Genomic DNA, 58136 nt, shown 5'->3' with positions numbered 1-58136 from the left:
GTGTCTAGAAGATGTGTTCAAAAGGTAAACAAATGCATTCAAGTTTATATGGACTTGGAAGAGGAGAACCCCAGTGCAGACCTGAGCCTTTCTCCAACAACTGGCCTTTCCAGGAAGCTGCAGCAACGTCCAGGGAACACGTCACCTTCCCAGCAAGGTGTTTCCTCAACTTCCCAAGGACAGTCTGCTCTGCCAGCTCTGCTACCACCGCTGCCAAGCCCTCCACCCCTACCCCCTGGGCATAAGGTGTCTCTTCCACCCCTTCTTGTGCCTGGCATAAATTCCTCATCACTCCCACCTCTCCAGCCATGCAGCAATCCTGAGTGCAATCACCTTACTTGTGGCTGTGGGCACCAGCCTCACCCTAAGAAGACACCAACACTGAGGATGAAGATGTTCCACTGGCAGAAGCTCCCCTCTGATGTGGTGAGACGTACGTGCTTCCTTATATCACTGGGCTGATCAGTTCATTTACTTTGCATCCAAATAAAACAATACTGTTTAGGGGCTAGGCCTTGACTCAATAAGTCAGGTCACACAGGTGGTCACATTGCTTGTTCACAGTCCTACAAAAAATTAGTGATCACAAATATGGAAAGCCAGACCTTTGCCCACAAATGGAGAAAATAGTCTTTTGGGTAAAGCACTAAACTGAGGCCCTATGATTGATAAAATTACTTTCTCTTAACCTCTATTAGTCTCTATTTGTTATGTGTTAATGCGGTATTGTAAGTCTGCACTAAATCAGGGTTACAAAATACTCTGTGTTGAGTGGAAAGATCTGTTGAACAGTCATACCCTGTGCTGCTTCTTAATGAACTGCTGGCACATCACTGGTGGGTGTCTAGTAGCTGTTCTTCATTGTGCTTATCACCAAGAAACGGGGACATCAGGGAATAAGAACTTGCTGCTATGATAAAATATAGAAACATGCACATAAAAAAATCAAACCAAAACAAAACAAAGCCAGTTTGAGCCATAGTCTGCTTTCTTGGGCAGAGATCCAAATTCAGATTCATCGCCAATGTCTTCAGTGCCACTGTGGCAGTCTCTTCTAAAGAAAAAGGAGATGAGATCCTTTGTTAAAGATGTTGCAGACCAGTTCACGTTTTGAAGCGCCATGTGTTACTCAGATGGCTCCTGATGATTCTGGTAATAAGGCTGGGCTTGGGAGTCCCTGTTTTTTGCAAAGAGAGACATTTACCTAATTGGATGCAACATCCTCTGTCTGGGTACCACAGTTCTGCAATGTGTAGCCAGTCAGCAATAGCAGAGAGAATTTGAAGCAGCCCATTAAATTTATCTGCTGCCTTTGGCTCAGTGAATTGAATGTGGCAATAGTTTTCCAGGTTTAATTAGCCTTCAAACCTTTGGGATGCTATCTATGGGAGCTGCCACTCTTAAATAATTAACATTTGTCCAGGACTAATGAGCGTCATATTTCATTCATCTTCTAAAGTGTTTTCTCTTCCACAAATCACACCGCCTTGAAAGTGCCCCTTTACCTCTGTGGTCCATCTTGAAGACTGCAAAATACTCTGTGTTCAGTGGAAAAATCTGTTGAACAATCATGCCTCATGCTTCTTCCTAATGAACTCCTGGCACATCACTGGTGAGTGTCTTGTAGCTGTTCTTCATTGTGCTTCTCTCTTCCAGAAAGCCGCTCCATGTGGGCTGTGATGCCAAGCAGCAGCAAGGAGCTTGTAGAGCCTGACTACGCAAGCTTGGAGCTACTTTTCTCTGTCCCACCAACAGCACCTAAGGAGAAAACAGGGCCAAAAATAAAGAAAACAAAAGAGGTACTTGGACTGCTCGCTTTTTGTAGAGCCAGGCAAAATCCTTGGAAGTTAAAAGCTTATTCACTCTTTGTTGCTGTCAATAATTTATAATAAGAAAGCTTGAAATATTTTTAGATCCATTTCCTAAGATTACCTAAAAGAAGCACCAGAGAGGTTTAGAATTAAACATGAAGTAACTCTGCTGAGGGACAGGTCTTCATCTGAGAGAAGGAGGACATGGGAATGTCAGCATTAACTCTTATCAATTGGAATATTCTAGACAAATCAATTCCCTTCTCTATGCCTTTGCCTCTTTCTAAAACAGATCTAATGACCTATACTGTTCGAAATTGCTCTGAGTTTGATCAGCTTGGCAGTCCTGGGGTAATAATGGTTGGATTTGATCATCTTTAAGGTCTTTTCCAACCCATTCTATGAAAGAAGAGTGTTGATAATGTTGTTATGAAGAGTGAATCTTGCCCAACAAACAAACAAAAGCGCTAAAATTTCTGTTAAAATCAGGGTAAATGTATTTCTAGCTCACTGCCTTTTTGTGGTTTTTTTTTTTTTTTTTTTTTTTTTAACTCTCTCCACAGATGACATTCATAGGTCCAAAAAAAAGCCTCCTTCTGAGTATATTTCTGAAGCAATTTAAGTGGTAAGATCTGGAGAGTACCATCTGAATTACTTATTTGATGTGTCTGTGTTTAGTCAGACATTAAATGAAATAAATTTAGCAGAAATACTTTACATTTTATCTTTCTTTAGCAAGGAGTCAAATTTTTATTTTACTTTTTTAAAAAAGACAAAAAACCCAAACGAACTATTGAGATGTGGCAGTCTGTTTCCAGACAATTAATATCATGTCTCAACTTGTTATTAGACCTAAAATGGAACACTAATTCCTAAAGACAAGATATTCACAATTAACAGCAAAATCATGTGGAAACATATTTTTCTTTGCTATTATTGACATAAATATCAACTGCTGGCAGCAAGCATTAGTGAAGATTCCTGATTGGAAATTTCAAGTTGTTTAACTGATTTTAAAGAGACATCTCCAGGGGTTCAGATCCAATATGGTATATAGTTTATATTTGCAGTTTTTCTATAAATAGAAAACAGTTTCTGTAATTAAACGAATGGAAATTTACCAAGTCACAGTCCTCACAGGCAGGGGGGGAAAAAAAAAACCAAACCAAAAACAACAAACCACCAAACAAACAAACAAAATAGAGGAATCTACCAGCTTTTGGCAAAATATCTTTACTCTTAGATTTCCTGAAACTACTGCAGCATGTTCTGCTCTCTCCCTGCCCTTTGTGCAATGGCCCATATCGCAAGGGCTTCAAAAAGAAACTCATCCCAGAAGTTCCTTTGTGTTGAGAATAAATCTGAATCAGTCTGAGAGATTTTTTGGTTTTTATATTACTATCTTCCCATTGCAAACCGCGTCTCAGTGGGGAATAATTTGCATAACCTAACCCAGTTGCTATTTCCTCTCTCTGCATGATTCCCTGGGCAGCGGCTAAGCTGTCCTGAGAGCAGCTAGTGACTGTGGGATCAAAGAACTGAGCCCCGCTTGCACTCGTGAGGGATGAGGCTGCTCTGCAGCTACGTGCTGCCTCTGTTAGCACTGGTGGCTACCAGGAACCAAGCTCTCAAGAGACCAAACCAGGGCATTCTGGACTTATTTCAAACACATGTTGTCTGCCAAAGTTTCAGGCAAGGATTTGGGGTAAAACCTTCTGTGATCTTTATAAATACTTCAAGTAGGAGGAGAGCCATTGGTTTTAGCTTTGGATTTGCTGCAAGCAGTGGAGAAGTTCAAAAGTAAATCTCCTCTCAGTGACATTGGACACCCACAGGAAAAGGAGAGCCTTCACGGTTTGTTGTGTAAAAACGAACAAAGCCCAGAAAACACATGTAGTTTATAAGGAATATTGCTTTAGGTTTAAAAAAATCCTTTGTTTTTTCATATCTACACTGTACTTCTGAGGACTAAGATCCAAAATGTAATGTGAGGCAGGTATAGTAAAAATTACTTCATTTACTCTTAAAGCGCTGAGATTTGTGTCTCTCCTGTTTGTCATGTTACTCCTCCCTACACCATTGCTTCACAGCGCTTCTCTTTCATACAGCTCCAATGAGGAGATTGCTGCCATGATTCAGAAAGGGGATAGGTCCAAGTTGGATGCTGAGATACTGAAGCAGCTACTTAAACTGCTGCCTGAAGACCATGAGGTATCTATTAAGTGTGTTATTCTAGTGGAGTTCAGTGTGCTTTGTGCTCAGCTTGAAACACTTGCACTGCAAAAGCAAGAAGCTATGACTGGAATCCACACCCTCTTGCACCATCTCAGTTAATGATCTTCTAAGGTAGAGTGGTGGGAAGTCTGCCCCAGCAACAGACTGGCCTCTTCACACAGGGCTTAGGCAACGGTATGTTGGGGGGCTCAGCATAGGTGTAGATCAAGTGCTGCTTCCTATTGCCATTGTTTTAATTAGATGGATGAAGTACATTAGCACTTGTGGACTTGGGTGAATAAAGCGCCTTTCAGAGCAGGTTTCAATGAGGAGAAAGAGTCTATCTTTTTAAAGTGTTTCTGGACTTCCATGCGCTACAGCTTGCTGAATCCTTGCCTGCGGATAAGGGATTCATCCTGAGAGATGCTGTACAGATACAGATGACCTTCCAGTCAAAACAAAACCTATGTGCTTGCCCTTACAAACCAGATCGTATATGGAATTTATTGTACATCTGCCTCACTCCCACTTTCTGTGCACACAGCAGGTTCAGAAAAGCCAGCTTCATTGCCTGTACGAAGCAATGGGCACCAGAAATATTTGTGTGGTTATTTTACTTTTTTATTCCCTGTTAGATAAATAGCCTGAAGTCTTGCAAAGAAGAAAAAGCAGAATTGGCAAATGCAGATCAGTTTTATCTCCATCTCTTGGAAGTTCCTAGGTAAGCAAAATTTTCCTTGTCTTCAACCTATGAGTGTGGTTCTTGTAAGATTTGTCCGTAAAAATTAAGGCCTCTATTTCCTGTGCTAGAAAGATGTTCCTGATATTCAGTCTTCAAGATAAATCATCTGCTATTTCTAGAGCTGGTTTGAGAAACTTTTCCTTCCCAAAGGCTGAAGAGGCTTTCAAACACCTTTGGCAAACTACAGCTAATTTAACCTTGGTATGAGAAAACTCTTGACTGTTGTACAGTAACTACCTGTATGGCATGAAGTTGCAGACTGAATCCTACCATGAGGCTGCTGATTCACTGAACCACTGCTTTAGAGATTCCAGCCCGTGGGTGAATCACAGCGGTGCCTGTGCTTTCACCCAGTCAGATGAGGTGTACACAGAGAAATCTTTATGCTGTTCATAAAGACACGTTGATATGTTGTAATTCATAGCAATAGCCCTCCATAAATCTGATCAGCTGCCATGCCACAACCAGAGATGATTTTTAAAAAATTTTGTGCTGAAAATGTGGTTTTTAATTGTCTCAAACTTATATCTAGCTTTAAAAGTATTTTAGAAAATGTTTTCATGGCTTTTCCACAACTTTAATCCATGGTGAGGCATAAATATCATTAAAGGACATCACTGCAAAAATATTTTTAATTTCTGTTTGGGAAGTTAAAAGAAAGAACAAAAATCCTGGTTAGTGCTGCCCAGGAATTGGAAAAAAATTATGGCCTCATTATGCAAGGAAGTCACTGCCAGATGTCAGTGCAACATTGCTTTCTGAAAGAGGAGATAATTGTTTCTAGGACATCTTCGGAAATATGTGTTTGATTTATTTATAATCCAGTTCTCATGTCAGAGCATTAAAGAGAACATAACAATGCTGGCACCGTGCTTTGCCTAAAAATGGGCTGAACACAAGTCAATTAATCAGGCATGTGAGGTTTGTTTTTGTGGGGTTGTTTGGTTTGGATTTTTTTTTTCTGCTGATCTCTTTTAGCTACCAGTTGCGGATTGAATGTATGCTGATTTGTGAGGAAACAAAAATTCTGCTGGAGTGTCTGTGGCCAAAAGCACAAGCCATCAGGACAGCCTGTGAAAGTAAGTGCATCAGTGCTGTGCCTATGCCCAGGCACAGTTGTAGGAACCCTCTCTTTTACTTAAATAGCATCAGTGGTAGCATATGCTACAATCCAATAAAAATTAACCTTTCAATTGCTGAATACGTCATGAACATAAAAATTATTCTGCAGATTCCTTCTTCTAGAATTCATTCTGCAGAATTGCAGTTTGTGCTGTTCTTCTCTGGAGTGGGCCTTCTGTCAACATGAGCAACACAAACCTCTCTCCTACCAGTGGTTCTGCAGAGAGGAAGGAAATTTCCATTATGTCAATGCCAGATTCTGTTTGAATATAGGTCAAATTTTGATGTGCAGTGGAGATTTTTGTCCGTAACAATAAATTGGTTCCAGTTTTTCCTCACACTGGTTGCAGTCCAGCTTAGCTCTGTAGTGTAGCAGGCCTCAGTGACACACCAGAATCTGGTTTGGCTTCCAAAATGGATGTCCTAGGTGATGTTCACCAGTGTTTCAGAAACCCCTTCCACTCAAAATTAGCCTTGGTTCTAGTTTTAAGTCATCTTTCTTGAAGTTGCTTTTGGATTTTTGCTTCAGTTCAATAGTTTGAGAGTCACTGACCTCCTATTGAACATTTAAAATATAAAACTCGTTTATGTTTGAACATAAAACTTGGCTATACCTGGCTGTCTGGTGTCGGTGCTATAGTTTCTCTTTACTGCATCGCAATCAATAGTGCTCTGCAGTCCCAACCGTTCGTTCTTGTCCCCCATCTATCCCGTTGCATGAATCAGGGTTTCTGTTCTAGTTCTCCCAAAAGCTTTATTCTTGCCCCAGATTCTCCTGCTAAAATGCACAGCTTCTGGTTATCATTCTCACTAGGGATGAAAATGAGGCAAAAAGCCCTTTGTTTTTCTTAGCTTACACTAATATGTGCTGGAAATGGTGGCTATAGTAATTCATAAGTTTATACACTTTTTCATAGGCAGTTCTCCCTCATAAGCAGCTGCAGAGATGACACATCTATACTCCAAACTTGATGGGAAAACTAGTTTTCCATCCATTTGCAGAGAAGAGATGACAATAGAAGCTTACTCATTCCACTTCCATTCAGCTGATTTATTTCTGTACTGGTGTATTTCCAAATCCATAACAATGGCTTGACATAATCTTGGATAAGAATTTTGTTACCGCCACTGTCAAACCTAAGGAAAATCCTGTTTCAGATAATTTAATTTATTGAAAATGTCTCTCTCCTTATTTTTCAGCACTTCTTACCAGTCACCGACTGCTAGTTTTCTGCCAATTGATTCTTAAAGTTGGAAACTTTCTGAACTATGTAAGTAAACTGATTTCTTTAATTGCTGTATTTCTAAAGATTAACAGAAAATACAAATGCAAGACTTGGAAAGCGAAGGAAGAAATGTTTTTCTGTATCTTCTAGGGGCATCACACTGGAGATGCTGGAGGTTTTAAAATTAGTGCCTTGCTCAGACTAACAGAAACAAAAGCAAACCAAAGCCGCATTACTCTGCTTCACTATATTTTGGAGGTACCACAAAACTGTGAAATTATTCCTGTGTGCATTATTCTCAAATATTCATCCCTCAGAATCTAAGGGGCTTTGACCTAAGTAGCACCCCACTGTAGGTATCTGGAGGTGAGTCTCTGTGCCTGAAATACACCAAAAACTTTTCCACAGCTTTCTGCACAGGTGGGATTGAATCCATGTGCAGTAATGTTTAGAGAGTTAACACTAGGTTTCCTTTCTCAAGTTCACTTAACATGTCTGCTTGCTGTTTTCTTTCTTTTCTTCTCCAGCTTCTGTCTTGTGTTGACATTTCTCCCAAACTCATCTGTCAAATTAAATTAATTTTAGTGGTATGAAGACAAAATCTCAGGTCAGCCTGTGCACTGTGGCAGCACATGGGTAGTTTGAGTAGTTAAAAGACCCTTTTGCTTTTTTAACTCCCTATGGATGCCAACATGAGAAAAAGAATGAACGAGACTAAATTTATCCCTATGCTTATAAGAATGAAAACTGAAGTGTTAATTTTTCGATACTGATGTTGTCCAGCTGAAAAACTTTCACACTCTTTGACTGACTGTCCAAGGTAACCATTTTTCACTTCAATTTTAGGAGGTTGAAAAGAACCACAGCGATCTGCTGCAGCTTCCCAAAGATCTTGACTTTGTTTCCAAGGCAGCGGGGTAGGACATTATTGTTTGTTTTTGTCATGTATGATTTGCCAACCTCTTTAAAGCTAACAAGGAGCTGAGTCATTTTATGGAGCTGTAATAAGTCACAGGACTTCTCTGCTGTGGGAGAGGTTCCCTTCTAACACCAAACAATGTTGAGATTTGTAATCAATCTGGTTAAGACTTTTTATGTGGGTTATTATTTTGGATGATCCAGTACTACCATAGAACTAAAACTGCAAATAGTGAACTCCCTCATTTTCAAGGGCCAGATTCCTACACGTATTGAAATAGAAACATATCTTCCCTGAAATTTCTTAGTCATATTCATGTGCAAGCCCATCAGGAGGCACATGCACAGAGCTGGTGTAAGAAGAAAATGACTGCAGTGATTTAATGGCAATTGGGGGACCTCAGGAGTCCCTGAGTTTCTAGCAAAGTTTCTAACATAAGTTTCTAATGCATCTGGGTAAAAAGAACAAAGTCTGTTTCCGCAGACTTTTCCCCATGTGCCTGAAAGCCTCATGAGTCTAACACCAGCTGTTCCTGTTTAGCTCAGAAGAATCATAGAGAGATATGTTAAATTACACTAATCACAATCCACATTTTATAGCATCAGAATTAACATTTTTTTAATCCTGCTATGAATTCATATGAACCTTGCAGTGTTTTGGATTTCCTTGTATCTAGAAGCATGGGTAACTTTTAAATCTGGAGATGGATTGGCATTTGTTAAGTAGCTGCTAATCTTTCTTTTTTTTTTAAGTATCTTTATTTAGTAATGCAACAGGAAATATTCTGGCTTTTCTGAGTTATCTTTGCAGAATTTAAGTTGGATATTGTTTTGAAACATGAATTTCTTTAGAGGTTGTGTCATAACAGAAGTACTTTTGTTATCTGAAACTAAATCTTGATGGTAGATGATATAAATGTGCTGGGTTTTATTAAGTAATTGCCCTCTAGTTTAGTCAAACTCTCAAACTTACAGAATTGATTTGCTAATCAATCTGTGGAGAACTGTTTACAATGCAAACCCTGCAAAGGACTCTTATAATGCTGCTCACATTTGGACACACTGTGAAACACCACAACAAGTTTTGCTGATTCAGTATTTTTTACCTAGCACAAAAAGATAGCACAGATTCTTTCTTAGATAAGGGTTTGAGGACACCGAAAAGGATTTATATAGAGAACTACTGCAAATTCAGGGTCTGCGTTGGATGATTAACTCTACATTCATTTGCAGAGATGCTACTGTTTGTAATAATCTTTCAACTTAACGAAAACAAAAGACTCAACCCTTCAATGCACTGTCCTTTTTGTGGACCTTTCAGAATCCACATTGATGCTATGCGGGCTGAGGCAGGTGCCAATTTGAAGAAACTGTTGGAAATAGAGAAGCATTTATTTTTGTCGACAGACGATGTAAAAATACAGCATGCAAAATCTGTTCAAGTAGGTAATGTGGGTGTGACACACTTCCCATCCTTCTTCCCAAACACTTTAAATCTCTTCTCGAATCCACTGTAATTCAGGTTGCATATGGACAGAGAGCTGTATGGGAAAGGGATCATAGCTACACGTCCCCTGAGCCCTGGTGGAAGGAACATCCCAGATTTTTCTCCACTTCTGTGGAGGATTTTCCTCCACTTCTGTAATGTGGTATTGTGATGAGGAAACAGCTGAGAACTAGTCAGCTTTGTGTGTGGGCAGAAGGAAGGAAGGCCCTAAAAATGAAATGTAGGATGCAACTATAAATGCAGACAGTGCAGTACAGAAATATGTTTTGTCTCACTGCTCTTTGGGGAAAAAAGTGAAGAGATTTGCAATATGCGGTTTTTTTTGTTTGTTTTTTTTTTTCTTTCCTTTGCATGTATTTCCAAACATTACAGCTTTTCATGTTCTCAAAACAGGGTCACTTAAGTAAAGCTAAAAGGCAGAAACCCTAGTGCTGTATCTGCCTTGATCAGTCATCCCAGGTTGTACCAATTACCACATGGTTCTGTGATGAAAGTGGCAACATGCAATGAGCTGCTTTGGGCCAAATGGAACTGGGTAAAGCAGATGGTTCAATGAAGAAGAAAATATCACACATCCTGAATCGATCTTAATAGTCAGGGTTTTTTTAAACTGACTGCTCTGTGTTAACAGGTTTGAGTCTTCTGGGCAGCTCAGAATATGTTACTTGCTAATGTACATAAATTGTGTTGTAAACTGTGTCTCAGGACAGTCTTGATGCTTCAAAGGACCTGCAGAAGGAATTTGCCAGCATTGAAAGGAAAAAGGAAGAACTTGCTGATTACCTTTGTGAAGACCGAACAAAATTGTCTTTGGAAGATGTATTTAGCACAATGAAAACTTTCAGAGAGCTCTTCCTCAAGGCCTTACAGGTGGTTTGCATTTGTGACCATTTAGAAATAGGTTGAGAACTTTTGTGGTTTTTTAACCAAGTAAGAATTTCTTTTTTATTTCTACTCCACGCTGGGCTAAACCCCGGCTGCAGAAGTAAATGAGAGTAACTCTTTATTTGCTTGTAACATGCAGCAAGAAATAAGCATGTGCGCAAATATATAAAATGTGATTGATTTTTTTGCTCTGGAGAACTAGGAACCCTCCAAGTCACTGTTTCCATTGTAAAAATTAATAATCAGGCCTCCATTCAGTAGGAGCTTAGAGGTGTGTGGCAAAAATGAGCAACCTGATATACTTTACAGGCTTTGCCAATAATCAAAAGGTAAATTTTCCAATAGGAAAAATCTAATTGGAAGATGTGTTTACAGGTAGGCATTTTATTATTGTACTAGTCAGTTCAAAACAGTATGTTTTGTGCCCCGTACAAAACTAGTAATCTCCTAAGAGGTTATATTTGGCACTTCATCAATTTCTAAGGCTTTACTCCTTGGAATAAGGAGTAAGAAAAAAGGAACTTTACCATAAATGTTGTGTAGAGCACCTTCTAATTGGTCTCTAGAGGCCCTCACAATTCCACATCCCCTACCGTCTACTTCAGTCCTGAGCTAATGTATTTCCTTCAGGGTTTTCTTAATGCCAGGTGATAGTGGCTTCACACTTCTGTATTTCAACAGCAACAATCACCCACTCCTTTGCTGACTCCAGGAGAGCCCCAGGCTGGATTTGCCCTTTATAGAGGGAATCATCCATGTTAAAAGAAATATTGTAAGAATATACAGACAACTATGCTGGGCAATGTCAAGGCAAGAGAGGCTGAAGGAGTGCTATTGGGCACATCATAGTTTCAGATGAAAACAAAGGAGCTTCTGAGGAAGTGGGGGAAGATGAAAAATGAAAAATATATCCCGAATGTTCCCACTACCTGCTTCTCCTGTGAGGAACTGGGATTCAATTTTGCAAGCAATACAGCTGCCCAGGCTCTGAAACAATGCTATAGCGCCACAGACAGTGTGGAAAATAAACCCTACGAACCACAGATCCTCTGGCAATACACTTGATCGTCAGAGTTCGTAAAACTGTAGGCAGGAAGGACAGAATTAAGAGTCAAGAACATAACGGCTCAGCATATGTGGAGAGCTATGCTGGGAAATTGCTGTGAAGGGTAAATCCACCAACTGCAGTTCTCCGAAGCAGCAGTCTCAATAAAGGTTATGTAGCATCCTAGTACAGCTGCAGAAGATTCAAACTACTTGTTTGGGTGCTGCTTGTTCACAGCTAGCTTGGAGCAACTAGAAAGAAGCTTCTTTTTATCTACCCAACTTGTAAACTCCTTTTCATTCTATTTCTGGTTCCGTTTCTCAGCAGCACCACACCTCAAAGGTACCACAGCTGCTAGCCCCATGGTATGCATCTCTGTTACTGCCTTTGCAGACCTGTAATGTAATCTCATCTCCCTTCTTGCCTTGCTTTCTCCTATTACTGTGGTAAAGATAGTCTCTGGGACCGAAATGACAACATCCTGGAAACTTGAAGGTTGTAATTTTTAAAGCATATTTTTGTTCTGTAATTTTGATTTTTACACTAGAATCAGCCACATGCATTGTCTCTTTTCAGTGCCATTTGGTGTAAGCTTTAAGGCTAAGGTGTAACCTGTACTTTGAGATGTCTTCTGTGTAAAGCAGGTCTCTTAGCACTACCAAAATCGCTAGTGCTATCTTTCCATTCTCACATCCAATAAGGAGGGAAATAAGTATGCTATAGACTAATACTTCACGTCTCCTAACCTTACACAGAAAGATATGGGCTTTGTTTCTTCTTTGTTTAAACAAAATATTTTTTCATTCCCTGAGAGCTCTTTCTGGTGTCTCATCCTTCAGTCCTCAAAAACTGAGCTACATAAATGAAACTACTATAGTAAGAACCTGCCCTTTTCCTCTTCATCTACTTGAAGGTGGGGGGGAGAGGGAAGGGCTTTTCAAACACTCAAGTGATCCCCAAAACTGAAAAGTAGCTGGTTTGTCACCCAGGGCTGATGACTGTTTCAGCAATTCTCAATAAATAAAAGGAGCAGATGGCAGGAAGAAGGAGACGGGGAGAAAATAGCTTCCCAGCTCAAGGATAAAAAACCAGAATTGGAGATATACTGAGAACTGAGTTGTAAAATTGCAGGGGAAAAAAACCACTGTGATTATAGGGGATTGGGAGAAACATTTGATTTCCCTTAGTAGCTGCAGCTGTTCAAAGAGGGGAGCTCCCGAAAAAGAGGCTGTCTAATCTCAGGAAAAGGAGAAAAAATGTTAAACAGAATCTGCTCTAGGAAGTACTCAGTTGATGACAGAGGTTATACAGACAGTTCTGTGCAGGGATAGTTCCTCTGAGTGCTCCCCTAGGATTAACAAACCAAAGCAGCTGCTCCTCAGTAGGGTGCATATGGTGTCAGAACAGGATGTGCTTTAGATAGTGTGGGGATAAACAGTTGTTGTAGAGCATCTTTTAATTCAAATATCAAGCAAATATCTAACATCCCACAAAGTGCAAATCCAAAGTGATACCCTCTTTCATTCAGTCTCACCCATACAGCTGCCCTCGGTAATCCAGGAGATGGAGAAGGGATTGCAAATGCTCATTCCTCTGCCTTGTTACCAAGCTACCTTGTTGGGCTTTCCTAGGTTGAAGAAACTCTGTTGAAAGTGTGTCTGTGTTGAATCATTATGTATACTTTTTAAAAAATTTCTCTGAACAATTCCGTTCAGGCTTGCTCAATCCATAAATTTACTCCTAATGTGTTTCGGTTTGTTCTCAGTACTGTGTGTGTGCTGCTCAAATAGCAGGACAATGTATCCCTGAATTCACCTCCTTTATTCCTTGTGGCAGGTTACATAGAGACATTCTCCCAGGGCCCACATATCTGCAAGTTTCTTAACAGCCATAATATCTCAAAGACATTATGCTAGGAATTTATCAGGCAAGCACATAGGAGGCATGCAGTGATGAAAAGCTTTTAACCTCCCCATAAGACTTCTCCACCTGTACCTTGTTCTTTCAGAAGCACCTCTCATTCAGGGCAAATATATCATTTTCTTTCTTTGTCAAGAGTACACGATTTTTCTCTCCTCTTTTAGGCATCCAGTGAAGGTGCACCATAACCTTGAGCCTATAATGCTTCTATAGTTCTGAGAGACTAACTCTGTTGAGGTTCCTAAGTTTTCTTTATTTGTCTGAAAAATTCTTTGGACCAAAGGATCCTAGGCTTTTATTTTCCATAAGGGCTCTAAGAAACTTGTGCATGTTTCCTGGGACTTCTTCAGCCCATCTTATGGAAATAGTGGCAGATCATCCACAGCAATCAACCAAATCTACCACTATAATGGGAAAATGTCTTTCCTGTTGCCAAACTCTCTGCAAAGGAGACCATGTATGTCTCATTAAGAATCCTATCTGCACCAAATCATCAACGTCTTTCTGGATGTTATTAAATTTTGTAATATGACACAGCAGCACCCTTCTCTTAGCATCACAAATCTCTAGGACAGCAGAACAAATAACTAATTGTAGGTAAATTATTTACCGACAATGTGTAGATAAGCTACTGGCTGATAGCAGAAAAAAGCAGCCAAGCTTCCAGGTGGTGATGGTATTGTTCCGATAACGGCTGCAGCTCTGCAACAACGACTGCATAAGCTTTCAAGAAAATGGCTTTTGCTATCTTGATGCTCTGCTAGAGTTATCCCAGTTGTTCAAAACTACTCTTGATTGTGATATTTATCAAAACCCAGAAATACACTCTTCCACTGAGTCAAGGTCTTCCTTTACTAGGAGTAGTCATTCAATCATTTTCTCTTCCTCCATTAATCATATCATCCCGGTACCAGTAGCTCTGTGGAAACCAGTCCTGCCTGTCTGAATAAATCCCAACAGGATTTATGCCATCCTGGCAGTTGTATGACTGGTACCAACAGACACACAGCCTTCAGTCTGCCACTGAACACTAGTGAAGAAATACAGCTGGCAAATTTAACGGGTGCCTGAAAAGAAACTGTGAATTGCTGCTTAACACAAGTTGAAGAGTTCCTGAAATTTCTGGTAGAAATCCTTGAATACAAACAATATATATAAAATCAAGGTCGCTATGGGATAAATATCTAACATGCTAATTAAGTTAAACTAATGTTCTGTTTTGTGGACAAATGGACTAATTAAGAAGAATGCATTTCAGTCCATAGTCGAACGTTTGAGTTAAAACTAATGAAATAGTTTGCTTGTAGCATCATCATATGGAGAAGGCCCAAGGGATTGACAAGGAAGCTGGTCTGCTATTTACCCTCAAACCCCAGCAGCTGAAAGCTTTCAGTGTGCATAGGAAATATTCAGAATAGCTATTCATTGCAAATTGAGAGTTTCTTAACCAGCTTTTCTTTCAGTAACTCTTATTTACTTTTTTTTTTGTTTGTTTGTCATTCTGTCTGAATGCAGGAAAATCAAGAAAGGAAGGGACAAGCTGCAAAGTCTGAGAAAAGGAAAAAACAGCTTAAAGAAGAAGATGCAAAGAGGCTAAAGAGAGAATACAGATGTACCTTTAACAAAAATTAATTCCAATTTTATTAGCCAGCCTTTTCTTAATTAGGAGGAAAATATTTAGCTGTAGTTGATCTAATACAATGACAGTGATTTAGCCATGGATGATGCATTTGCCAAGCAGACAGTATAGTAAGACATCAATTCTCAAGTGCATATGAATTCTTGGAAGAAATCATGACAGCAATGTTAGAAAAAACCATCATTTCCAATGAGCAAATTACTACTATTTTGCTTAGAGGTGGGTGATACCCTGCTATAGCTATGAATAGCTGTTGGAAGACTTTTATGGGTGTAGAAAGTTACACTTACTTGAACTTCAAGCTGCACTGTGTCACAGTGGTAGGCAAGTTGTGTTACATGTTACTGTTACCACAACATTTGCGTTTTTCTGATTAGAGGTCTGATTCCTTAAAGTGGTTATGAGCGTGCTTTAAAGTGGCTGTGCTTTGCTGAAGCACAGCTGATTGACATAAATACAGGAAAGCATTTGTTGTGCTGGGCCAACCTGGGTGTCAAGCATTTCTAGTGCTACCATTGGCACGAGCACGTTTTAAAATTCTATTTTGGAAAATACTTGACATCCACTTTTCTCGACAATTTCTGCCAATAACATTTGGTTACGATTCTTGATTCTTCAGAGAATCACTGCAAAAATGGCATTAGTAAATCTGAGTGGAGTTCAAATAAATATTACACTAGACGCTCACCCTCTGGGAAGCTGCATTTTCCCTTGTATCTGATGTCTTCTTCTAGCTCCTCTTTCACAATTACTCATTTTTAGGAATACATTTTAAAAATAGATAAAATTCACTGAAAACTGACCAAAACAAAGTTTTCAATATTGTCTTGGCAACATGCTGTACTGCAAATATGTTTTATGTCCTTTGCAATCATAACATGCTTTATGTAAAGCTGCAGATTAAAACAATAAACCTTTTTCCTGTAAATACAGAAAAGTAATTTCATATATGGTAAAATAAAATTATAAAGCGACATTCAACAACTGTAAGGATTAAAGGTGTGCTTCAACCCTGCGAAGAGAAGCAGCACCAGATCACGAAGAACCTCCTGCACTTCCAACATGCAATTTAGAGAGAACTGTCATTATTTTTGGTCTTTTGCGAGAAGGTGGATTTAATTCTTGGCATATAAACTTAAACATGAGAGAGCATTTAGACTGAATTATTTTTCAGTACTTATTTTAGAAAACTATGTGTAGCACTGGTGATGATGAGAATAAGACATTTTTTAGATCTATTTTAATCTCCATCAGGATATGGTGACATGAATTACAGAGTGTATCACATCTGGTATGGCAAGATGTTGGAGCTCATCTTACATTCTTCAGTTTACATAAAACCTTTTTTTTCTTTTTTATCATATATTTAGCAAGTTAATTATCTTCTGTATTTATTTTCTGAAGGGGGGAATGAAAAGACGGTAAATCTGTTGAAAACCTATTAGCATGTGCTTACAGGATTCTCAAAGCCTGGTTCCACAAAGATTTAAGTACACCTTTAACTTTGCAGGTATCTCTTGAAGCCAGCAATAAACACACATGGGGTAATCCTGTGCATAAATCCTTAGGACCCCAATCCTACAGTGTTTGAATCTCTGATTTTAATGCAGTCACATACTCTGACAGTGCCAGTATCTGGCTTATCCAGTTGCCTGCAGATCATTTCAGTTGACAGTTCTTCCACAGACAGCACACAGCAGCAACAGTCTCACTTTCCTGAGTTCAGACAAAAGAGGTGAAGGCCAAGGCACCCATTGCTGATGTATTATTAGTAGATCACAAGGGAGGGCTCCTGAGAGACTGCTGAGAACCAAGCTGAGTCAGAAGTTGTTACCAAAATGTATGTAATTCAAACGTATGGCATTGTCACGGAATGGGTCATTGCCTTAAGCCAGTAGACAATATGTGTTAGGGTGACCCTCTCGTTGAGTCATGAGGTTCAGAAAGCATCCCCTTGCTTTCCAGCTGATCCTCAGACATTAGAGGGGCTGGGTTTGGCTGGATCCAATCCTAGTCTCAGACTTGATTTATGTCTAAGGATTGTGTAGTGCTTGCACTTTCTTGTCCAAATTTGTCCCACCAATACTGCCACATTACAAGGGGGAGTTCCTCAAACCCTTTGTATTTGACCAGCCTGCCAGTTTCCCAAGAAATATGAGATCCTTGTGCCCAACCAATCCATCTGCATCCCGTTATGGGGACCCTACTGGACAGCCCACCAAATCGGAGGGTGATTCATCTAACCTATTCAGGGACCTGCACCAACAGAGTCACTGAGTCAAATCCCTTATTTCAGTTATTCAAATCTCTGGAGACTTACACAAAATGGACTTCAGCTGAAGTCTTTTATTACACAAGATACAAGTTTGTGACAGGATGAGGCTCAGAGATTGCCGGTGATAAGGTCTGCAAAAACAAGCTTGAAGTGATACACAACCAGACTATAATCACTAATAACAGCTAGCACTAATAACAGCTTAGCATACATAAGATAAAGTTCTTACCCAATAGGTGTCTGTATGGGGAGAAGACAGGTTCAGCGTGTCGGCTGATCCCAGCAGTAACAATGGAGTCTTCCTTCCTTTCCTAATTTCACATATTTATACAATTTGATTCAGGTTAGTAACTCCCCATGAGCCTCCCACTATTTATGGATTGGTCAGTTAATCTACATAAGGTTACATCATTTTCATTGAAAGGACATTCTTGTCATGTTTTGCCACATGTTGACAACGTCCATGTGCTTCCAGAATGTATCAGGCTTCAAGGATAGTCTTTCCTGATTAGAGATTCATTAGCTCTGTTTCTTAATCTGCATATACAAGGCCAAAGCCTCCTCTCCTGCTATCAATTCTTTGTTCATCACTATTGGTCATCCTGACCTTGTAGGAGGCCCTTGTATCTGTCCAGGCTTTTCCATAATAACACAGGTTTCAATTTTTTAACTATAACCCTATGGAGCTTGAGAGAATCTAGTCATGCACACTTTCCTATCAACAGGACTGAGGGGAGGTGGTCTCTACTTTCCCCCATTTCCCCACAGGCATGATAAAGAGAACAGAGCAATATCCTACTTGATTCCATGTATTAAACCCCATTTTTCTGTGAATACAATTTAAGATAGGATTTCCAAAATAATAAGGTTCCTGCTGATTCCAAGGGCTCAGACATCTAGGGTTTTTTCAACTCTGAACATATTTACGTATGTATTTACATGAAGTTTTTTTTCCATGCCTGATAATGGATTAAACAACTATCCTGATTTATTTCTTCCAGTTTCTATTGCAGCAGCTTCTGTTACTGGGCATTTAAATTCTTCAGAAGAATTACATCAGATACTTGAAAAGACTAATTCTATATCTTATTTCAAGAAAAAAATAACATATATTTATATATGTGTTATTTCAAAAGAAATAACACATAGGGGTTTCGTTAGCTAACCAAGTGGAAAAATGAGCTGCTTTTAATGGAAATTTGAGGACACAGCTAATGACCAGAGAAAGTGACAGAATTAAAAATACTTATGAACAAAACATGGAAATATGCAGTTAAATATCTGGTGAGAATTTATGTATGTCGCTCTGATATTGTAACTGCAGCAGAAACGAAATGCTATTAAAAAATGCAAAGCAAGTAAATTTTGACAAACAGGAGTTCCACAGTATAGCTACCATTGTTACATATAGAAACCAGCTGCAAAGACCACAGTCCAATTTCTTATGTTCATATATTCAGGGTCAAATTCAAGAGTTTTCCGCTGACAAAATTCTCATTGTCTGTACTTATACAGAATTATTCATTCAGCTGTAACAAACTGATAAAATGTCATCAGCAAAAGTTGGTCTTGCAATAGTAAAAGCATCTAGTCTTCAAGAGCTAGGAAAATAAGCAAATGTACTGCTGCTAAAAGCCTGCTGCTTACTGGATTACTGTTGTGTTCGTTGGCTTTGCTTTTATAAAGCATGTAATAATGATTTAAAAACTGTGTATTAATGACAAGTACAACTTTCAATGCAGAGTTTACTTAATGCATTGTACTCTTGTATATATTTGTAATCCAGGATGTATTTCACTTTTGTATATGTTCATTTTAGTAAACAGAGCTAAACAAATCTGTGAGGCTATTAGCTGTGGTTTTAAATCACATTCTAGCAAATAAGATCCCAAGCAACTGCTTTTCCTGTGCTGATACGGAAAATTGTTGTGGTTTTTTTATTTTATTTATTTTTAATTGCAACTGAAAGAACAGACTATGTGGCTTTAATCGCCTAAAGAAGATGGTGAATAATTGAGAAAAAGCTTCTTAATTGCATCTGGCAATATAAAACTGTTAAGCAGTTAAATTAATTCCACATGAACTGGAAACTGCAAAGATTTCTTTTATAAAAAAGCTTGACCCTGTGCCCTGGAGTCAATGAGTTTGCCACAGTTCTTTTCCTGGGAGTCTGGCAGACTTCAGGCCATGCTCTCATAGGCAAATGGAGCATAACCATACTGCAATGCTCCTTTAATCTCTTTTAAAATATACATCTCCCTGCAGATCTTCAACTCATTATGCTGGCTGAAGAGGTGATTCAAAATGAGCTCATTTCATTAAAATGTTCCTTTAGCGACAGTCCAAACAGCATGTTGTGGTACATTCACTCTGGTTTATATATTCCCTGTTTATGAGGGGAGGGATTTGGTAGCAAAGCAGAATACCTGATGTGAGACCCCTCTCATAGCTTGACACAACAAACGGAACAGTGGGATAAATTGCATGTGCCCACTCACAGACATGTGATTACAGAATTTGCTATTTAAGTGTTGCTTAAGTATTTGACCCAGGCATCTAAACAGGTAGATACACACTTTCTGAGGGCTTGGGCTAAAGTCTTCAGAAAAGACCTACAGCACTGGGAGTTACTCAGTTAGTAAAGCTGGTCTAATTCAGAGCAGTTAATGTTGAATCATTTTTGCATAACCTCTTCTCAAAAATGCCCAATGACACAGAAATCCCACAGCCTGGACAAACTTCTGCTCTGCTAAGATGGTGCTAAAATGCTGTGCTAAAATGTTGTCCTTAGGAGTAGTGTTGGAGCTGGTCTTATTCACAGCTTCTGTTTCAAGCTTAATAAAGCTTTATATGCCTTCAAGGTTGTCTGTGTGCATGTTTATCACATCAGGGGGTTAGTCTACTAAAATATGCAAACATTTTTGATTTCATGCTATCCACCACAGAGAAAACACACTACCACTCTGTTTTATATCTTCAGAGGCTGTTATCATGTCACCTCTGGTTGTCTTTTTCCTAGACTGAAAACCACAGCCTTTTCAGTTTTCACCCTGAGGCTTTCCTAGTTTTTTCAACCTAGGGTTTTCCAAATCTGTGTGCATGCACTTGTGTATCTCTTCTAGCTTTCCTTCAACTGGATCTCACTTTCCCCACAGCACAGTGCTGTATCTCCAGTTGGGCAGTTCAGCAGGGTTGAGGAGAGTGAAAGGGCATCTTCCTGTCTTTTTTACAGGTTGTTCTTCAATCTCAGCATGTTTGAGTTCTTTTGCAACCATGCAACATTTTGACTCCTATTCAGAGAAGCGTCCTGGTCGCCAGCATGACAATTGTTGCTTCCAGCTTCATGCCATCTGCACACTCAATAAACGCACTGTATTGCACGCTCCAGGTCTTTCATGGAAACAGAAAATATTTTGAACCACAAACAGGGCCTTAATGATTTGATGTGCACTTTGTCCAAATAAATCATTCTTCACTACTCCCCAAGTATAGATCTTCATGTGCTTTTGCACAACTTTACTATTTTTATTACAGCTCTGAACAAACAACTGTTAGGTAAAAATGTAATTCTGAAAAGAAACAGTACAGTTTTGGTTAATTTATTCTGCAGTAAATCTCAAGTGTGCCGCTTTAATCATGTGGCCATATTTTGCTCTTATTAGTTGCCCTAAAGTAAAAAGCACTGCTTTTTTTTTTTTTTTTTTTTTTTTTTTGTCTGAGAATGCAAACACTTGGAAGTTTTTCTGTGAAATTGCAAAGGTCAAGCATTGTCAGGTGAAGTAGTTTTGATGGAAGAGCTCTGAGGAACAGGGAAGCCCTCTGAGACACTGATACTGATTACCAAGTTAATGGTTCGTTCCCTTCTTTGTCAGTATCCAGCACTGAGTGACTCACTGGGGACAGGGACATGCATACCTGCAGCTCTTAATGAATCTCATGTCAGTCTGCATGATCTCACTGTTAATTTCACCTATTACTCAATTTAAAAGTCAAACATTTGCTTTTAACTGGGAAAAATCTACCTTGAAGGTTTGATCTTTTTTCACCATCTAACACATCAAAATGGATTTAAATCCGTTGATTTTGGTGGACTCGAGTTTGCTTTTAAATTGGTGTAAAAGAATAATAAATCACTTAAAGTAATTAAGTGCTTCCTATTATTTCTATGCTAAGTTACATGGTTTGAACTTTTATCAAGAGAAGTGCTCCCCTGCTCAATTCGGTTGCTGGCAAAGTGTTCAGTAATTTTTTCATGTAGACCAGTTTACAGAAATGGAAGGTTTGACCTTGAGGCACTGGAAAGAAAATACAACTGAAGTTTCTGAGCATCTCAGAATGACAGTGGAACTGATTGCAGAAATGCTGAAAAGAACAGAAAAAAAATTTCAAGTTTGCTACATCATCTGAAATAACATAAGAAGAAACCCCCAGAATACATTAGATTACTTTCTGGCTGCTAAAAGCAGAGGAACCACACTTCTCTTTGCACAAAAAATTGCAGAAATTCCCACCAAGCCAGTCACTTTGAAGAAATATGAAAGTTATTATTGTATTCTTTGTTGCTGAGAGCCACGAAGAACAAATAGCTGAAAACTCTATTCATGTCCTGTTAAAAAGGCCAAGTTCTTTCCTTAAGCAGGGCAATTTACATCTAGTCGTGCCAGGATGATTTGCTTGAAAAAAAAAAAACAAACAACAAAAAAACAAAAAGAACAAACAAAAAACCCCAAACCCCATAAAACAAAACCCCATAAAACAAAACCAACCAACCAAACAAACAAACAAACAAACCAAAAAAAAAAAAAAACCAAACCAAGAGAGAGCATAACCAAAAATCAACCAGCCAACCAAAAGAACAGCAATACCATTACTCTGGAAAAACATTTGAGTTCCTATGCTAATAGGTCTAGATTATCATAAAGAGAGGGAAAAAGCCATGCAAGAAAGCCATGGCAATGCTAAATGTCATAATAAATATAACAATGGGATCCTCTCTGACTTCAAAATGTAGCCATATACAGCGTCTTCCAAAACAGCACCATGAATGTACACTTTTTGCAGGACAGGATATTTTTACGTTCTAGCTGTGTGGAGCTGACACACCACCTACCAGTTTTGAGAAGAATTAGTGTATGTGTGAGGGAACTGCGTGACACCACTGCTACATTTTGCTGTCCTTGGTACTCATGTTTTCAAATTGCAAAAATAACTGTAAACATAATGCCCAACAAATACTTATTCCACAATGACATGACACAAGTTTTATTATTTAATGGACCAAATGATTTTGTTATTAAGCGGTAAAAATATCTAAAAGATTTGATGGAACAGTAAGGAAAGCTTTAGGAGAAATTTTGAAAGAAAATAAAAGCCTGAAGGGGAACGAAACTGGAATAAAGTACAAAAGGGACAAGTGATCTGTACAAACAGATCACTCTGGCACCAGCTTCCTTTGCCAACTATCAAGACAGACCAAATGCAGTAGACATGGACTTCATTAAGACACTCAATGTGGTGCACAGTATAGGGTGAGTACAATTACAAATGGGGCTAAGGTACCAGGTAAAGAGAAGCTTAAGTCATTGCAAGAATTTCTGTTGAATAGCAGGACCTGGCTGACTGCAAGTGATTGAGGAGATGACAGAGCAGTGCAGAAGTTTTTCAGGGGAGGTCCATGAGCCATCAGTGCATGGCTGTGAAGAGAAACATGTCCAGTGCTGGCTGTTCCTATGTCAGGTAGAACAAGTTCAAGCTCGACTGGTCTGGGATGCTGGGCAGCACTAGACTGGCCAGTACTAGGGCAAGAAGCCCAAAGAGTTTGGCGTGAAGCTAATGCTTGAGGAGTTGTGGCCAGACATTTGATGTGTAGGAACCATCTTGAAAAGACCTCACAGTAACCTTCCATCCTGACAACTGAAATAATGGTCAAAATAAAAGCAAAGGCTAAAATTCTACAATTCAAAATTCTGAAACCCAAGCTGGAGGCTTGTCTTTCAGGCCATGTTAGATTGTACGCGGCATCCAGCTGTGAATATATACATGTATATTCACTATATATATAGTTCCTTGGCTGTGAAATGCCAAGGAACTATATTGTGCATGTGCAATTGCAGAAAGAGGTAGCAATTTGAAACCGTTCAGTGTCTGAGATACCAGCAGTGCAGTGAAGAAGTGTGGGAGAGGAGCTGACTTTTACCACATATGTGAAATTTGACAAGTCCAGGAATGTCTTCAATGAGATATTTTCAACTGAAAGGAGAAGACTTTAATTAAGAGGGTAGTAGGGGACTTGACGTGGACCACAGTGTACAATTCTAGCTGTCCGTATTCAAGAAACATGAACCAAATTCAGTACAGGTGCAGGGCAGGCAGGTGAGAGCACTGAGTAAATTGAGAGCCAGTCTTCAGAGTAGAGTAAAAAATCTTCTTTTTCTGCTGAGCAAAACAAAATCAGAGACTGGATGTAATTCCTTCTATAAATATATACACAGGAAAGGGAGAGGAAGTAGTATTTAAACTAAATGGAAACATCAGCATAGAACGTATGGTACAAATTGGCCAGAAGGCTGGAAATTAGCAGAGATTTCTAACTAGAACAGCTCTGGAACAGTTATTCAGTAGGAACAGCGAAGGTTTGTGTGATTTAGTTGACTGCGGTAGCAGGGGAAACGAGGCTCAAACATTAGGAGCTTCCCTCCAGTCTTCCATATTTGTCACCTCCACCAATCAATGCTAAATACTCAACTGGAGCATACAGTGTGTTAAATCCTCCCTATCTCTTCTTCCTAGAGGAAATATTGCAAATGCTAAAAATGAAGTAGAACAAATGTCTGCTCTGTTTGCCACCATGTTTGAATGTTTGCAAGGTGCTGAAGTCTGGAGTGTGTTCTAAACTGTTTCTATGCATACATATACACATACATATACATATACATGTATGTGTATACGCATGTGTAGATGCTTGTGTATATGCATACCGCACACATACAGAGCCCACACATGCATGTTGGAAATGGGCTGTGCATACTGCTAGATTTTTATTTCTCAGGAGTTCAGGTATTCCAGTATTTTCTTTTCATCCTTATACCAGAGTAATGGATTGTGTGAGTACCTTTCTGCATTTTCACCACTGCATAGATAACATGTTTGTGTGATCTCATACCTCATGGCATCTCATCCAAGCCACAGAGTGAAAGAAGGAACGTGTCACTTGAAAATGCTGAGTTTCTGTCAGTTGCTCTCTTGGTAGGAATCACATGCATGCACTCGCCAGGAGGAGCGCGCAAGCAGCAACTAGTGCAGTTTCCCCCGCCTGAAGCTGCAACCCCGTATGTTCTAGTGGCGTTTTGCTTCTGTGCACGTGTGTCTGTGCTGGCATGTATGTGCATATATGTATGCATTACACTAACACAGTTGCATGTGCCTCAGACTAGTCTGTACGCTTACGCTTTCCAAGCTGCTTTTTTACAGACATGGTGCTGCATGCCTGGAGCTGGAGGATGCATGTTACAGAAAAAATCAAGCCCAGTGTATGGCTTGTGCATGGGGATGGGGTTATGGGCATCAGGCACTGTCTGTTCGCCTGTCATGCAAGGGAAGTGGGCGCATAAATCTGCCACTGTGACACAGCTCCACGCGCCTCGCTTGTTTGTTTCCCTCACAGCGACAGTGCGGTGTTTTTTCAGGTCAGTGTGTGAGTGTATGTGTGGGTGAGCATGTGTGCCTTGCTGAAAGGGTCTTGGGTGTCTCAGGCCACCAGGACAGGCTATGTATGTGCCTGTCAACAGGGTATGTGCCAGCTCAGTAACAAGTTGTCTGTATTTTAGGCTAGCGTGTGTGTCTGTCAAACTCCAAGTGCGCCTGCCCATGTTTCTTCGGCCAGCGGGTAGATGTTTGTGTCTCATGATCCCTGTGTGCCGGAGCTGCTTGCGTGCCTGCCCTTCTCCACTGTTATGTACACAGACTGAGTGCACCTGCTTATGTGCCAGGATACTCTACGTGTGCAGTCCTCTGTGTGTCTGACAGCAAGTCTCAAATGCCTCAGACCAACATCTGTCTTGCAGTGACAGCAGCCTATGTTCCTCAGGCGAGTGTCTGTCTGTGTGTCAGTGACACAGGCTCATGCACCTCAGGACTTTGAGTGTATCTCACAGTGACGCACCCCCTGGGCCTAAGACTAGTGCAAAGATTTGTCTTGTTGTGTCACTGTCAGCACTGCTCGTGTGTCTCACAGTGACAGACACAGACCTCAGGATGACATGTGTCTGCAAGTCCCCTTGATGCGGCCCCATGGGCCTCAGACTGCAGTGACAGCCACATGCCTCGGACGTGTGCTGTGTCTCTCCATGACACAGCCATGTGCCTCCAACCCGACAGTGACACAGCCGCAATCCTCAGACCCTTGTGTGAGTGTGCCTCGCAGTGACGCAGCTCGGGTGACCCACCCCGACGCCTGTCTGTCGGTCTGTCTGTCCATCTGTGCCGGAGGCACATGCCTCAGACAAGTGTGTCTGTCTGGCCGATGTCCCTCTGAGGTGCCCGTGTCACACGTGTGCCTCAGGACTGCACCTGCCTCACAGTGCCACAGCCTCTGTGCCTTGGAGGTCGGTGTGTGTGTGACGAGATGGCGTGTGTGTGTGCGGACCGCCCGTGTGCCTGTACCATGCGTGTGTGCGCGGACCGCCCGTGTGCCTGTACCGTGCGTGTGTGCGCGGACCCTGTGTGCGTGCGGACCGCGGCGTGTTAGCGCGGTGACGCCCAGCCGAGCCCGGCGGGGCAGCCGGCTCCTCACGTCAGCGCGCCGCGTGGGGCGGGCGGCGGCGGCGCCGTTAAAGGCCGACAGCGGCGGCGCGGCGCGGGAAACGCGCAGCGGCTGTGTTCGGCGCCGGCGGGGTAGCGAGGCAGCGGCCGTTCCAGCCACTCTCCCACCCACCATGTCGGGTACCCGGGCGTCCAACGACCGCAGCAGCCACTCCGGCGGCGGGCTCAAGCGGGCGCGCAGCGAGCCGGGCGGTAACAAAGTGACGGTGGTGCTGGGGGCGCAATGGGGGGACGAAGGCAAGGGCAAGGTGGTCGATCTGCTGGCCACTGAGTCGGATATTGTGTGCCGGTGCCAGGTGGGTGCCGGGCCGGCTCCGCCCGCCGCTACTCCTCGGCGCTTCCCTGCCCTGCGTTTCGCGCTCTTCTCGGCCACCGCTTTACCCGCGTTCCCCTCGGCCCGGCGCCCTCCTCTCCTTCCGGGTCCTCACTCCCCGGTGCTACTCTCTCCCCATTGCTCCCCTCCAGCTCTGTTTCCTCCCGCCTGCTTCTGCATTCTGCCGCTCCTCGCTCTTGTGGGTTTTCTTCCTCCCTTCCCCGCACCTTACTCCTCCTCCCCGTTCCCTCTCCCGCAGCGAGCGGCGGGACGCGAATGCGCCCCGGTGGGCAGCCGTGTGCCCCCCGCACCCTCCCAACTCTCGAGGCGGCGCCTCGAAATGCCACTCGGAAAGAAAGAGCCCTGAACTATAAATATAAATAGCTGACCCTTCACGATAAGCGACACAAGATCCCGAGTTGCCGGCAGGCGTGGAGACGGGGGGCGGCGCTGCTGGGTGCCGGGGCCTGCCGCGGCCCGGAGACGGAGGGGCCGCGCTGCGGGCGCTCCCTGGCGCTGGGTTGCCTCGGGAAGCAAAGCCCCAGGGCCTGGTTTGGGGTCAGCGTCTTGCAAGGATGTACCGCTGCCTGTGAGGCCGTTGGGTCGCTTGGTCCTCCGGGAAAAACCCACTTAGGAGCCGGCTTGAAGAGCAGCTGCTAATAAGCCTCATGAGTTTTCCAGAGTTTTACAGCAGGGGCTTTTTGGGATGGGCAGGTTGTGTTCCCCGCAAAACGCCTGGAAGTTTATTCTAAAAATATTTTAAAGTGGAGCGTGAGTAAAGTGGAAAAAGCAAGTTATGTAAAAGTACAAGATTTAAACAGTTTGGTGAAAACAGCATTTATGATTCTATGATTTTACATGCCTTTGCTTGTATGTATTTTTTAATATAATGCAAAGATTCTTAAAACTTTCTATTTGCCTACTATAAACTAAATTAGACACAACTTTTAAAGAACTGTTTTCAAACGTTAATTATGAACATATTAGACCAATACAGCTAATCTGTTCAGTTGTCCCTGTAAGCTGCATGATCACATTAATAAGTAGTCAGCTCAGTTGGTATGTACCATGAAATTTCTTCTGCTTTAAAGACGTAATAGCTGTTAAAAAGCTGCAGATATCCTTGAATCTAACATGATAAATCCAAGGACGTTTGTGTAACCAAGTATATTATGTAAATAAATGTCATGCAAGTTAAATATTTAGAAGGCGAAGGAAGTATTTTCAGTCAGGACATTAAACTCCCAAGATCTTGAATCGCCTTGGGGAGAAGTTTGCCTGCAAAAGTTAGCTAATGAATATGTATTATGAGGACTACAGCTACATTTCCATCTTTATTTCCCCCTTCTCCCTCAGTAATGTGTGGCTAGGAATTTAAAAACAGGTCTCATAATTGCTTTGGTGAGACAACAAAAACTAAATGTTTTAGCTGAGGAGGAGCATTTCATATAGGCCCCAGTCAGACGGTGCTTTCTCATAGGATTATTGCTAGTACTGCGAGAAGTCATGTGGTCCTTTGTAGACCCATCTTTGAGGGATGCCCTGAGGCTGCTTTCAAGCTGTATTTGCTCTTCACCCAGAGAACTAATTTGCAAGCATGGCCCTCAGGTGCAGCGTCAGAATACTCTGAGGGATACAGGGCTCGCGTGTGTGCATGCATGAGCATGCTGAAAGAGTTAGTCTGTTAACAAAAGGCTAGAGCTAGATGGCTCAGATAGTTTAATATGCTGCTGGGCACATCTAGGTCATCTTTCTGTAGCCTGACGATGAGACTGGTATGGATGGAATGCAGGTGGATCTAGAAGAGCTCTGGACTCTTTCAGAATTGTGTTCACCAATACATGCACACGCACACTGTTTGAGACTACAGCAGGATTACAAATACACTGACTTAATTGGAAGTGTCTTCAGGATTAGAGTTTAAGGAAAAATATAAAACATTTGAAAGACAAAATATGAGTAACAATTTATTTTCGAGTAGCAAACATTACACAATTTAAGTAAGAAGTGGTTTAATACTGAGGATTTTGTGCATTTGGCAATTTTTGAGGATGCTGTTTAAAAAGATACCATTATAATAATAGAGTATTTCATGCTTTCAAAACCAATCATGCAAGTAGATGATGATGTGTGATTTTTCCTTCTGTGAGAACTCAGATGGGACCATTAAGGTTTAGTGAAGATACACATGTATTTAAAGCATGTGAACAGTACTGATGAGTTGTAGGTCATTCACTTGTAATCAGTTTGAGAAAGACTTCATTAATGCTGTGTATTGCAGTGAAAAACCTGAATGTTTGGACCAGAACCTTGCTTGCTTCATGTTCCTGGTAGAAACTAAGAAAAACTTTCTTTGTGCCATAGCACTTGTCTATTAGAAGAGATTGCTTAAACAAGAAACACTGAATATCTCACTTATCAGAGACTTTAGAGGAAAAAGTCAGAACAAGTTCCATCCAGAATTTTGTTGTGGTTTAGAATGTGATGATTGACAGGGTTGTTTCCTGATGTCCTTTATGCTCTGTTTTCGAAGACATTGACAGAAACAGTGCCTGACAGCTTGTTTTGGTCCTCAGCTAAATGAAAGTAGGTAAAGCTAGAAAATGAATGTCTGAAAGGGGGATGTTTATGTCTTTTGAAACAGTGACTCGGCTAGATTAATTCTTCATCGCTGTAAGATACTCTTTGAGCTATCAATTTAAAAAGATGGGTTTTGGTTTTGATTTTAGGTTGGTTGGTTGGGGTTTGGTTTTTTGGTTTTTTGTTGTATTTTTTTTTTTCCCCCTCCTTCTGAATAGAATTTTAAATTCAGGGCCAAATTTGAGTATGAAGAGCTTTCTTAAAATAGTAGTTCCCTAATATTTCTATGAAAGGAAATAATTTTCATTAAATGTTTCTCATGTATTTTTAGTGTGTTGATTTCATGAGAAAAATCTGTGCCAGTTAGATTGCTACAGAGGAAATGAAATGATATTTTCTCCTGGGATACAGGAAAGAAAGGCAAGCAGGCAAATGGGAATAGGAAGTCCTTCGCAGACACAAGGGAAGCTTCAAAATCTGTTAAAGAAAATTCTGCGTTAAATCCCCAGTCAGTTTAATTTTCCTGAGCTTGCAGAATTAAATTTCACTTGAATTGAAGAGTCTCAAATGGTTGATCATGTTGCTTCGGTCTTTCTCAATACTTAGATTATATACAGTCTAAGTCCAAACAAGTTAGGTACGCACCATAATTCACCTGGTTTTTCACATTAGCAAGTGAAATGTGACATAATTTGAATACGAAATCTTATTCATCTGAAGTAATTTCATTTACCTGTATACTTGAAGCATTTTTTGTGAAAAATAATGTTTTAATAAAGGTAAAAGATTTATGGGTATTCTTGTAGATGATGCTGAGCAAAACTTTTCATAGGCTGCTTTCATTAAAATATCAGATATATGGGCACGCATACGCATATGAACAAGAAGAAGAGATATTTCTAAATAATAGGCAGTTTAGGGCTGTTAAGGAACTAGTAGCTTTGTCTAAGTTCAGGTGATTAATGGAGAACATCAGGAACATTTTTCCTCTGAATTGCCTTTTCAACAAGCAAAAGCGTTCAGAAGCAAATGACAGAGGGTAATATTTGTTTCTTATTGTGGCCTCCTGGGGCATAGAACTGTCACGTTATGCTGTGCAGTACTTTTAATCCCTGGTATATTTTTCAGGAAAGGGTACAATCAAAGAGTTCAACTGCAAATGTTTCATTTTAATGTTTCCTTCAAAAACAGGTTTTGTGCATTTGTTTAAAGCTTCTAACTGATAGAACATCAGGCATAAAGAGGGAAGCTTGGTTTTTACCTAGCCTCTTAGCATGTTGTCATAGAACAAAAATCCTAATGTAAGTTTAAGTAGTTTGAATGCATATACCATACTAATGAAGAGACATTTGGCATTGTTCAAAGCATGGCTTCGATGGTGATTTCTTCAGTGGCAGCTCTTATTCCAGATGCATGTTTCTCACATCACCTCATACGTTGCTGTGTGGCTGCCTTCAAAACTAAAGCTTGTGGCTGGTTTTACCTACCTGGGTTTTAATTAGATAACTTCTCAGATCTGTCTTGGAGCGTGATCAGACAAATGGTCAACTGTCACAACTGCTGAGGTGATGTGTCTCCAGAGGCATCGCTTAAACTAGTCTGTTCCCAAAATGTTGTATATAGAACTTCTGTAGTAAGTTGAGTAAGTTAACTGAAAATGCAGGTGCTCATACAGTTCTAGCTGTTTCCTTAAGGTGTGACTACATGAGGTACACTTGTAATATTAACTTTTAACTGAATATTTACTGCACAGTTCTCTATGAATGGAAAAAGAAATAGTGTCCATTGTCATATATGGCAGGACAAGTACCATGCATCTTTGCCAGTAATAGTAATTTACTCATGAGACACTTTCTGTTTTATAATTTAGGCACGTGCCAAGAATGTCTAGGAATTCCTGTTGTAATGGGGAGTAAACAATTCTGCCATTCTTGATGAAATTTTCTTGTGCAATAAATTGTTTTTCAACAGAATGTCTAAAAGCACTGTAGAAAAATGCCCCATAAACAATTTGATAAAAAATTTGAAGGGGAGGAAAGAGAAAAAGATTTTCCAAAAGCTCAATGTGAAAGATACAAAAAATATTGCTGGTAAATTAGTAGAGGCCCTGTGATAATAACCATTGCTGCACTGGGTTTGATCTCAGTTACGGAATAGATTGGTATAACAGTTGCGGCACAAATGCATGTCTTTCCTTCACTTCATACCAAAACCAGTGACAGTGATTCAGAAACAGTTACTCGTTGAAGACAGTTTTTCAGATTTTTCAGGCCTTCATTTGGCACTGCTGTTCCAGTGTTGCCCATGACAATGCTTCATGTGTCAGACCTGTGACACTTCTGCCTTCTGGAAATCTGGAAACAATCTATGTGATGTTATCAGCATTCTCTTAAGAACTGACATTGAAGAAGCACCACCAAATTGCAGGAATGTGATTGCAATAAGAAGAGCTGTGAGTTAGGTTTCTTAACCTTATCATACTAATGTGCTTTAAATTTTCACTAAATATGCAGTCACTTTTTATTAAAACATTTCCTCTACCCAAGTCAGTATGCTTTCAAATTAAGAGTTGCTTTGGTTTTATGTGGGCAAGTGATTGAATAATAAACATGAAATGTTTAACATTCAATAAATGTTATTATTCAATCACAGAAGTGCCAGACGAGAAGTTTTTCTCAGTGGTTTAGGTGCAAGACAGGGCATTTTGTTCCTCTGTTGTGCTGCTGACATGGCAGAGCAAAGCAGCCACATGTTGTTGTGACTGTCCCTATTGATCATGGGCTGCTGGAACTGTGTGCAGCGGGGATTAAATTAGGGAAATGTTCTATGATGATTACGTGGAGTTACAGGGGCTTGTTGGATACTGTTTTTCTCTATGTATCGTGTTGCTCTCCATTCAGTGAGGTTTAACCCTCATATTTAGTATAATTTTCTCCCTGCAGGATAAAGTAGTATGTAAAGACTTTAATCTCGTAATGATTTAGTGCTTGATGGTCTTCAGTGAAGAGATTGATGACCTTGGAGTCATGAGTGTGCAATGACTGCAGGACTGTTGCTTTTGATTTCTCTAATGTTTGGGAAGGTTGATAATCCCACTTGTATGTACATGTACGTTCATACAGGCACATTTCTTTAAGTAATTCTTTTGTAAGATTGCTGCAAAAAAGCAAGTAGGTTTATTTTCCTGTTCCACACAGGGGAGGGTTCATGAAGCGTGAGTAGTTTCCTTAGCTACAATAAAGAATTCCAGCCTTTAAAAAGTGAAACTTTTTTGTAGCAATCTGTTGCTTATAAGGTATTTTGTCCAACTTTAATTTTTCATTTTGCTTATACATCCTACACTATATCATTTTAGGCTTTAGAGCAACGCGGTGACATTGCTATTTTAAACTAGCCTCTCCTTTGGACATCAGCGAGATCATCTCAGGACCACCAGGATTATAAATACTGTATGAGAAGGTCAGGTTTAAAGTTTCCAAATCTCCATAAGAAAGCAAGCTTAATTTTCAATCCCCTTTATAAAGCCTGATGAATTTATTATCCTTTACAAGCATCAAAAGAAAGCAGCTGAAAATTAAGCTGAAATGACATCTGTTCTGTTTCGTTCCTGTTGTAACTCAGTAGCTGTTGTTAACTTGTTTACAGATATAAGAAAAGTTATGTTCATATCCTTGGATCATATTACTTTCCACAGGGACGTGACTATGCTTCTTCAGAAGAGGGGACTAAAGATGAGCAGACACGTCTAGGTTTTTCATGTTTGTTTTTCTTTATTTTAGGATTCTGCTAACATGAGTCGGATTTTTTTTTTTTTTTTTTCACAATGGCATTTTCTGATATACTTTGATTTTGTTATTTCTTTACATCTTCTGCTGGAGTTATGTATGTGTTTCGTTGTGGTGGTCTGTTGTAGTAGATTGTTTTTATGTGGTTTGACAAAACTTTAGATTTTGTTTGAGAGAAAATAACTAGAGTTTACAAGTGTCTAGTTTGCCTACACTGTTTAAAACCTGAGTTGAGTTAGACCTGGCTTTTTCGGTTGCATTTTCAGACACTTAGGAAGACCAATGTATCCATGTAAGTTAGGGTCACCCTTCATTTGTAGTAAAGGAAAAATACTACATTGCTAGTGAAAATATGATCTAAGCTTCAGTTTTTGATACCTGCACAAGAAGTGTTTTTATGTATTTTTTTAAAAGGTCAAAAGTTTTGCTCAGCTCTTCTCAAGAGTGTTTGTGTTTATAATCGTACTAATTATCTCAGTAGGCTTTAGAAGGTCTCTTTCCATGAGAATTCAGGAGTTTTTGAAGAGATCACTGTTTTAAATAGGAAGGTGGGATCCTTTGGATTTTGTTCATTCTATGAGACGTGAGAAGGGGCACAGCAGGAACATACTTGAACAGATGCAGGAATTGGATATAGCAATTCTGTGCAGAGTAGTTCTTGAAGTTTATTGCAAACATATTCTTTGTGAAGAAGAGCAAGGCAAACTAGATTTGGCTGATGATGACTTTATCGAGAGAGAAATACTTGCAACTCACTCCAGCTCTTTGTTACCACTATTGCTTTAAAAATCACTGCTCCCTCAGGTCTTCTGATGTAAGTATACTTGTGATTATCCCCTAACCCAGCTCCTTCCAATGACTAACTTTAAAAAAAAAAAGGCTGTGATCCACTTCTTGGGTCTGAGTTGGGGGCTATCAGGTGAGAGTTTAACTGGAGAAAATGGCGAGAAAAAACTTACACTAAAGGAAACTATAACTAGAACCTGTGGCAGCAACCTCCCAGCTGTAATGTACAGCACTTTTAGTCATCTGAGAAACTTTAACGCACAGGTGGTTTTGTGAGACTGTGTCTCAGGGTCTTAGTCATCAAAGCACTCGATGCATTGCATTCGTCTGTGTGTTGGATTTTATTTTTTTTGAACCAGTTGTGATCTAAACTCATTTGCAGTGGTGTAGATCAAGAGAAATACCATGAAAGACAATGGATTTGTATTATTATAAAGTTCATGTCAAAGCCAGTTATACTGGTAACACTGATCAGCTACACTCATTCAAGTTAGTTCCAGCCAGTTGCTAATGTAAATTACAAATAGCCACCACTAATTAAATTGTAAAGAGAAAGAACAATGGCATTTTCTGATATACTTTGTGTATATCAGATATATATTTGTGTATTTCTGATATAATTTGTGTAATGATGCTCCTTCTTGTTTATTCAGAATCACATATGAAATGCTATAAATTGAAGAAAATTTCTCAATCCACTTTCACAGTACGATGAGAGCTATTTGGTCTGCAGCTGAATTTCAGGAAATGTTTTGCTTAGTTGATGGATGGAATTGGTAAAGGTGGGATACTTCCAATGAAGACAGATAGAAATACTAGAATCATAAAATGACTAGGGTTGGAAAGGACCTTAAGATCATCTAGTTCCAACCCCCTGCCATGGGCAGCGACACCTCACACTAGACCATGTTGCCCAAGGCTCTGTCCAACCTGGGCTTGAACACTGCCAGGAATGGAGCATTTGTTTGAATCATAGTATTGGTTTTCACATGCAGGCTTCCCAAACTTCTGGTTTGTAGCTGGTATTCCAGTTTGTAGATTATAAATTCATAGATTATAATGCCAGAGGGGATCATCTTGTAATCTTGTCCGAGTACCAAGGACACAATATTCTAGTAGCAGTTGCACCACTGCCAAAAGGAGAGGTAATACTATCTCTCTACTCCTACTTGATATTCCCATTTATACATGCAAGGGTTGCCTTAGGCATATCAGCCAGTACTGAAACTGTGTTCAGACACCTCTATGTGCTTCCTAGCATAGATATCTCCAATCCAGAGTTCAGCCCACCTTTTTGTTTCTAATTAATTTATTCTAAACCTGGTTGACATGTATACATTCACTGAATACACCAAGCGGCTAAGGAGCTCGGACTTCTGCATGCTTCTGGTACACCGCTCAAACAATCGCTGTGCTGGCTTCATATCTTCAAGAACAAATTTCTGCTTTTTCCCCATTGCATTGATTAACTTTGCTAACTGGATGAGGGTGTGAACCGATCACTGGGGGACTCACCAGAAACACACGTGGGTTGTGTGCATCCTCTAGTTATAATTTGAAACTGTCGTTAGGTTTTAAGGCATGTGCTCTCATGATTTTTCATATCAATCTAGTTAATTCAGTTATGTTTGGGCTTTGTGGGGGAGCACTAAGCAAATGAAGGATATGCTAACCAGTGGAAACCAGTGGGGCATCTGGAAACACTCCTCTGACACATGCAGAATGTGGTGTCCCTCACACTACCTGGCTGGCAGGAGCAGGCAGAAACACATCTGAGCATCAGGGCACATTTCATTCCTATTAAAACAGGTATCTTGAGGCCAGCTGGGGGAAGGAGTTCTTGCTGCAGGTACTGAACAGCCTCACTGCTGCTCTGAATACGAATTCTCTTTCTACCTTGGGATGTTTCTACTGCAGAGAATGATTTTTTTAAAGTGATACAGAACAAAACACCAGCCTTTAAATGACAGAGCTCTTTGGAAAGTGCGTTTATTTCTCCTGTTTTTAAGTTCTACTGAAAAGAAGACTATGTGTTCTCCTCTGCCAGCTTGTTCGTAATCATTATTAATTCTCTGAAAGATGGTGTTTATACCAGCATACAGTTGTTAACACTAGTAAGATGCAATAGCTTTTCAATTTAGTGTCTTGACATAGTTCTTGTATTCACATACTATGGCATAGTAACCAAAGTACATCACTTCAGTACAAGAATCGATGTCACGAGTAGATCAGCATGTAAAAAGCTTGCACATATATTTTCTTCTTAAATTAATGTAGTGAAAAAAAACCCCAAAACCCATCGGGGGGTTAAGTTCCTTTAGCTCCTTCTGGTACTGGGACAATATGTAACTTTATTATTATTATAAGTCTGAAAATATAGATTAAAATATTCCAGAAAAATCCAATTTTTATCTGAGTCCAAGTTAAATATTCTTTAAGAATAATAAAAAACAAAAACCTGAACCTCACATGTTGCAGTTCTTTCTATTAACTTGAAGTCTATTTTTGAACCTGAAATAGCAGGCATTTTAGGTTGTTGAATTTAAACTGCATTGCTGGTGGTCTGCTGGATTTTAATAAAAAGAAGGCATAGCTTTCAGCACCACAAAGTAGTAGAGTGTTCCTGAGGCAAAATATATTAGAATTATGCATATTAATGCTGTTAATAGAGCCTCAACTTCTAGCACTTTCAAAGTTAATAAAAACTGATTTATTAAGCAATGTAGATACTTTCAAAAGGCTGAACACTAATTTTCCACTGCAGGCTATTGTGGTGGGTTAACCCTGGCTGCTCACCAAGTGCCCACCAGAGCTGCTCTATCACTCCCCTCCTCAGTTGGACAGGAAGAGAATATAATGAAAGGCTGTGGGTCAAAATCAGGACAGGAAGAGTTCACTTGCCACTTACTGTCACGGGTAAAACAGACTCTACTCAGGGAAATTAGTTTAATTTATTACCAATCAAATCAGAGTAGGATGATGAGAAATAAACCCAAATCTTAAAAACAACTCTCCCCTCCTCCCTTCATCCTGCACTCAACTTTACTCCCAAATTCCCTACCTCCTCCCTCTGCAGCGGCGCAGGGAGACAGGGGATGGGGGTTGTGGTCAGTTCATCACGTGCCTTAGCTGCTCCTCTCTTCTCAAGAGGATCACTCCTCACAGTCTTTCCCCTGCCCCAGCGTAGGGTCCCTCCTGTGAGAGACAGTCCTCCATGAACTTCTCCGAATGAGTGCTTCAAAAACTGCTCCAGTGTGGGTCCCTTTCATGGGGTGCAGTCCTTCAGGAACAGACTGCTCCAGACTGGGTCCCTGTGGGATTGCAAACCTGCTCTAGCGTGGGCTCCTCTCTCCACAGAGCCACAGGGTCTGCAGGAGCCTGCTCCAGCACAGGCTTTCCATGGGGTCAAAGCCTCCTTTGGCCATCCATCTGCTCTGGTGTGGAGCCCTCTCCAAGCTGTAGGTGGATATCTGTGGACCTATATGGGCTGCAGGGGGACAGCCTGCCTCACCATGGGCTGCAGCATGGGTTGCAGGGGAATCTCTGTCCCTTCTTAACTCTGTTATCCCAGAGGCACTACCACTGTTGTTGCTGGGGTCAGCCTTGGCTCTGTTGGACATGGGGAAAGCTTCTAGCAGCTTCTTACAGAAGCCCCGCTGTAGCTCCCCTGCTACCAAAGCCTTGCCATGCAAACCCGGTACAGCTTTGAATGGCTTCAGCGAAGCTTGTTTTTTTTTCTTACGTGCCTGATTTAAATATGAAGAACTTTAACATCTACCAAATACCATCAGAAACAAAGATTTATCTCCTCTGAAACTTTAATACAGCTGCCCCAAAGAAAGGATTTTTGTGTGCTGTCTGGAGATGAGCTTCCTAAATGATATTTAGGTCTTTTTATTAGACTTATGTAGTAAGATACCTATCCTGTTGTCTTTGGCACGCTTAGTGTTTTCTAATTCTCAAGTCCCGCTTCATTGCTATAGTTTGCTGTAACTGATAGCCTAAATCACCTGGATCTGGTAGGTTTCCTGCATTTGTAACACTTTTAGTAGAGTCACTAAAGATTAAAGTGGCTTAACAGAAGGGACACAAGTGCCTACTGAACATGTTGGAATTGCTGCAGGAGCAGTAAGGAAGGTTTCAGGTTGAAGTGGATGCTAACATTTAAGACACTGCTGTCATCGCAGTAGCACTCTCAGCCTTTTGGAGCTCAGGCAGCTTCCATAATGGTTCCTTCATGGGAGCAGAACTTCCCATACCAGAGTAGTTTAATGGGAATCCCCAGGCTTCCCAGATTTTGGAAGTGAATGTAGTTATTTTCCAAAAGCATAAGCTATCCTTCATAAACATTCTCATACTGCTATATCCCATCTTCTAAAATTTTAGAATATAAGGAAACACTTCTGAATATAATTAAGGTGTGCTGTTGTCTCAAATTGAGTCCTCAAGCCTGAATTCATTTGTTTCTATTCATGTTGATTAAGAAAAGCAGAATATAACTATAGTATGAGCAACAACATACCTGATTGTCTCAGAAGATGTCACAAGCCTCTTTCTCAAGCCTGATACTGCTATAATAAAATAAACTAGTGTTTCAACCGGTGCAATCCATCCAGTTCCAGACCTCTTAAGTATCATGTAAAGTACTCTCCTGCATGATTTATTAGCCTGCTAGCTAGTTCGGTATCTTCAACTAGATCCAGGTTCCTGCAACTGGCTTCTCATGTCTGAGAGGAAAGCTAAATACCTAGGATGGTTCTGCTTGCTTTAGGATTCTCCAGACAAGTTGTAACCCTGCATTAGCAAGACACTCAAGAGTCCTTCCCAGCCCAAGGATGAGCTACTCAGCAGTTTGCTAAATCGAATGAAATTTTTGCATGCACCAGTTTTTCTGTTACAACTTGTACTCAGCTTGTCCTTAGCAGGTTTTCTATTTAAATGTCATCGTCAAGCTCACATCTTCCAGCACATGGGAATTACTTTGGTCATATTTAAAGGCATATTTCTAGTGTTTTCCTGCATCCCCCTGCTTAAAAAATGCTTGATTTTTATTTTTATAACCCATAGTTACTATTTTCTTAATGTTGTGTTTCAGCATGTATCCACATTTTGAAAGGAATGTTGGTTGCCATTTTCCTGTATATCACATGCAAAGAAATGGGCAAATGAGTAAATGAACCTCTGGAAGAACATGTATTATTTTATTATTTTTTATAAATTACTGTCCTTTCTCAGTCCTTTGTATAACTGCACTCATTCAGCCACACTTCCTTATTTGCAAATTACCAGTGACAGTCTCGATTCTCCTTTCAGTAGGTGCTCTCATTCCAGACACTTCTACATCATTCAGACTTCATATGAAATCCACAAAGATTTGTAATTATTTGGAAAATGAAGGCCTGTAGCACCCGAGCAGACAAGTAGTCAGATTTCCTAACCTTATCAGGAGAAAAAGTTACATGATGACAGAACAGCAACAAAAATTAAGCATGTTGAGAAAACTGGACCTTGAATTTTTAAAACGTGTTACCGTTTCTGTTCAAATCAACTCATGACCTTGATTTACTCACCTCTTCCCAAGTTTGTGTGTTGTCTCATTATGCTCTTTTAAAGCCATTCACAAAAAATCAGTTTCCTGGGGAAAATACCAGCTCCCATTCTCAGGTCTGGTAGATAGTTGTGTAAGGTGTGAATTGTAGGAGCCTCCATGAAGTAGATGATCATCTCTTGACAGGGAGATTCTGTGAAGCCGTAAAGACTACACATGCTCCCAGCTTTATACAGACTTTCCATCTTGAACACCTAGAGAAGCAGTAGCTGTTTGTAGGTGGGCAGGCAGGAAGAGCTTCCACTCAGAAGGAAATACTTGGTGTTGAAGGCTTAAACCCAGAGAAATGACCGTGAACAGAAGATGCCTGAAAAGGGTGGGCTTGCGTAGGCATGTCAGAGACAGGACTCCATGGGTGGTAGTTCAATCCAGTTGTGTTCCCAGAAGCTTTAGTCCTCTTCTAGCTTCTTCCACCACTCCCACATTTATTCTTGCTCTGCCCCAGTCCTGCCTTGACTCTGTGTTATCATCCTGCTTCGTAATACTACGCAGTCCTGCTGAAATCCTTCAGCCCCCTAATTGTCCTGCCTGAGCCCTTTTTACGATACTACAGCATCTCAAGAAACTATAAAATGGAGAAAGCCGTGCCCTAAGACATGAATGTATAAATTAAAAAAAAAAAAAAATCTTGTCAAATCATCTGCTGAGAGTTTAGATTGCTGGTATAAGGCCATTAATCTTCAGGTGTTTGTTTCTGTTGCAGGGTGGGAATAATGCAGGCCATACTGTAGTTGTTGATGGAAAAGAATATGATTTTCACCTATTTCCTAGTGGCATCATTAATCCAAAGGCAATTTCTTTTATTGGTAAGTCAATATTGGAACTTACTAAATAAAATAACATTATGTGTTGGGTAGCTGCAACCATATTTTATAGTAGCAAAGAAAAACATGTGACTGACAGATTTGCTTTAGCTTCAGCTGTTAGACTTTTGCAGCTACGTGAAGAGTTATTCTACTTTCAGTATCAGTTTAGTTTCTGCTACCAGAAAACTGAAATTAAGAACCCCCTCTTTCTATCATGTTGCTCTTTCTTATACTTAATGGTACAAGTTTGGATCCTACCCTCTACTTGCACACTCCTTTTATACTTTCAGAAATATATATGCTATTTTTTGAGGACACAAACCCCAGCATTTAGGCTAAATGAATAATATAATTTATCTCTAGTATCTCTTTACTGACTTTCCAGAAATAGGCTACAAGGTACAGGGCTATGCTTGGAAGGTTATAATCCAGTCTCCTTTTTGTTCACATGACCAGCTGCTTACGATGATGTTGTATTTCTCTGTAAAGATATTGGATGCAGGTGGCATCATAAAAAAGTTTGCATTGCTTATTGGACATTAAACTCATAGTTAAGTGGTAGGCAAATTTAAGCCTCTTATTGTCCAAAATTATGTTTCTTTCTGAGAGGAAAAAACATACAGAATGTGCAAGAAATGACCTTCAGTGTCAGTGAGTCATGGAGTTCCAGTTTTGTTCCGTTTGATAATTTCTGAATGGATGATTGAAATATATGAAACTTTTTTTTTTCTCTCTGCTGAACATGGTGTATTGTCTTCCTTTCCCATTTACTCCCTTGTCAGTTAGTAAAGACTATAACTTAAGTTATCCTAAATTTAGGATGAGACAGGCTCTTGCATATTTTTTTGATGCTCCCAAGAAGGAGGCAGCAGCTGTTTCCAGCCCACTACAGCACTAATCCTCCACGTCTCATCAGTAATGCTCCGTATTGCTTCTGAATTCTGTATTGTAGCTCAAAAGCTACAAAGGGAGAAGGCATTGCAGTAGTTTGAGCTGAGTTTAAAACAAATACGTGAATATTGAAGAAAATTTAAATATTGTCACATAGGCTTGTCCAGGCCATGGACTTCTTTGAGCTTTTACCAGTGAACAATTGAGGCTGAAGTTGTGGTGCAAAGTCCACCACAAACAAAGGCAAGAATCCGCTTACCTCAGCTGGCTTTGGAGCAGGCCCAGCATTCACATCTGAAACAAGCAAGCTCTGTTTTTTCTGATTTTAGCAGGTTTGTAGCCACTTCACCAAAATGGGGATTTAGCCTTTGTGAGAAGTATGAGAAACTTAGTCTTTCTTTTTAAATAAAATTATTTAAAATAGGGGTTTTCATGCCTTGCATCCTGAGAATGAATATTTAATTTCTTTCTTTAAAATAAATCATTTGTGTTCCCAAAGGTAATGGAGTGGTTATACATTTACCAGGCCTGTTTGAAGAAGCTGAAAAGAATGAGAAGAAAGGTTTGTAATTTTTAATCTTTCTTTATATTGGCAGCCAGGCTGAGGGGTTTTTTAAGCCTTTGTGTCTGACCATAAATATTCAGTGCAATAACATTCTGGATTTTAAATACTGAGGAAAACAGTATTTAAAACGTTGAATTGTGTTGTAGTGTTCAGGCAGATTTTCAAAAGCTATCTTCTCATGGGTTTTTAGGGAGTTTTATGGCATTTGATACCATATTAGATACAACGTAAGTCCTAAAGTGTGTGGCAAAGCTCCCTTTGACCTCAAACTAAGATGATATAACCCAGAGTTTCTGTGTCCCCATTTCTATGCCAGAGTATGAACTCAGTTGGTTCTGCTTTGAGCGAGGCTTTGGACCAGGTGACCTTCTGACGTCCCTAACATCTTACATTGTTTTATGATTTTATATATATAAATTCTCTATTTTCTGAGGCACAAATGGAGTTTAATTGATTTGTTGTACAGCTACTTAAACAAGACTCTTTCCATGAAAGAAATTGTGCATAAGCCAGTGTTCTGGCATTAAGAAATAGTGAGTATCTTTGTCCATACCAAAATGAGAAAGCTGAAAAAGTGTAAAATAATGTTAATGAAAACGTTGCTGATATTTGATATTCACTTATAGTTTATCCATTTTGTCTGCAGTCTTCTTAATAAGTTATATAAACTAGAAGAAAGGCATAGAAAAATATAAAAGCAAAGTTTGAACAATCAGTGCTGCTGAAATCCTACTTTTCTTTCTGTCTTCTGACAGGTTTGAAAGATTGGGAGAAAAGACTGATTATATCAGATAGAGCACATATAGGTAAGCAGTGATTGAGAGGGGAAAATCTCACAAATGATTGCTTAGCTCATGGTGCTAATTAGATTATTACTCCACAAAGTAGTGATGTATTTGAACTAATATGGCTTCTTTGTATGTCGTGTATCTGAAGCATAATAATGGAATTTGTATCCACTAAAGAGTGATGTTTTACGTGTTTTCACAACGTTTAACAAGTACTCATTCCGTTTCCACACGAGGAGGCCTGTGGGCTATCAGTGATAACAAAGGCACTTTGTCTAGAAATTATGGATATCTGTGATTTAGAAAATGTTTTTCTCCTTTGGTCTCCCACTCCATCTATTATATTTTCCATTGCAGTGTTTGACTTTCACCAGGCTGTAGATGGGCTCCAGGAAGTGCAACGTCAAGCACAAGAAGGAAAAAAGTAAGTGTTTTCAGCACCTTCATTTCATTAATAATTATGCAAATTTGAAAAATTAGTGTAATTTTGGAAAACAAATGCAATTTATCTTTAAAGAACCTTGCTGATGTTACTATTTCTGTGGCTTGTTCTGCTCTTACTTATGTTAGTGAACAAACTCTGAGGTATTACTGAAAAGGCAGAGTATGAATTCTGCCATATTTCCATTTTCTAGTTCTCTGCAACGTATAGAGCCATTTTGAAATTCCTGCCAAATTCTCAAAACTCATTTCTATTAAAATGATGCTTTCAATCCAGTTTGATACCAGACTAGTCATGCTCTTTTGAATCAGCTCCAAAATGGCATGATTAGGTTCCATGCTTTTAATCATTTATTGTATATTCACTTATACTTCATGGACATACTAGTTTCTATTTTAATTTTAATCTTACACTTTAGCACAGTGTGGAACCTCATACTTCATTCTGGTTTCTGAAAGAACAAAGATTTACGTGAACACACTATGTTTTTTCTCTCTGTTAATCTATTAGTTTTTGATCCCATTGGACAATTTCTGTCAAACTTAACGTACATAAATAAAGATCTCAATATTACTGTATTTCTAAAATGCATGTGAAAATAGGCATAGGGTGGGGAAACAGTTTCATTGTTGCAACTGATTTGTTGTTTCAACTGGTTGTTGTTTACAACTATAGGCAGTGCTGCAACTGTAAAAATATGAAAATGACCTGTGTTTCCTATTGTTCGTGGTAAGGGATGTACAAGTACCACAGGATAGTGTAGTAACCATTATTACTGTATAGTATGTGTATATACACACAGTTTCAGCTAAGCTTGTGTCAGCCAGACCCAAGGCTTAAAGCTTTACTGCATACCATGAATATTAGCAATATTGATGCAAATCCATTGAAGCATGAAAATGGCTGTATCTTTTATTATTTAGAACTTTAGTTATTTTTTTTTTATTTCTTAGGTCTCTTGCCCAATATATGGTATATTGAAGACCTTTAATAAAATTACTTAGCATAAAGCATATTTTTGCATATATTTATACATGTTTGGGGTTTATTTTTAATTAGTATTGGCACAACAAAGAAGGGAATTGGACCAACTTACTCTTCCAAAGCTGCACGCACAGGCCTTCGAATTTGTGACCTCCTTTCTGACTTTGATGAATTTTCTTCAAGGTACAACTATTTTAATTTCTAAATATTATTTTAAGGAGTGATACATTTTGGCTGACAGACTTGCTTTTAACAAGATGTTTTTAAATATGTGTCTGAATTTTGTATATAAATTGTCTCGAAGGAGCAAAAAAATGGAAAGAATGTCTGTGTTTATTTCCCTTACTTCACAATGTTTCTTACAATTTAAAATGTAATTCTGTACCTTGGGAAATGCTGTGGTTGAGGTATCAAAGTTCTGGGTGTTTTCTCTGTACAGCTCTCAGTATATCCTTGTATAATATAAACTGAGTTCTTGCCAAAGGTTCTATGAACAGTAACTGTGTTCTTCATAGCTGTGATTTCAATATTTTACAGATTTAAAAATCTGGCACAACAATACAAGTCAATGTTTCCCACACTGGAAATAGATATAGAAGGACAATTGAAAAAGCTAAAGGTAAGGATTTAACACTTGTAATATTTTTTCAGTTTCAGGGAAAGTATACAAGAAAATACTAATTTTAATTTAAAAAGTAAAAATTAAGAGTACCAGAGCTCCTACTTATTAAACTAATTAAGTAATTTAAATGAAAAATGTGTATCTTCACTATTACAAAGCCTTTTAATAAGCAGTAGCTGTGCTTTGTAATAGAATATTCTCTTAAATAAATTCTGTGGATGATTTAATTTTCCTATGATATTTTGCTTTTTAACATAAAATAACTGTTGTATTAAAGTAGCCAAGAGAGCACAGGGTGGCACTTCCAGTTAGCAGTCTCCAGCCATGACTGATCTAGGCTGTCTGAGAGACTTCCATGCTTACTGAAGAATTGTTTGTGGAAGCTGTGTTTCAAAAATGTCTTTTTATAAATAAATTCAGAAAAGCCACTGGTGAATATGTAATAAAAAAGGATGCTAAAAAATCTCTTACCTTTCCCAAGTTTTCTGGTACTTGTCAAAGTTGCTACCCTACCTTTAAAGATACTTTTTAATATTTGTGAGTAGTGGTTTGTACTTTTTTTTTCTTTTGGAGCTTGCACTATTTCTGAGTCCCACTCTCAGAGTGTCTAGACTGTAAACACGCTATATAGAGACTCTATCAACAAAAAGAGGTAGGTATAAAACATCTCTGTGAATAGAAATCGTACAGAAATTATGGAATTCTAATGCTGTTACAAGTCATGTTTTCTTATATGAGTTGTTCAATACATTTATTTATTTTCAATAAAATAAAAGCTAATGGTCGTATTTCTCAGGTAAAACATCATAGTTATTGAGGCTGGTGTGTTAGGGTTATCTGTATGTTTTGCATTTCAAAAGTGAGCAGTGTTCTCTGCTTCCAGCAATTGTCTGGGGAAACTAACATTTCTACTTAAATTTGCAGGGATATGCTGAAAAAATAAGACCCATGGTTCGAGATGGCGTGTACTTTATGTATGAAGCTCTTCATGGCTCCCCAAAGAAGATTCTTGTTGAAGGAGCCAATGCAGCATTACTAGATATTGACTTTGGTGAGTTTAAAATTCTAAATTTAATTAAACTCCTAAGGGATTAGTTTTATTTTGATTTGTGTCTATATCAGCTTTGCAAAGAGCAGGAAAATACAGAAGCAAAATAGTCTTTAATAGGAACAGATCTCGCAGAAGTAAAGCACAGTAAGCCGGAGATTGTATCATTAACAGGATTAAGTGCTTATGGTTTGAATATTGATTTTTACTGACGTTTATTCTGGCAGAGTTGAAATTTCATTGCAGATATTCTTTATAAATGTGTGTTCACATTGCCATACATTCCAAGCACCCACTGCAGTGCTGCTGAGATAATTCCTCTGCATTGGAGGGAGGATTGAACTGGTGCAGATAACCTGTAAGCCTAGCTTCTTCAGCTGATCTCTGCTTTCTTACCCAGAGTCTAATTAAACCACTTAGGTCTCCATGAAGATGCCATTAAGAACTGGAGAGATTTTCCAACCCAGAGTCACAATGTAGAGAATGTGAATAGCCTTATAAGACTTAGAAAATTTGCTGCAGATATTCAGAGCTGCTTGTGTAGAGCACTGGGAATGTCAGACTGTGACCTTTACACCAGGCTCTCTGTGGATGTAGCGGAAATACTTTCTGTGATACACAGGACAGTGAAAAAAGCTTTACACAGCAGCAGTGTCCTATAATAGATCCAGTGCCTAAGTAGTATTGAGATGCTTTTAAATTTCTCCCTTGTGGCCAGTCCTCAGTGAGAGTAGCAAAGGATGAAAGCAGAAAAGCTTACGCATGGGAACAGGTAGCACATACTTGACACCTCTTTATAAGAAAGTGTAGGAAAGTAGTGTATTTTATTTGTCTGTGTGAACTTGTTGCTCACTAATAATATGCTTATACATATTGCCAGGATGACTCAGATGACTATTTGAATGGAAAAAATCCTCCATTTTGAGAGGTTTCTGTAGAGCTTTAGAAATGTAAATATGTATTATTCACTACAAGAGGAAGCAATTTGGGGAAGAACAGCTTAACTTGTTCTCTTAAAAGCAAAATGGGTACATGTGATAAGAAGAACTTGTTTTAGTCTTTGGCTGCTGTTTCAGTTTGGCTTTAAAGCCAAACATAGAGGTGAAAATCTCCTTTCAACTCACAAAGGAAAAATCAGTCTTTGTTTCTTGTCATTGCTGAAACAGGCTTGTGCTCTTGTGTTTTTCTGACAGGCACGTATCCTTTCGTGACTTCATCGAACTGCACTGTAGGTGGTGTATGCACTGGACTTGGTGTTCCTCCCCAGCATGTTGGTGATGTTTACGGTGTGGTGAAGGCATATACTACTCGAGTGGGAATTGGAGCATTTCCCACTGAGCAGATTAATGTAGGTTTAATGTAACAAAATGCAGTATATACAGTTGCCAAAAAATAAGGTCAATGGAATGGGGTAAGGGTATACCAATGATAAATAAGTACTAGAATAATAGTGCCAAGCAATCGTACTCAAGGAGAGGAGAATTACATTATTAAGGTATTTTTCTTCAGAGGAGAGAAACATGAGTGTGATGATGTTATATTACAGTGAGCACACTTCTGTTGTAATGAATGATGTGAAACCAGATTTCATCATTTTGTGTAATATTGTTAGGTGCATTTCAGTGGCAAGAGTTTGTTGTAGACTGGAACTGTCAGTTCATCACAGGAAAGCTTAGATTACAAAATACAACTTCTGTGCTTAACAGCCTGCGTTCTGTGTGATTTATAGAATAAGTGTGGTGTGTGTGTCAGCTAGTCAAGCACAAATTGGTCAATACAAAGAAGGGAAGAGATTTTGATTCTTTTAAACTGTCTATTGTGTTTTTATTATCAAGAAACTAGAAAGCTCAGGGTATTGATTATGAGCTATACACACAGCAATCTCTAGGTCAGTGATCTGAATCTAGTTTAATAATTTAGTCACAAAAATCCTTTCTCTAGTAGCTCAAACAAATTGGTGATACCTTTTAGTTTTATGAATCATGACCATAAGGTTTCTTTTTTCTTCATTTTTAACACATTATAACACTGCCAGCCCAAATGGAAGAGTTGGCAGTTGCATACTGTGGTAGAACCTAGGAGCCCTAGGCATGGTCAAGGGGTCTGTTGACCTAGACATTGTACAAGCATTGGTCTTGTCCTAAGCATTTAGTCTTGTTCACAAAAACAATAGGTGCCAAAAGACCAGATGAAGAAATCATATAAAACAAAATAAATTTTGTTTTATTAAACAAAATTAAATAAATTTTAAAAATTTTAAATTTTAAAACCAGGGCTGAATCATCAAGGAAATCTGCCTATCAGATGAAGAAGGAAGAGAAATGTCTCCTTGGAACATGAAATAGTCATATTAAATAAGTATTTTGGAAATGCTAGTGACTGAAATACAAAAATCCTGTGCATAAAGGGCTTTATTCTCCACCTTAGTCCCCTCTTAATAATACTTAATGATTTTTGTCTATTTTTCCTAAAAAAAAGGCCTTGGAATTAAACAACTATATTTTTCTTGTTATTCATTGGTATTTGTTTATATTTGTTTTCCTGCTATTTTTCAGTGAAATGCCATCAGTATTCTTTCTGTCTTCTTTTAGGAAATTGGAGATCTTTTACAGTCCCGTGGCCATGAATGGGGAGTAACTACAGGCAGAAAGAGACGCTGTGGCTGGTTAGATCTTGTCAGTTTGAAATATGTTCATATGATCAACGGATTCACTGCGTAAGCATCACTGATTTTGCGCTACATTTGGAAGTGATAATTTTGTGCTTCACAGAATAAATATGTAGGTAACATTAATATAAGTCCAGTAAAGTGTTGCATTTTAAGCAATAAAATGATTCACAGTGGGTGACTGCGAATTGTCTTAATGCTAATAATGATCTAATTCCTTTGACTTTTCTTTTTTCAAATCAAGTGATTTTACAACATCATAGAAGCAATTTTTTTTCTAATGTGTTTTCACTTTGCTTGTATCAGATGGCTGATGTAGATTGGGTCAATATATCAGGTTTCTCTCAGTTCGCTCTAGTGTTCTTCATCAGTGCTTTCATACTGACTTATACCATGATCTAAAACCTGCTGTTTTTGAGCTTTGGTTGGCTGAAGTGGAACATACTTGTAGGACCAATTCTGCATCCTTTGGTGCCACTACCTCTTTAAGTTGTTTAGGTGGGATGGCACAAACTGCACAGCTTTCATTCCAGTCCTGACAGGTTCATTTATTTACAAAGATATAGTCTAATATTATATTATAAATTCTGCTTTTAATGGGCTGAGATTTATTTTCTTTGGGACTGAGAGACTTACTTGGTCAGTAGATTATTATAATTCAAAATATATGTTAAATTGACATTTTAAAGGAAAAGTGGCTCTTTAAAGGAACTTTTCAAGACCATAATGCTTATGTCTAAAGCTAAAATGCTAGTAACTGTCGCAAGCTATTAATTTATAACTAGTTACCAATCTCTGTTTTCAGAAAAAGTTGCAAAACTTTAATTACAGTTTTGTTCAGATGAAGTGTAGACTTACTCATGCATTCAGGCAAACGTGTTCATTTATGCAAACACATGACCCTGGGCATTTTAATGTCTTATAAACTGAGACTTAATGATTGTTCGTGCTACTAATGTTACAAAATAACAGTGGTCTTTGCTCATTAGTTTGTCAGAAGAAAGGAATTTTTTTTTTACTTGAATTTATATTTTGCTTTAACTTGCACAGCTCTAGTTTATGTGGAAATAGTATTAGGAAGGCATTATGTTTCCTCCCATTTCAGTTCTATACAATTACTGCACTTCTGTCAACAAAACTATGTCATCTGTGGTAACTGTGACAGTTAAAAAACATGGGGAGACTGACTATGCTGCTTCTTTCCCAAAAGGTCTTTTAATTTAATCATTGCATTCGTCATATACTTACTGAGCACATATGGCATGGACTATTACGCATTTCCCCGTCTAAATCCTTAGCTGCTCATATTTTCACCAGGCACTAGTCTTGACTAGTTTTAAAATGCAGTTTTATTCTGATCAGTGAATACTACAATGTCTTCTCAAGGTTCCATTTTTGTGTTCCATTGCATTCATTCACAAGATGAGAAAAGGTTCATTAAACTGGCAACCTTGATAGCACAGCCAAGGCACTTGAAAGTCAGGCTGGGATCCTTCCTACTGAACTGTATATGTGATTTTAGTAGCCAGCTTATGCTTGTCAAGTCTGTTTTAAAAGTAATTTAGTAAATAGGTCTGTCTTGGAGTTGTTGTGAATCAGTAGAAGTAACAGAAAGCAGAAATAACAGAAGTAATCACTAGTAGTGATGTAAAGTGACATGCCATCATACACACCCAAACCAAGTCCAGTAAGTGCCACTTTACATAATAAGCTTGCATTTTCATGCACTGAACTGAACACTGCACCTGTATGAACAGCTTTGTTTTGATAGTTTAAAGCATTCGGAATTCTGTCTTTGTAACTCAGGCGTGTATTCATTCCAGAGGCGTGAATTCAATTAACAGTATTCATAGTTCAATATAGTTGTGTATTTCTGCTTGCTGGGTTGCCTGGGCTGGATTTGTGAGTACAAAACTAGAAAGGGGGGAAAAAATATATAAAAAATACAGGTGTAAAGCATTAAGAGGAGACTCACCATGTGTGTAACTCTAACCAATGTTTCCTGTACAGTTTGGCGTTAACAAAACTGGATATTCTTGATGTCCTTGATGAAATTAAGATCGGTGTTGCTTACAAACTGGGAGGAAAAAGAATTCCGTATTTTCCAGGTATGTCGTTAAATATCTATGTTCGGTTTTCTTTTTCCTGCCTGTTAAGTCATACCTGTTGGGTATGATCTGTTTGCTTTTTAAAATCAGGCTTGATTTCTTTTTTGTTAGACCTCCTGTAGAAATCTGTGGAACTGTAGCATGAGTATATAGGCTGCCGTATCAGTACATTAGCATTTTCCATTTACCTTACATCTGTATGTATGCTGACAAGAAGTTCAGAGCAAATGAAATCTTGTGTTGGGGGCTCTGTGTCTTGTCCTATTAGATTTTTTGATTGGCAACACCAGGGATCTGAAAGTCAGCAAGACTCTATCAGTGACTGTGTATTATTGGCAATAAGCTTTGAATGAAGTAAAATAAAATTGAAAGCAGTGCTTAAGCTGTGCAAAAATGAGACAGATACAAGCAGAATAAAGCTGCTTATGGTATACCATCGTATAACGGTAATTAACAGCAACAACAGTGTAGTTAATGAAAACAAATATTGCCTATCAATATGATTCATGTTAAAACTTTTAAGATGTAGTAATGTGTAATTTTCTTACATTAATGATGTTTTCAAGATACCTGTAACAGACTGTGCCAAGATGAAAGGTTTGTTCTGTTAGGATGTGGACTCTAGGAACATGGGGCAGGCTGGCAGCAGCCAGCTGATGGTAGTTCCTGGCTGTGGACACAGTGAGAATTCCAGTGTGGAAAAGCTTACAGACATCTCAGTTTTTAGCAACCCTGATTTAATCCTGTTCCAAAAAAATAAAAACATTTGAGGCAGTAGTGCCTTGTCTACAGGAGGACTTACATTTTATTATGTGCAAATCTGAACCAATAAGTGGAACTCCTGTAAACTTCAAATAATTTGTTTCCTCAAAAATAAGAGTCTAGTCTTCTGACAACATAGAGTGCATCCTACAGTTTTTAGAAGAGGAAACTATATTCCTGGATCCTCCTGAATCAGAGTTACCTTCCTAAGTAACATAAATTATGAATGAATGAAATACTGTTTACTCATATATGAGATTTTAAATGTTCTCAAAAGACTTTGTTGGTCAGGTACCTTTAGGTGTATTCTTTTAAGGTGGAGTAGCTAAAATCAGCTGGGACAAAAATTGTTCTCCCACAGCTAATCAAGAGATACTACAGAAGGTGGAAGTAGAATATGAAACAATGCCTGGCTGGAAGACCGACACAACTGGTGCACGAAAATGGGAGGACCTCCCACCCAAGGCCCAGAATTACATCCGCTGTGTGGAAAACCATGTTGGAGTGCCAGGTAAATCTTTCTGTAGATGTACATATGAGGATGCCACAGCAGTTGGGAACAGCTGTGTAAAAATGCTCCAGTTGTTAGTTGGGGAGTGGCTTGATTTGGGCAGGAGGCAATGGAACCACCTGTAGTTGGGCTGATGAAGGCAAATGACAGCTTGCCAAGAAGCATTGAAGCAGGGTGTTTTGCAGGCAGGTCTGCAGTGTTGCAGAGAGCTCCAAGCTGCTGCTGACAAGGATTTAACCAGGGGAAAGATAAACGTGTATTGTTCTTGGCAAACTGCTGCCTTCTGTCAGTGAAAACTTAGGGATCTGTGTACCACGCTTCAGTGCAGTTAGTTCAATGTCTTAAATCTCTTCATTTCACTTCCTGCACTGCATCCCAGTTGAACATAGACTCAGACTTCTCTTTTTCTTTTTTTTTTCCCCCCCCCTTTTCCATACTTACCCGTATAAGGAGATGTGTTGCTTAATGGATATAAGATCGTTTAGCCCAATTCTGCCACTTTGGAAAAATGAGAATCTTAACATGATCAATCCCTAAAGGTTAAGCCACCCAGTTTTCTTCAACCCTAACGGCTAGAGCTCTAGATGTTACAAGAGGTATGGTATGAATGATGGAGTTTGGAAGGGAATTTCCACAGCAGCAAATTGAGAAAGCTGGCATTTGTGCTTTTGTTTTCCATAAAGCACTCAAAGGTCACATTTAGGGATTATGGGCTAGTGACAACTGTGGCAATTCCAGTCTTGTTCATGCATTAGGAAGCCTGAAACTCAGTGAATAGCCTGTGTGTGGTCACAGACACAGATGTGGCGATGTGAAGGGCTATGAAAATAAAGCTCCCCTTACTTTATTTCTCTGGTTCTCTGTGTGAAGGCAGGGTACCTTGGTGGGTTTGGTGTCTAAAGGAGACCTGCCTAGAGTCAATTCTATAGTATCGATGGGCAGTCGATTAGAGAAACTATAGTATTCTATAATACAGTTTCTGTATTACAGAAACTATAGTATGTTCCACTTACACAAACTGTAGTGAAGCAATTATAGTATGATATTTGGGGTGGCTGCTCACACTGGATAATGTTTTTAATTGCAGCCTTACATTTAACAATGTTATAGTACATGTGCATCACTGTCTCCTCCTCCATATCAAGAAAACTTCACAGCCTGGCAGAGCTTTTGCTTCCTTCTCTGCAGGGGTTTAGATAGACATCCTATCAATCAAGAGGGTGACAGTGAAACCTGCAAAAAACATGCTTGACCTTCCGTTAGGTCTTTCATCTGCAATGCTTTGTGTTCATGGTATAATTATTTCATGCTTTCAAACTTCAATATATTGCACTTCTAGTCAGGTACTGCAGCAGGAGTAAAGTGATTTTTGACAGTAAAACTTCCTAGCGTTTTGTTTCAGCACAAAACTGGACAGTTTGTAGTGAAGCGTGATGAAAGGTGAAAATTATTCCTATTCATTGATTATAATATTTGCTCTCAGTAATTGTTCTAATAAATGTGTTTTCCTCCCTAGTTAAATGGGTCGGAGTTGGAAAATCAAGAGAGTCAATGATCCAGCTATTTTAAACAAACGAAGAACTTCCATGATGAGAAGAACAATTTAGAGTTCATCTGTTCCTTACTGCCTCCTCTTTAAATGGAGATGCTGTTTAAAACCAACATATTCTAGGAATTAAATAGAAACAAAACATATATTCTGTAACGTTTTATTTATCTTTAATTTCTCAGTAAATTCATCAAAAAAATTGGATCATCATCAAAAAAAAGGGATAAAGTATTCTTAACAAAATAAGGAAAAAATATTTTTTAAAAATTTGAGTCATGTTACCGTTTGAAAGTATTTTACATCCATATAGAGTTATTTCTTCTTGCTGAAACCAGTATTAAGCCTTTTTCCAGTAGTTACTGGGTAAGTTTGGGATTGTGAAGCTTGGATTTGTTCTTCAACTTCAAATGTTAAAATGTCTGTGTATCTGGGTTGGCAGTACTGAGTCAGATACCATGTACTTAAATCAGTTGGATTATACAGATTTTCAGTTCCTAAAATACAGTAAAGTTTGGTAGAACTTTATGGGTGTTCTAATTTTTGACTGCACAAAGCAAAGCAGAGTTGTGTGTAATCTTTATATCACGATTTTTTAATAGCCCTAAAGTGGATGGAGTGCAGCTGAAGTATTTTTATCACAGAGCCTATCCCCATATGTGAGATAACATCTATAGAGGGGCCAAACTGGGGAAAGTTGACCTGTCTAATAATTCTTTCAAATATCCTATGTACTGACAGACAATCCCTGTGGACACTGTCAGATGTGCAGTCTTTATTTTGTGCAGTAGGGAAGGACTGAGTGAAGGTGGAAGGAAGAGTGTCCTCAGGGTACAAAACACATGGGAGGGTGGAGCTGAGACAGCACACTATGTTTGCTCAGCCAGCCTGAGGCTTTCCTTCCTGCAAAGTGCAGTGATTGTAATTTCCAAAGTTTTACTGTAGTTCTCTGTTGAGGAACTCAGGACTTGTGGCTCTGTAAGGCACACTTGTTTCCACAGCACCTAGGTTTCCAAGAATAAATCAATGCATGACTCAATGATGACTGCTGCAGTATTTACACCCCTCACACATTTTGACCTTCCTCAGCAAAATGTAATGCCTATTTATAGAAGGGGATGACATGTGGCAGCCAGGGCTGGGACACATAGAAGCCATGGAGAGGTCCCAGAATCTTCACGAATACGCTTGGATTTCTTTGTGGATCTTCTAATTTATAGTAGTCGTACATCAAGAGCTCTCAAAAGAGGCCTACCTCTTGTAAAGGAAAAAGAATACACTAGAAATAGAGTTATTCCCTAACTGCAGAATTTTCACAGTAAATGTTCCTTTCCTATATATGTCTCAGAGAGCTAGAACAATATTTTTGTATCATTCCCAGAGGCTGTGGAAATGGCATCACAACCCCAGTTATGCGATTATGTAGTATGTGAAAATACCCTTTTTCTGAGATAATAACTGCAGGGATACAAAGTGATGACATTCTTTGCATCCAACATGGGGGAAAAAGAAAAACCTACCCGGAATATCTTCGTCACACTCATCCCCTTTGTCTTTTCTCGCTCAATATTAAGTAACAGTTAATGTTCAAACCCATTTGTGCCAAGAATAATTACAAAAGTACCAGTACAAGCACACAGCAAGCACTAAATTTAACTGTTTAGGGATGTATTGCTGCTTGTAAGGCAGAATTCTTACACTTTCCAGCTGCAGAGCAGTCTCTTCATACCCCAGTTCAGCACAGGCTGTGGCTTTATGCCACAAGCAAATATCCTTTCTCTCTTAAAAAAAGATACAAAAAGACCCCAGCCCAAAGCCGTGAATCCTAAACTCAGCTATAACTCCATTGTTGTTGATCTTTGACAAGTTGTTTAATCTCTGTGCTACTGGTTTTTCAATCTGTGAAATGACAATTAGGAATACCTCCTCACCTCTTCTGTACTGTTTTTTGGAGGTCTGTGGGTCAAGCCCTGCAGTCCTTGGTCTGACATCGAGGAAGCTGTCAGCTTCGAATTTATGGGCATTCTAATGAAAAAGCAATGAGATTTCTGACCTTCCTTAATGTTTGCAAAGCACTTCTAAAAGGTGCCTGGTAAGTGCTAATTACTACAAGCACTGTGAAATGTGCCTCATTTACATGAGGTTATTTAAGCATAAAGATGCTTGGAGGTACAGTAATTAAGTTTTGTTTTCACATGGCTTAACCTTGTGACGCTTGTTTACTGGATGATCTAGACTGTTCCTTTTCTTGGCCCCATCTTCATCTGTGCATTTGTGCTAGGAGGTTGCCATTATATTTAAGCTCTGGTTGATTTATAGGTGAAGTCCACAATGACTAACAAGCCACTCGGAGTGCTGAGTAAGTGGAATAAACAAACAGCTCTAAATGAAGTATTTGGCATATTGAAAATATTAGTTTTTATAGCTTAATTTTCACAGGATTACTTGCTCTTTTTCACGTATTTTTATTTTCTATTCAGTAATTTTTCAATTAACTCTCCATTAGGTCCACATTGCCTGTCTTTGCGTTCAAGGATTCATCAAAAAACCAGTAATATTGTCAGTGGGCATGATGTAATAGGCAATTATCCTGTGACTTACTCTGTTATCATAAAAATAATACCATGCATTTCATTTTATTTCATAGCATAGATTTTTTTAATGAAAGCTCTACTCCTATTGAATTTCCTATGTGTTGTCATTGAGTTAAATGTGGATAAGTTGAGGCTTTTATCAAAAACCTCCTTAATCTACTGAGTAACACAATGCTTAATATGAACATTCTTATGTAAATTTGCTTTCATTTTAGCCATTTCCCATGTGTATTATTTTGTATCATTTGGAATTTCAGCTTAATAACAATCACTGTGATAAATTTGATTTCTTCCTTCTCCCCAGCCAAATGCAATAATAATGACTAAAACTGGTTGATGTGTCATCCTGTTAGATATCAGGATGGAAGAATAAGGGTAAACTTGTACCAAAATGGCATAATTTGTGGTAAAGATTATTGTTTTTTAAAAGTAGCATTTACTGATTCACTCATGCACATTAATGTGTTTGTCATATTTTCTTATGCTTACCCTTGCAATATGGCCTTCATAGTAAAGTGTATGCTTCCTAATACATGCAGTATGGGATTTTGAAGCTTTTGTAATTTTTAATTCGCTGTATATGGTCTTACGGTTCTGGCATAATGCACTTTATAAAAGGAAAGAAAACTAAGCATTTCCATAGTAATGTGCAAACTATAATTACACCTTATGCAGATTTTTTCAGATGAATTTTGGAACCACACCTGTTTATTTTGTCCTGAAAGAGGTATTAAACCCAATTTAAAGTAACACTGCTTGCTCTCTATTTCTCTCTTTTTTTTTTTTTAAACACAATACACTTCGTGCAAAAAGCTGGTTCAGTATTTCATGGATTTTAAAAAATACCTAGCAGCATTACTGAATGAGTGGGTATTTTCTTTGAATCTACAGATTCCCAGTGTTTGGTGTTTTTTTAACATATTCTATAAACTTTGTCACACTTTCCCATTTACAAACTGAGCAGGGATCCACATCTGCCACTGGGGATTCATGGTTAGTCATCTGTCATTAGCTCACCTGAGTGAACAATGGTTTTCTGATGAAAAAACTCCACATTTTCTAATTGATGCATAAATGTTCTTGCTACAGGAGCTGGCTCAGAACAGCTGATGTGAATTCCATGTAATTCTTATCAGCTACCACTGGGCTAGAATGAAGAGGTAGATAGTGGCTCAGATAAATAATTACCACCTCCAAAACATGAGTGGACTTCAGACAAATACTGCCTGGGTTCCAGAAGCCTTTATAGAAATCACTGGTTTTCTCATCTATTTTAGAAGGAGCCTGGAACAGCAGGGGAGTGACCTGCCCAGTAAATGATGGCAGGTTAATACACAACTCAGGGCAATGTCTGAGAGCTGTAGGAGAACTGCTCTGCTAATTAACTAGTACTACTTATTTCCTTTATATCAGTCCTGCTATCTTATCTATCTTTACAAGAAGTCTGTGTCTGTGGTATAGGCACTCTATCAGGGGAGTGAATTTGTTGGCTACTAATTAAGTGAGTTTGTTAGTGGTGGTTTTGTCTCTTTATTAGATCTGTGTTGCCAGTGAAAAAAAGGATGCCTGAGGCACGGAGCCTGCTCGACTGCCAGAGTGCTACATGAGATTCATGGTGTGGGAGAAGTGGTGTTGTACAGCCTACTTCAGGGAGGTAGGAGATGATTCTTTCCCAAATCACAGGTCCACCACAAACAAGCTTTGGTAAGGAATGCCTTTTACTCTTGAATGGGGATGGCTGAACCCTTACATATTGCTCAAATTTAAAGTAAAAATTTATCCATGTAGATGTCAGCCATAGAGTGAGGCATTAAGTCTAAATAAGGATTTCAAGATTTTGCATTTTAGTCTCATATACTTGCAGGAAATTAGTTGTTCTGAAATACCTTCATGTGTTGTTAATATCTGTACATTTCTGGGTAGAGACTACATTCATACTTGCCCATCAGTCTTATGAGACTCTGAAAAAAAGCAAAAACCAGACCAAAACCAATACCAAAAACGCCCAAACAAACAGGGGAAAAGTTCTTCTGTGTACTTTATATCTTCCTTTAATGCAGATGATTTTGGCTAGCAGCTGCATTTTTCAGTGGCTGGAAAAGTACAAATTTTAACACTGTAAAAATGTCTATGGCAAGGAAATGTCTTTGTCATGAAAAAAGAATAACGCTCTTCTATTTGTATGTTTTCGCGGTCTTGAGGTAATGCACCCTTTCTTTGACAGGCATCACCTTTTAGAAGTAGAGTACATGCACTAGAGTTTACATTACAGGTCTGTAAACAGTGCCTCAGATAACAGTGTTAGGTTTCAGGAGACACCTTTATAGTGCTTGATAAGTGGCAGAACACTTCATACAGTTGAGGTGGCTGCTGAAATCCTTAAAATGCCCTGGGCAGGAGCATGGAGACATGTTTGCTTAAGGACTGCAGAATATATCAGCTATATGTGCGGAATATACAGCGGAAGTGGTGGTATCTAACTTCACCTTCCTCTATATATATAAAGACAAAACTTCCAATGCTACCTGGGCCTAATTCTTCAAATGTGTGGAAATGGTGTTTGCCACTGAGGTTTGTGGAAGCCCAGCTGGCCTGTAAATGGAGC

The 58136-nt window shown here is 39.2% G+C and overlaps 1 protein-coding gene across 2 annotated transcripts; it reads left to right on the top strand.

The window, feature by feature from the left end:
- The first annotated feature begins 26107 nt into the window (after positions 1 to 26107).
- On the top strand, positions 26108 to 56281 carry ADSS1 (adenylosuccinate synthase 1). 2 transcript variants are annotated; one of them, XM_030483858.1, is made up of 13 exons: positions 26108 to 26420; positions 39900 to 40002; positions 41393 to 41455; positions 42214 to 42264; positions 42604 to 42670; positions 43748 to 43855; positions 44210 to 44291; positions 45219 to 45345; positions 46536 to 46690; positions 47934 to 48058; positions 50021 to 50118; positions 51242 to 51391; positions 52908 to 56281. In XM_030483858.1, the coding sequence occupies exons 1-13, from the start codon at positions 26238 to 26240 to the stop codon at positions 52958 to 52960; spliced, it is 1365 nt and encodes a 454-aa protein (XP_030339718.1). In that variant the 5' UTR covers positions 26108 to 26237; the 3' UTR covers positions 52961 to 56281. The 2 variants fall into 2 exon arrangements, with proteins under 2 accessions (XP_030339718.1, XP_030339719.1); XM_030483859.1 differs by having other exon boundaries at positions 26125 to 26316.
- Positions 56282 to 58136: the final 1855 nt, after the last annotated feature.

The sequence above is a fragment of the Strigops habroptila genome, chromosome 4 (genome assembly GCF_004027225.2).
Source record: "Strigops habroptila isolate Jane chromosome 4, bStrHab1.2.pri, whole genome shotgun sequence".
Lineage (NCBI taxonomy): Eukaryota > Metazoa > Chordata > Aves > Psittaciformes > Psittacidae > Strigops > Strigops habroptila.
This window is presented reverse-complemented; position numbering and strand designations above follow the sequence as displayed.

Coding starts and splice junctions, on each gene's coding strand:
- ADSS1 (XM_030483858.1), top strand. CDS start 26,238: ATGTCGGGTACCCGGGCGTCCAACGACCGCAGCAGCCACTCCGGCGGC. Junction 26,421..39,899: donor ATATTGTGTGCCGGTGCCAG/GTGGGTGCCGGG, acceptor TTTCTGTTGCAG/GGTGGGAATAATGCAGGCCA. Junction 48,059..50,020: donor ATGATCAACGGATTCACTGC/GTAAGCATCACT, acceptor TTTCCTGTACAG/TTTGGCGTTAACAAAACTGG.